Source organism: Dipodomys merriami, unplaced genomic scaffold, assembly GCF_024711535.1.
Source record: "Dipodomys merriami isolate MVZ:Mamm:240054 unplaced genomic scaffold, mDipMer1.0.p SCAF_342, whole genome shotgun sequence".
NCBI lineage: Eukaryota > Metazoa > Chordata > Mammalia > Rodentia > Heteromyidae > Dipodomys > Dipodomys merriami.
The window spans coordinates 97,431-169,330 of NW_027204960.1; the positions used below are offsets into that span (position 1 = coordinate 97,431).

At 42.7% G+C, this 71,900-nt stretch overlaps 1 protein-coding gene, 1 long non-coding RNA gene and 1 other non-coding gene across 5 annotated transcripts; 2 read left to right on the top strand and 1 right to left on the bottom strand.

The window, feature by feature from the left end:
• Positions 1–4,545: 4,545 nt before the first annotated feature.
• On the bottom strand, positions 4,546–55,120 carry LOC138803592 (3'-5' RNA helicase YTHDC2). 3 transcript variants are annotated; one of them, XM_069987649.1, is made up of 30 exons: positions 54,881–55,120; positions 53,029–53,119; positions 47,553–47,749; positions 46,030–46,229; positions 42,698–42,864; positions 41,549–41,651; positions 40,079–40,235; positions 35,992–36,099; positions 34,275–34,423; positions 32,989–33,124; positions 30,540–30,666; positions 30,306–30,371; positions 27,706–27,884; positions 27,384–27,480; positions 27,216–27,303; positions 27,050–27,130; positions 24,424–24,506; positions 22,257–22,362; positions 20,784–20,903; positions 20,240–20,512; positions 18,311–18,437; positions 16,722–16,927; positions 15,971–16,166; positions 13,355–13,461; positions 11,246–11,538; positions 10,223–10,400; positions 8,166–8,369; positions 7,288–7,470; positions 6,242–6,330; positions 4,546–6,151 (listed from the first exon to the last, which is right to left on the bottom strand). In XM_069987649.1, exons 1-29 carry the CDS (start codon positions 55,056–55,058, stop codon positions 6,250–6,252), a joined length of 4,281 nt encoding a protein of 1,426 aa, XP_069843750.1. In that variant the 5' UTR covers positions 55,059–55,120; the 3' UTR covers positions 4,546–6,151; positions 6,242–6,249. The 3 variants fall into 3 exon arrangements, with proteins under 3 accessions (XP_069843750.1, XP_069843751.1, XP_069843749.1); XM_069987650.1 differs by having other exon boundaries at positions 7,312–7,470; positions 13,355–13,464; XM_069987648.1 differs by having other exon boundaries at positions 13,355–13,464.
• On the top strand, positions 14,199–14,268 carry Trnaa-ugc (transfer RNA alanine (anticodon UGC)). Its single transcript has one exon. It is a non-coding gene; the product is annotated as a tRNA-Ala (tRNA).
• Positions 55,121–55,727: 607 nt separating the features above from the next.
• Positions 55,728–56,731, top strand: LOC138803590 (uncharacterized). The gene is made up of 2 exons (XR_011364985.1): positions 55,728–55,807; positions 56,649–56,731. It is a non-coding gene; the product is annotated as an uncharacterized lncRNA (long non-coding RNA).
• Positions 56,732–71,900: the final 15,169 nt, after the last annotated feature.

A 71,900-nucleotide genomic window follows, 5' to 3' on the forward strand; every position in this document is an offset into this window, starting at 1 on the left:
TACTGAGCTTCTACAACTCATATCAATATTGTAGATAAAATTGATGACGGAAAGGTATACAACTGCACCCCCTAGTGGGCAAAAGGTAGTAATCCAAGCAACAATACAGACAAATGCTAATGAAGTTTTAACTTTCCAGGCGGCATTTCCAAACTTTTTGTAGGATTATGGCAAGCCATGGATCCTGTGACCTTCAGAAATCTCAGAAGACACACACACACACACACACACACACACACACACACAATGTTCCAGCAGACAATTTAAGGAAATGTTGACCTTCCACAGCTCTACCCAATCATGCCGGGCCAATTAACTATTTGCTGCACAGACCTATGATTTCCATCTTAGGACAACTCTACCATAATTCTAAGTCATCAGACACTACAGAGTATCTAATGAGTTTTTAAAAATATAACTATAATCCAAATACACATAGTCTCTATATTGGAGGATACTTGATGTATTAGTTGACAGAAAGCAGTATCTCACCTTCCAGGCAAACAAAACCAGGTCCTCCTTCTTCCTACTATAGTAAAGACAATCGCTTGTCTTCAGACTCCAACTCTCAAAAAAGCGTGGCAAAAATGTATAGGAGAGCCGGGCACTGGTTGCCTATAATCCTAGCTATTCAGGAGGCTGAGATCTGAGGATCATGGCTCAAAGCCAGCCTGGGGAAGCCATGAAATTCTTTTCTCCCATGAACCACCAGAAAACTAGAAGTGGCGCTGTGGGTCAAGTGGTAGAGCGCTAGCCTTGAGCTGAAGAGGTGAGGAACAGTGCCCAGGCCCACAGTGCAGGCCCCACGACCGGACCCAAAAAATAAATAAATAAATATTTCAAATACAAAGAAATGGCCTATGTTTAGAAGATGGAAATGCTAATTAACCGTGATTCAGTCATTATCCAGTACACAAATGTACTGTCACAATGTACCCATCAACATGCACAATTAAAAATCAATTTAAATTATTATTAATAAACAAGACTTCCTTGTTTCAGTAACTATAGGATATTTTTAAAATAACGTGATTAATTGTGCTTACCTGTTCATCCAGTTATATACTATCCTTAGATAGTTGTCTTAAGAAAAGTCACTATGATAAAAGAATGTTTTCCAGTCGGGCGCCAGTGGCTAGCTACTCAGATGAGGATCACGGTTCAAAGCCAGCCCAGGCAGGAAAGTCAGTGAGACTCTTATCTCCAACAAACCACCAGAAAACCGGAAGTGGCGCTGTGGCTCAAGTGGTAGAGCGCTTGCCTTGAACTGAAGAGCTGAGGGATGGCGCCCAGGACCAGAGTTCAAGGTTCCTAACCAACAACAACAACAAAAGTTTTCCATGCTAATCACAATACAGAAAAATAAAGAATATCATCAAGCTTCTAGCCTGGTCTGAGGACAGGAGGAGTCAGACCTGGGAAACAAACTGAGGACATTAGCACAAAAATGATTTCGGACTAACTTTCCATTTACAATATGCATTTTGTCCAAGGAAACCATCAGTTCCTAAAGGAAAAGGTAGACAGATGGACGTGCCAGGAAGAGAAGCTGCGCACGCAACCGGCCTTCCTCCGAAAATAAACAATCCAGCAAGTCATTCTTCCTGCCTTTCCTGGGAGCCAGAAGGAATAGGCATCGTGATCTCTGAGCACTGAAATACACAGGTAACCCAGATTAACCCAGACTCAATAGGCAGCCTTTGCACAGTTAGATCACTAGCAGACATTGCACCTTCACATCCAAAACATAACCGAGTCTACAGACAGTCCACTGCTTCAGAACCGCATGCAGGACGGACCAGCCATTCAACAGCTTCCTCCCTCATCAGCTTCACTGGGATAAATTCTTTTCTACAAAAGGAGGTAATGACTTTTGCCTTGAGTCCCCCAAATTAACCCTGAAATTACGTTCTTAAATGACTGCCAAATAAACTAATCTGGGCCTCTTTTCCTTCACATCTACATTACAATGGGACCTGTAGCCTTCTCATTATTAGATAGATGGTGTAGTTTTCTGTTTATTTCAAGGTGATTCAAGACAGGAGATATTCTACTATAACCGAAGTGCGCCAAGAGGAAAGAATTGGTTTTTTTTGTTGTTGTTGAATTTGGTGCTCTAAACTGCAAGACATTAAAGATCTGTGATACTGAATGTCCACAACCTATCAGGCAATTATGGGCAAATAACACCAAGTACTTATATCGTGTGACATCTGGTTTTTCCAACATTCACTTCCAGTGATCCTGTGAAACAGACAGGAAAGGTGGTATTTTCTCTTTTTCACATAGGGAAATTAGAGGTCAGAATGGTTGAGCAGCTTTCTGTTCTCATGTTTAGTGTTGGAGCTTCAGTGTAATGTGGCATCTCTTGCAAAGAGGTGAATGTTTTATCAATTACCTCTATTTTTACTATTATAATTTCCGCTGGTGAACAAGATGAATAATGTGAGCATTTTAGATGGATGCCTTATGAACTTTAAAACATATATCCAAAAATACCTTTGACTCATCCGTTTCAGGATAATCCATGGGCCATATAGGTATCAGGTCAATATACAGATTGTTGAGCCCAATTTTTCACCAGATCAGACACTGGTAGCTCATGCCTGTAATACTAGCTACTCAGGAGGCTGAAATCTACCATAATTTGAAGCCAGATGGGGTAAGAAAAATCTGTTAAACTCTGATCTTCAATTTCTAAAAAAAAAAAAAAAAATGCTGAAACAAGTTGTAGCTGAAGTGGTAGAGTGTAAGCCCCAGTGCTAGAACTATCAGGATTTTTAAAAAAAGAAAAAAACTCTACTCATCAACCAGGTACCACGTTTAGAAACACAGCCTTTTTTTTTTTTTTTTTTTTTTTTTGTCTGTCATGGGGCTTAAACTCTGGGCCTGGGCACTGTTCCTCAGCTTGGAGATCATAGTCTCATGGACTTTCCTATCTGGGCTGGCTTTGAACCATGATCCTCAGATCTCGGCTTCCTGAGTAGTTAGGATTACAGGTGTGAACCACCGGCACCTGGCTCCCACAGCCTTTTTCCTTTTACTTTTTTTTTTTTTTTTGGGGGGGGGGAGGGGTCCGGTTGTGGGGCCTGAACTCTGGGCCTGGGCGCTGTCCCTCAGCTCTTCAGCTCAAGGCTAGCGCTCTACCACTTGAGCCACAGCGCCACTTCTGGCTTTTTTCTTTTTGCTTACGTGGTGCTGAGGAATCGAATCCAGGGCCTCAGGCATGCAAGGCAATCACTCTACTACTGAGCCACCTTCCCAGGCCCACACAGCCTTTTTAATAGGCATCTTAAAACTGTAGACTAAGCTCAAGATCCTCTAGATTTCGTTATCTTTTTCTATCATTACATTTCACAGGACAAACTTGTTTTTTAAAAGAACTTTTGTCAGTTTTGTTTGTTTGTTGGGTCGTCATGGGGCCTGAACTCTGGGCCTGGGCACTGTCCCTCAGCTCTTCAGCTCAAGGCTAGCACTCTACCACAGCGCCACTTCCGGCTTTTTTCTTTTTGCTTATGTGGTGTTGAGGAATCGAACCCAGGGCCACAGGCATGCAAGGCAAGCGCTCTACCACTGAGCCACCTTCCCAGCCCCTTTTGTCAGTTTTATAAGCTACATATTCCTCAGAACATTTTTGCTGTGTTTCTTTCAGCTGTTCACTTCTACCTATCTACTATCTACCACTTCAGCCACACCTTCAGACCTTCTGTTATTTTCAAGGTAAGGTCTTGCTTTATGCCCGAGCTGGCCTAGACGGTAATCCCCCGATTTGTATGTCCCCTACAACTTGGGTAAAAAGCATATGCCACCACACTCAGCCATTGACTGAGATAGAGTCTCTTCTTCAACTTTCCCGGCTGCCCTCAAATTCTGGTGCCCTGACCTCTGCCTCCCAAGTAGCTAGGATTGAATTACAGGTTACTTTTCTCTATAGTTTTTAACTTCCTGTCCCAATCCTTTTACAAACTGTCCTGTGTTTGTGTGTGTGTACGAGATATATATATATATATAGAGAGAGAGAGAGAGGGATTTGAACTCAAGACCCTGTGCTTATTAGGCAGGTGCTCTATCAATTAAGCAACACCCTCCACCCTTTTTGCATCTAGTTAATTTTTCTGACAGGGTCTCATATTTTTGCTTGAAGCCGGCCTGGACCATGATCCTTTTACTTCAACCCCTTCACAGCTCAGATGACAGGCACATCCCACGCTGGCCCAGCTTATTGTGAAGACGGGTTCTTGTTAAGCCTTTGCCCAGGTAGACCTCAAACCTCAATCCTCTGTCTACTTTCCTGATCTCAGCCCCCTGAGTAGCTAAGATTACAAGTGGGAGCCACTGTACCCAGTTTTATCTATTTTCAGAGACAGTTCAAAGGCATCTCATGATGAAACCCTCAATGACTGTCTTCCTTGAAGGCCTTGGTTGCTGTCAGTGTTAACTGTGCTGCATGACACAAAGACATGGGAAGGCTGTTGCATGGGGGGAAAAAAGAGATGTAGTACATGGAATCTAAATAATTTAATAGATTTAATAAGCATATTAACATTTAAAGTTCATTTCTTCCAAAAACAACATTTTAATTACATTCAAACTGTACTCATTTTAAATACCAACAAACTCATCATTTACATACAAGGCTAGATATTAGAAAACGTGAAAATTTAAACAAGCTGTATTTTTTGAAGTCCTTCCAAATCCAAAACACTGAAAATTACTAAGTATATATCTTTAAAAAAAAAAAAAAAGTACACATTATCAGGAAAACATAAGCTGATCTAATAGGAAAAGAAATGTAATACATGTAAAATGGAACATAATTCATATAGGCTCAACTTACAGGTGTACTTCAAAGTATAAAAAGAACAAACCTACAAGCTACTAATACAGCTAATACAAACAAAAATCACGGCTGACATTCTAATGCACCAATAATGCTTCTCAGAGAGAACTGATGGTCTCAAGATTTTTTGTTGACCAATGATTTTGCATTTCTTCTCAAATACAGAACCAGAGTACTTAGAATTTTATCTTTAAAGTAAATCCATTTTTTTCTTTACGACAACAACTCAAAGATACCATGAGAAGAAGTATCCAGTCTAGTGTATTCAGGTATTTTTTCCCCCCACATACCCTATCCTTCTATTCCCCTTGAACAAGCTTCTAAGGGAACTGTACAAACCAAGCAACTCTGAGAGGACAAAGAAACCTGAGACTTGGCATTAGCATAGGTTGGAAATTTTTTAAATCCCCATTTATTAAGTAGTAAATGCAGAAAAGGTAGAAGCCATGTCTGAAACATAAGTCAGAGAAAAAGAAATTAAATATTAAAGAAGACATTTAGAACTGTGGTCCTTGCGTGTTTTAGCTTCAAAGACATAAAGCAACCAAGCTACCAATAACTGCTGTGTATCTTTTAAAACTTGTAGAAATGTCTTTAAATCTTTAACAAGGTGCTATATAGCCAAAGATGTCAAAACTACTGTGCTCATGTGAGGGACATGTGAAAGCTGTTATGGGGGAGAAAGAGAGAAGGAGGAGGAAGGGAGAAGAGAGGAAGAGAGGGAAGGAGGGAGGAAGAAAAAAGAGGGAGGAATATGGGACTTCTCAGTTTAAAAGAGGCAGCTCTAGAATCAGCTAAGCACACCACCTCATTTATCAAGGCAGGAAGGAGTTCTGCCCTTCTTTAGATTTTACTGCATTACCTAATCACACACAAAAAAGAGCATTCCTTCTTTTTTTATTTTTTTCCAATATGTCTCTGGCTTAAATGACAGAATGAGCAGTTCTTAACACACACTATTTATAAAGGCCATTTATAAAGTTAGTTGGCTGCTGGCATTTGTTTCTTGGTGGTGAATAAAGAACTGACTCTTCTAAATGGTGCTCAGAAAAACCGATAGTCATGCCTTTTCTGCATTACAAAGTGATCAGTGCGTTGTAATGCCGTTTGTTTAAAGTAAGTGCTGTTGTGTCAAGCCATGGAATTATTACTGCTGTGCTCCCTATGATCACTATAGTTCTCACACGTGAAGACGGCATCGGAAGCAGCACTGCGACCACACTCAGCACACGTGCCGCACACCCCTCTCCGTTTGGGAAACTTGGTACATTGCGAGTTTCCTCTGGGCATGTTCTTCCACAGCAAAGCATTCTAGAACAGTAAAAGGGAAAAAACAAATACTCTGAGTGTCATGCTAATGACAACAAATACTGCTAGCACCCAAAGTCAAATAGGCATAACCTGCATTGTCAGTCACTTGTGGGTTTTTCTCCCAAAGGAAGGCGTTCCCATAACTGGAGCAACTGTTCACCAACCTGTGGTTCTAGCTCCTGGATAAATCAAAAGTCAAAATAAACATACAAAGAACTAAACTGAAAAATTACCAAAAACTACACTGATAAAAATGCAAAAAAAGAATTCCATTCTTTTTTTTTTTTACCAGACCATGCTCAAACCAAATGTTTTATATTGTGTGAATCTCTGCTTTAAGGTATACAAGTTGACTTTCAGATTTAAGATGAGTGAATTTGCAATTGTCTCTACTTTCACGACAAAATGCCAACTGGTTTCCCTGAGTCCTGGAATTCTATGTAGAAATAATACATTTTTAATGGTGATTTAGCAAAAGCACTCAAACTTGATAGTCTTTTTTTAGGAATTGTATATTTCAAAATCAGCATTATAAAATAAAACTATTATTATACAGGTAAAAAGAATGCCACTGTTTTACAGTCTCCATGTGTATGTTATCACCATGAGCATTTAAAAATAACTTTTTTTTTTGGGGGGGGGGGGGGTCAGTCGTGGGGCTTGAACTCTGGGCCTGGGTGCTGAACCTCAGCTCTTAGCTCAAGGTGAGTGCTCTGCTGCTTGAGCCACAGCACCACTTCCGGTTTTCTGAGTGGTTTACTGGAGATAAGAGTCTCATGGACTTTCCTTGCCTGGGCTGGCTTTGAACCATGATCCTCAGATCTCAACCTCCTGAGTAGCTAGGATTACAGGTGTGAGCCACCGGCGCCCGGCTTTAAAAATAACTTACACTTCCCATGAGGATGTAAAGCGAGCCACACTGATTCAAACATGTGACTCACTGTCATTTGGCCTCAGTCTATATTCTCTTAACATCAAATGGAGTAATAACTCATTTTATTAAAAATATGAAATAGTTATTTACTTTACCTAATTAGTTTAAGTCACAAAGACATTAAATAAATAAGTACGCAGACTGCAGATTTTCTCCTGGACGTGCTGAACAGCAGCAAATGCTGTCAACGCCAGCATAGTACCTGCCCATCCCGGCTTATCTGCACCTTCTTGTTGTCATTCCATGGGTTGAGCAGGTGGTGTGCACACTGGAAGGGAAGGCTTTCTTTTCGTATCCACTCCACCTTAAAGACCCCGCCCAGGCCCGCTGAGCCCCAGTCTTGGCTCTTCTCCCTTCCTATCTCAGAAGACATCCGGGAAAACCCCTGTAGGTAAAAGAAGGGGAAGAGATGGAGGGAAAGTTGTTAAAACATCTGAACTTACTTTGTCTGATAAAGCTGAGGGTTTTTTATTTTTACACTTTTAAGGTAAAACTATAAAAGATACTTAACAAAAAAATATCAAATATAAAGCTTACTAGGTTTATTACCAAATTTTAGAAGAAAACACAATTTTAATCTAACACTTCAAATGTTAACAGTTTCTAAATAATGTGTCTTCTATTCTACGTCTACATTTATTTCATGACAATGAAGAGAATTGAGCTAAGGTTTTATTTCTGTAATAAATTCCATGTTTTGTAAATTCAGATAAGCATGAAGGCAAGCAAAGTTAAAAAACGTATGTTGTCAATGCTAACTTTCTTGGCCTACTTAAATAAACATTCAACTGAGTCAATCTCTCCATAGTGTTAAGTGCATCTGAGAACCAGTAAATCTACGGTTATGTTCAGAGGAAAATATTTGTGTGTGAAGGCTCTGGTGTTAAGACAAAGCAAAATTAAAGAGGTCCCAGTTCTATCACCCCTAGAAGAGATGTTAAATACCCCTCATTCCAAGTCAAGCAAGAGGCACCATTCCACTCCAATGCAGTACAAAGCTGGTTTTGTTTTGCTGTTTTTACCTGTACAGTGTGACCCACAACCAGAACAAGTCCATTTTACTGTTTTAGGACAGCTCACCTGGAAATGTCCAGATCCTTGAACAGAAAATACCAAGTAAACCATGCTGCTCTCCCAAAAGGCCCGATTTAGCTTCCGCTCATTACTAGGGGTTGTAGACCAGATGCCCTTCTGTTGAGAAATTTCAAGGTTTCTCAGATTGCTACTCTTCATTATGAAGTACCGAACAGGCATGTTTGGTCTTGGTGAAGGAGATTTTGAGCCCTATAAAACAATGTGTAAGTTCTCCAAGGGTAATGTGACCTTTCAAGATCAGCAAACATCATTTCCATAAATACATAAGCCAAAAATATTTTATCAAATAGTCAACAAATGCAAACAGCTCATGATGCTTGAAAACTTTTAACAACGCTCAATCAAAATGAGCTTACAAAGACTAAATCAAAGCATAAAAAAACGCCTTGTTGCTGGGTGCCGGTGGCTCACACGGTTCAAAGCCAGCTCGAGCAGGAAAGACTGTGAGACTCCTATCTCCAATAAACCACCAGAAAACTGGAAATGGCGCTATTGCTCAGTGGTAGAGCACTTTGAGCTGTAGAGCTGAGGGGCAGTGCCCAGGCCCAGAGTTCAAGACCCACAACTGACAAAAAAAAAAGCCTTGTTAAAAGGATCCAGACTTTAAGACTCCAAATGGATTTTCACAAAATGTTTTTAAAACCTTGAAATTCAGAGAACAAATTTAAACTCCTATGTGCACTATGAGGAGGAAGTCTTCGTGACAAGCCTAGCAGTCTTGGAGTTCCAAAACAGAGAAGGGTTTAGAGACTGCAGGGATTCCAATCTGCGTGGTAAGTACTGCAAAAGCTCAAGTAGTTGAGTGCCAGTTGTGAGCCAATCAAGAAAAGAGAGAGCCAGGCCTCAGAATTCAAGCCCTGACACTGGCAACCAACAAACAAACAACAAATTAGAATGCTAATTCAGCAAAGACTATGGCTGGACTGTGAAATTAGCACAGAAAAGATGCAGAGCAGGGAGAATAACAGCAAATTCACATAATAGCCACCACCAATCCACTCACTAGAAATTACAAAATCTCTCGCATTTTGAATTACAAAGACATTACAATGATAAATAATGCCAAGTGCCAAAAATATACACCAAATGAAACTCTTAAGGGTTTGTTAAAGAAAATGCAAAATAGCACAGCCATTTTAGAAAAGAGTTGAAGAGTTTCTTGTAAAGTTAAACATATTTACTATGTAAAACAGTATATGGTAAAAATGTCTGCTGAATATCACCTATCCAAATACCTCTTCAGGTGTGGAAACTAAAAGTAAATGCTTCTGAGCAAACGAAATAATTCGTATTACACATTTTAAAAATGATAGTTTCCAGTTCCATATCACTATCTATCTTTTGCCTTCCTACCTTCTTTATTTAACAATTTATTTAGTATATTTTAACATAATTATTGAATTAACAAGTAAAAGAAATACATGCTTCTGATTTTGAAATTATATACCAAAATTTAAATAGCTTTGTTCTTTTTTTTTTTTTTTTTTTGGTTGGTTGTGGGGCTTGAACTCTGGGCTTGGGCGCTGTCCCTGCGCTCTTCAGCTCAAGGCTAGCGCTCTACTGCTTGAGCTACAGCGCCACTTCCTAGCTTTGTTCTTTCAACCAAAAGGTTTTAAAGGAATAAAAATGAACAGCCCAGCTATATACAACTAGTTAATAATTTCTTAAAGTATCCCAAAATAATAGTATTGAGTAAGAACATAGAAGTAGTAGAACAGAATAATAGAAGTACAGAATAGAATAATAGAAGTATTTTATAAGCAGAAAGAAAACTAAAAAAAAATGTATTCCAAGCACTGCAGTTTGTTTTCCAGGAGTCACTCAATTTAAACCTGCAAGGCACCCCTAACTGGAAAAAGGCGAGCTTTTTTTTTTTTTCCCAGGGCTGAGGACCGAATGAACCTAGGGCCTTGTGCGCGCCGGGCAGGTGCCCTTCCGCCGGGCTAGACCCCAGCCCAAAGGGAAGCTTTTATCTTATTTAAATGTGTAACACTGGAGGCGTTACATACCTGATGCTTCCTGTGCCTACTTCTGCTACTTACCTTTCCTGAAGATGGTGGGGAAGGACTGGCACAAGGACTTGGGTAGGTGCTGCTGTCCGCAGACTTCACAGAGCACTGGTCTGATCGGTCCTCAGTGCTCCGCTTTGGATGTAAAATTCCTCTGTCTTTGTACTTCTGAGGAGGGTGTAAGGCTGGAGATGGAGATTTCGTCAGTACTCTAGAACAAGGCAGAATGGTCAGAGATGAGTAACACACAAGTTAATGACACAATAGCTCCAATACCTGGGGAAGATGGTGGGAAATTCACTTTAAACAGTGGTAAGTAATTCTCAATGCAGGGCATCCAGGAAACATGTATCAATACCTAACATGTATCAACAAAACACACTTTCAACATGATGCTTTCAGAAGTGGAGGTGTGGCTCAAGTGGTAGAGTATTAGCCTTGAGTGAAAAAGCCAAGCCAGAGTGTGAGGCCCTGAGTCAATCTCCAGGACTGGCACAAAATAAATAAAATAAAGTGTTACTTTCTTTCTAAGATACCTTCAATTTGTGAATTCTGGAAAGGAACATTTTTGAGTTTTCTTTTCATAGAATGATCTTTAATATTAAATGTCTCATAAATACTTTAAAAATCCCTTACATAAACCTAATACTAGTAAGACCTAACTAAAACTTTTCATTTTATTATAAACTTTCTTCTTTGTCCTGAATTGTAAAAAAAACTATTGCCAGGTGCCAGTGGCTCACACCTATAATCCCAGCTACTCAGAAGGCTGAGATCTGACGATCGAGATTCAAAGCCAGCCCAAGCAGGAAAGTCCATGAGACTCTTATCTCCAATAAACCACCAGAAAACCGAAAGTGGCACTGTGGCTCAAGTGATAGAGCGCTTGCCTTGAGCTGAAGAGTTCAGTTAGGGACAGTGCCCAGGCCCTGAATTCAAGACCAACCAAAATTTAAAAAAAAAAAAAAAAAAGTAATTATTAAATAGTACAAATAATTAACTTCTTGGAGAAATCACCTTCCATTTAGATAGAACCTTTCTAAAATCATAATTTACCTTTCTGCAGTAGTAGACTCATCAGGAAATTCAGTGTCTGCTGAACTTTTCCTACTATTATTTGACCTCCAAGAGGATGCCAAAGGAAGTTCTTCTGAAGACATAGGTCTTGGCCTCTGGCCAATCCCAGATGGTTGCTGTAAACCTGCAGATTGCTCCTCCGTACTTAACACAGCTATAATTGCTCGTATGGTGGCTTCATCCACTTGAGACCAGGGTTTAGATGGAGCTCTCATTCGGCGTAAAAACAGACTGTGCCACTTCTGTCTGAGCTGCAGCAATAAACTGGCGGCCTGTAATACAGTTCAAACAGGTGCAAGCAAATGTATGTAAGACACTCTTTCATTACTTAAAGTCTGCAGCTGTTACTACTTCCATTCATTTATGTCATGAGTGAAATGAAATTTCTCATTTACCATTTTCCTAGGACTAGAGAGTGTGCAGTGTGGGGGGGGGGGGGGGAAGGAGAGCAAACACTGGGTACGTAAAGACTAATAATGAAACACAGTAACACAGTAGATGGAGAAAAAGACATTGGTGCTACTGAGACATTACTGCTGTGTCTGCAGAACATCCAGATGATGCTGTTCAGAAGGCAACAGCACTCCCAGAGCACCCATGGTGACTAAGCCTACATGCAGAGGCATGGCTCCCTGGGACGAGCAGAGCCAATGAGAAGAAAACAGCCAAGCACAGAGAACCAGGGAACTTAGCATCAGGAACAGAGAAACATCCTAGAAGGAATGACTACAAAGGGAGAATTAAAAGGGATTAATGTCCCAGTAATTTAAAGACAATGAAGCTGGGGTGGGAAATGAGGGAGAGCAGGATTACGAAAAGGAGGTTATGAGCAACAGTGCCAATGACCAAACTGACTTAGAGAACACAGATGGCCTCGGCAAGTAGAGTTTCGGTGTAGCAAAGGGCTGGGAATGAGAATGAGACTGCAGCAGGTTGTGATGATCAATGAATGGATGTTTGAGAGCTATAAAGCTAGCAATTGTCAACTACTGGCAGCTTAGTTGTCCCCTCCTCATAAAACATGGATATAATAAACATTAAAAACAGAGTCATGAAAATTTTTAACTTAAAAAGAATTTAAACTGTTAAAAGTTTACTCCAAGCCAGGCACTGGAGCCTCACACCTGTAACTCTACCTACTCGGGATGCTATGATTATGCTTCAAAGCTAGTCCAGGCCAAAAAAGTCCACGAAAGTCTTATCTCCAACTAAACAGCAAAAAGCCAGGAACACAGGTGTGGTAGAGTGCCAGACCCGAGTGAAAAAGCCAAGTAAAAGGGAAAGGCCGAGTACAAAGCCTAACTCTAGCACGTGTGCGCACATACACACAGATACACACACAATTTACTCTCAATTCAGAGATAGATGGAAACAAAAACCAGAAAAGAACACTTGTATTTCACTCAGGAATAGTTACACAAAATAAAGGTATCCTTGTCTCCAATACTAATTTTTTAATATGCAGAAATACTCAAATATTACTACTATGGTTTGAATGCATTTGTTCCCTCTAATAATTCATGTTGAAACTTAATGTAGGATGTAGAACCACTAAAAAGCTGGGAGTAAAGCTGGCTCAAGTGGTAGAATTGCCAACCATGAGCAAAAACCTTCAGGGACAGCATTCAGGCTCTGAGTTCAAGCCCCAGGAGCAGAACAAAATTAAAAAATAAACACCTGGTGGAGGGAGTTCATCCCTTCTGCACTTCTGCCTTCTGAGAGCACACCAGTCTTCCCCTACAGTCTTCCTACAGTACCCTACGGTCTTCCCCTTCCTTGATCTTGGAATTCTTATCCTCTAGAACCATGAGAAGCACATATGTTCTATAATTATTCAGTCTATAGTAGTTGTAGCAGCATGAATGGAGTAAGAAAACGAGCTATATGCATCAATACTGATCCACATCTCAGTTTTTCCAAGTCTTCTATTGGGGATAAAAAAAAAGTATGGAAGACAACACAAGAAGGCTCTGTATTCTCTAATACTAAGGGCTTAGTATTAAAGAAAAAAATTTATCAGACTGTATCAATTCATAGCAACTTAATGAAAGAAATTGGTTACCAATAGGTTAAAAAAAACAAACGTACCTCTGGCTCTAGTTTAAAATTGAGCCACTCATCAAGTTTCAACGCAGCCAAGTTAGCAGTAGTTCTGTCCTCCACTTCACTGTCACTACTGTCATTGGGAACGCCATCTGCTGTCCAAACACATAGGGAAACAGCAAGCCACTGTTACTATTGCACATATTGTAAAACAGTAAGCAGAATACTCTTTATGTGCACAATTAATTCTTCCCAAAATTCTAGCAACTTACATGGGAGGTTTTCTTAATCCAACACCTCATAAACTAAGTATCAGTATTTAAAGAGAAAAATAAGACGCACTCAAGACTACAACCTTTAATCACAATGCAATACAACAAAAGAAAAATGCCAAGAACTTGAAAACTGAAGTACAATCCTCATTAGCTGAACAAAGAAGCTCCAGGACTGTTACCAAAAGGAAAACAACAAAAACTCATAACCCAAGGAAAATATTAAGCAAATCAGAGCAGGAGACACAGGTGAGATCACTGTATCAACACTCCACTCTCTCGAGCTGCCTACCACCATCCTCCTACTCCTCCCACACCCTCGGCCCATCACTCCACTGAAACACCCTTCGTTCGGGTCATCCAGCCATGACTGCCTTCGGTCTAGAAATTTTCCAGGCCTTCAAAGTTACAGAAGAGATGACCACCCCAACACTAGGGCACTTTCTTCCTGTCCTCTAATTTACACATTGTCTTGAGGAGCTCCACTCATGTCTTTAAATATTATTTACAAGCTGAAGGCCCCCAAATTTGTATGGTCCAGGCCTCTTCTGTGAACTCCTACTGCTTTCAGATCTGCATCTGCAGCTGCTTTCTAAAACAAACTTCAGGGGCTGGGAAGGTGGCTCAGTGGTAGAGCGCTTGCCTTGCATGCATGAGGCCCTGGGTTCGATTCCCCAGCATCACATAAGCAGAAAAAAAAAGCAGGAAGTGGCACCGTGGGCTCAAGTGGTAGAGCGCTAGCCTTGAGCTGAAGAGCTGAGGGACAGCGCCCAGGCCCAGAGTTCAGGCCCCACAACCGGACCCCAAAAAAATAAATAAAAAATAAAACAAACTTCACTTAGGATGTCTTAGGCAGCTCGGACTTTGCCTGCACAGGCCCTGACACTCCTCTTACACAAGTTACCCTTGCCTCCCCCTTTTCCTTACCACCCAGATCCAGTCTAGCAGATACTAGTGCCTCCCATGCAATTCTGAATCTACTTCTCTTCACATTAGCTATCATCTTTCCTAAGTATATGCTTCTTTCTTGTCCCTTAAGAAATCTATTCACTCAGCCAAAAAAGATCTTCTTAAAGAAGCCAGTCCGGGCAGCAAAGTCCAAGAAAGTCCATGATACTATCTCCACTAAACCACTAGAAGACCGGAAGTGGCGCTGTGGGCTTAAGCAGTAGAGCGCTCACCTTGAGCTGAAGAGCGCAAGGACAGTGTCCAAGCCCAGAGTTCAAGCCCCACAACCGACCAAAAAAAAAAAAAAAGAAATACCATATCATGACCGCTCCTTTACGTAAAATCCTTTAACGGCTAATTCTGCACTATGGTCTACAAATCTATGCCTTCCTTTCCTTTTTTTTTTTTTTTTTTTAGCTTTGGGCCTGCGTGCTCAAGGCTAGAACTCTACCACTTGAGCCACAGCGCCACCTCTGGTTTTCTGATGGTTAACTGGAGATAAGAACCTCATGGACTTTCCTGCCTAGGCTGGCTCTGAACCAGGACCCTCAGATCTCAGCCTCTTGAGTAACTGGGATTACAGGCGTGAGCCACCCATGCCCAGCTTATGTCTTCCTTTCAAGCTATCTCACTACCCACTACCACTAATCATGTCCCCCAGTCACATGGCCTTTCTGCTAGCTCCAAGATCATTCACTTCCTAGGGTAGACTCTTGGAGCTTGCTCCCTTCTCTCTGGAGAGCATTTCTGCCTAATGATAGGGCTGGCTTCTCCTACTCTGAGTCTCATCTCCTTATAGTAACTTGTCTAGGCCTTCTTTCTAAAGTAGGTTACCCCTACAGTAGTCCTCTTTTCATTTACTTGAAAGTCTGTCTACTTATTCATTGCCTACTGCCTCAACTGCAAAGTTCAGATGCCAAAATATCTTCTTTTCTGTTACACCTTCAATATTTAGCCTAATAGCTGATATTTACTGAATCTCTGAATAGCAAAGTATGAAATCATCAAAATACCCAGCTATAAAGGAATGCTTAAAGTTTGCCAAACAATAACATTTTATATTTAAGTTCACAATTATGCTGAATTTGAGACTCTTATGCAGCCATTAGTATGAAGTAATACTCTGATACAAGAACAAAGAATATAAAACAATGAGAAAATAAGTTAAAATATGGAATCAAGTACAGAAAAGTTTTTTAAAGTGTTTTCATTACCATTTATATTTAAGAAGGAAAAAAACTTCCCATCAGTAAGAGGAGTCAAAAATGCAAAACACTGATGTTACGTTATCTAAGAAATTAACCTCATAATTCCAAGAACAGTATACCTTAATAATCTATTTTAAAACTGTTACTAACTACAAATTATTGTAATTTCACCTTTATTTTTTTGTTGTTTAGCTGACTTACAATGGATTTTATGTCCTTCCTAACAAATTTACCTCTAAAGGATGAAGGTTCCTGAAGAGCATTGCTTGCTAGTCGAGCTGGTCCACAGAACACCAATACAGTGACAGGTGTCACTGCTGAACAACATCTAATATTAGCTATTCTATGGGCTCTAGTCATCTCATCATAAATAAGCCAATCTGTGGGCAGTGCCTGGATTGCTGCAGCCTGACCATTGGCTGGAGGAATCTATTAGGAAAACAAATGAAAACATTGTTACTTGTATTTATTACCTAATATACTAGAAATACTTTGAAGTCTTTTTTTGTTGTTCTTGGTCGTGGGGCTTGAACTCTGGGCCTGGGCACTGTCCCTCAGCTCTTCAGCTCAAGGTGAGCACTCTACCACTTGAGCTACAGTGCCACTTCCGGTTTTCTGGTGGTTCATTGGAGGTAAGAATCTCATGGACTTTCCTGCCCCAGCTGGCTTTGAACCGTGATCCTCAGATCTCAGCCTCCTGAGTAGCTAGGATGACAGGCATGAGCCACCGGTGCCTGGCAAAGTCTCTTGATGTAACCAGTAGTACGTAATTAATTAGTACCCAAGCAAAAATTAAAGTTATTACTATTATAATTTTACCTCTTCTAACATTTTAAGATTTAACAAAAGTTTTGTTTCAATGTTTTATTACATGTACAGAACTAATCAATCTCTTGAAGCAGACAGATATTTGGGAGTATTTTTTTGTTGTTGATCTTCAACTACCTAAACTGACTTCATGTCAAGGCATTGAAAATGTTTTACCTTTTTATATTGAGGCTGACTGAGAACTGAGGTGGGATGAAATCGTACTTTTTTCTCCTTTGGCCCTGTCAGTACTACATTCTCTCTGTCCACATGGACTAAATTAGGATACATGCCTGCCACCAATGCAGCCTTAACGACAGCCCAGTTCTCGGAGTTTGTGTTAACATCTCGGATGTCACCACCACCTCGCGCTCTAACAAAACCTAGAGACCCAAAAAACAAAACAAAAACAGTGTGAGATTTCCATGAAACCAAGTATAATTCACACAGGTTTAATGATATTCAAATCCCATATTTCACAGATTCTGTTCTATACAGTCTAAAATACAGATGATAGGAAACTTGAGAGCTACATCTGCTCAAACTTAGATTAAGTACCCTATTTATCAGTGGTTTAAGAACCTTTTCAAAATGTATATTTTTTTGAGACAGGATCTCACTTTGCAGTTAAGACTGGTATTGAACTCATGGCGCTCCTAGCTCAGCCTCCTGAACACTAGGACCACAGGTATACGCCACCACACCCAGCTCTAAGTGCACATTATTGCAATAAAGTGCTCTGTCAGCTGCTATCAGAAGTATACTAAGGTCATAGCAAGAAACCCAAACACTCCTTCTGAATGGTGTTAATGTTTTATGAAACATTACTTATGGAAAACAAACATATGCTCACTCAAATTTCAATAATTTTTCATATTTCCCAACATTTGAGACAACTCTAAATCCTCCGGTCCTTTTTTCTCTTACTTTTGTAGTACAGCTAATATATGAATCCAGGCTCTAGTGTTTTTCTTTTGACTAGCACTTCAATGTACTATGTTACTAGGGGGAAAAGAAATCAAAGAAGTGATTCTAGAAGGAAACAATAACATTAAAATCCCCTTGTAGAAAAGAATCAACAACCTTCAAATAACTTATATTTGTTTCAGAATTCAAAACATACTTTAAGGAACACCACTCCTATCAATCTACTTAAAATTTTACACTGTTCCTTTTAGAATTAAAAATAACAATTAGCCTGCGGGGTGTCGGGTGGCTCACGCCTTTAATCCTAACTACTCAGAAGGATGAGATCTGAGGATCATGGTTCAAAGCCAGCCTGGGCAGGAAAGTCCATGAGACTCTTATCTCCAATGAACCACCAGAAAACCAGAAGTGGGGCTGTGGCTCAAGTGGTAGAGCACTCACCTGGAGCTGAAGAGATCAGGAACAGAGCCCAGGACCAGAGTTCAAGCCCCACGACCGAAAAACCAAACCAAACCAAACCAAACCAAACCAACCAAACAACAACAAAAAACCATTAATCGAAAAAAGAATACAAAGTAATCTTTACCAACAACTACTGTGTAAATTGCTGAGTATCAAAAAATATAGATTCTATTCACACATTTCTCTACTACATCTTCTGCGATATCATCTTTTTCATCAACAAGTGAATGTTGAGGTCACATGGATGTCTATAAATCAGCTCATAAACAGTATTATAAAGTAACAGAGGCTGGCATCAGGTTACACTACAAATGTCATATGATAAGGAATAAGCTGGGTACTGTAGTTAACACAGACTCCTTGGGAAGGATCTGTACCTGATGCTCTAAGCTGACCGAGCAGCTGTGTTCTCATTCCTATAATTATTTCCATGGTGGCTTGTGAAAGAAAGTTCTTTTCACAGAAGGCTCGCTCCCATCCATCACTCCGTGCTTTCTGCCATGCCTACAAAAACAAAACAATGAAACACCAATCACTTCCTGATCAAGAAACAAGCTGAAAACATTCCCCTCATCACTAAAAGTCAATTCTTATCCTAACTTTTCAACTAGTCTAAGACTTCATGATCAAACAGAATTTACTCAAATATAGTATACTCAAATATAGTATACTCAAATATACTCAACTGCTGGTTCTGTAAAATCCCAATGAAAACTAAATGTCAGTAACCTAAAGGACCAGCTTTGTAAAGCAATACCTTCTCAGATCTTTAAGGTGATTCTATTGCACAAAAATGTGGGAAGTTTTCAACCCCATTAGTTACAGTGAGTCATCCACTACTCAATAGTATAGAAGAACTCACAATTACTTTTTAACATTATATACATATCAGAAATATCCTATATATTTGAAGAGTACTTTTTCTATAAATGAAGAGAGAAAATTTAAAACTATAGGTCTATAAGACATTCAAGAGAGTTTAAGTATTAAGAAGCTGTCCAGCCAGGTGCCGGTGGCTCACACGTATAATCATAGCTACTCAGGAGGCTGAGAGCTGAGGATCGAGATTCAAAGCCAGCCTGGGCAGAAAAGTCTATAAGACTCTTCTCTCTCCAATAAAGTACTCAGAAAAAGCTGTAAGTGGTGCTGTGGCTCAAGTGGTAGAGTGCTAGCCTTGAGTACAAAGAGGCTCAAGGACAATGCTCAGGCAACTGAGCTCAAGCCCCTGGGCTGGCAAAAAAAAAAAAAAAAAAATTAAATTAAATTAAATTCTTGGCATAGTGTCTTGAGTTTTCAAGAAAACAGTTTTTAAAAAAAAACAAAAACCAAGCTGGGCACCAGTGGCTCATGCCTATAATCCTAGCTTCTCAGGTGGCTGAGATCTGAGGATCAAGGTTCAAAGCCAGCCCGAGCAGGAAAGTCTGTGAGACTCATCTCCAATAAACCACTAGAAAACCGTAAGTGGTGCTGTGGCTCAAGCGGTAGAGCGCTCACCTTGAGCTGAAGAGCTGAGGGATAGCACCCAAGCCCAGAGTTCAAGTCCCACGACTGACCCCCCCCCAAAAAAAAAAAAACACCCCAATCAGAAAATTTGATTTCAAATTCAAGCCACAGCTCTACTTCTGGCTTTTTGGTGGTAAATTAGAGTCTCATGGACTTTCCTGTCTGGGCTGACTTTGAACTGTGATCCTCAGGTCTCAGCCTACTGAATAGCTAGGATTACAGGTGTGAGCCCCCAATGCCTGGCTTTTGTTTTGTTTTTTGAGGTGGGTTTTCATTTTATATATCCCAAGCTGGACCTGAGCTCATGATTATTTAGGCTCAACCTTCAAATGCTGGGATTACAAGTAAGTCCCATTGTACTCTACTCAAATTCAAGGTAATTCTTATTCAAGCTCTGTTCTGTATCTTTAATATACAAGGGGTCTAAATTAAAATTTTACAGCCTTCCTTGCCCAAGACATGATTCAAATATAAGGAATTCATTATCCAAAAAATAACTACAAGAATATAAGTAAATATAAGCACATACACATATTCCTATAAGAAAAAAATGAGGGAAAAATACAATAGAAAAATATTGTGATAATTTTAACATACTAACAGCAAGCAGGTATTTTTTCTAGACTACTAATAAAATGTGACTTCATAAAGAAAGCAAACTTAATGGAATTGCCATCATTATTTGTTTGCTTCTTATGGTTGACACTGCCTGAAAGAGTGGCCTAGAAGAGTATTCACCAGCACCTGCAGGAAGAGCAAGTGCGTTCCCCTGGCGCCTGCAGGAAGGAGAGGCAGTGAAGTACCTGGAATGCTCTGAGAAGAGCCATGTGGTCACTGAAGGTGCCCGCAGTGAAGCGCTTCCGGCACAGCATGGCCGCTCGCTTTTGAGAGGCCTGCGTGGGCAGAACGAAAGGGTCCCGGTACGCTAGTGTGCAGGCAATTGTAAGGATGGGGTCCAGACACTTCAGAACAACAGCACACAGGACCATCTTGCCAAGATGGGGCTCTACTGGCAAGTCAGCCAAATGATACCCGAGTTCCGTCAGATCTTCCCAGGCGTCCATGGCATCTATTGTCTAACACGGAAGAGAGATTTTGACATGTCCAAAAGATGCTTACTTAAAAAACAAAATCTGAGAAATACCATTGCTACCACATCTCATAAAATATGGTAGCTACTTTAGCATTATACCTGCTACTTTACCTGCTATTAATTATAAAAGTATGATTTTAAAGTACATGATCAACTAAGGAATTTTTTTTTAAGAAACAAAGACATACTCTCATTTGGTTTCAATGTTCAGGTAAAACAGTGAGTCAGGTGAGCCAAGTGATGAGGACACCAACCTTAAGCATCTGTACTGCATTTCTTACAATTAAAGCTGGCGGAGGCTCGGGGGCTTTCATCAGGAAATCAGCAATGGTGCAATTCACTGGGGCTAACAGCTTGGTGTGTAAACAAAGCTCCTGAACATTAAAGCAGCAAAAAAGTAAATTAAAATGACTGGAATGCTGTTATTTTTCAAGAAATCATGTGTTCCTAAACCCTGACCAGTGTTCTTGGTTAGAGCACACAGCAGAGCCAACACTGTCTCTCGGTGAAACCTGGACTCATTCTTTGCCTTGGGTAATCATCTTCAGTCAGCTCAGACCCAAATGACCACGGCCTCCTCTGGCCACCTCCTCATGCAGTCCTTGCACACGACCCCCAGAGCCACTCCCCAAAGGTCATTCCCCCTTTCCCCTTTTCACTACCACATGCTCTAGAACCTTTTAACCAGCCAACTAATATGTAAGTGCTTTCTAGATGCAAGGCCCGAAGAAGCAAGTTGGAGAAAAGGAAGAGGACAAACGCCTGCCCTCATGGAGTTACTGTTTTAACATCAAAAACATACCTGAACAACTAATCATTTGCCAACCACAACTAGTTAAGTGCTGTAAGAGGGTACCAGGAACCAAACAGATAAAAGGAGACTTACCAAGCTCAGCAAAGAACAGAAAGGGAAGTCCATGATGTTTTAAGAGGTGAAGAATGAGTAGTTACCATAAAAACAAGGGTAAGAAATACAGAGACAGATATACAAGATGTGCTCAAGAAACTAAAGCTACTCATTCTTATTTTTATGAGACAAGCGGGAAAGCAAGCAATAAAGCTGCACACACAGGAAAGAGCCGGTAATTTAGTCTCCTGTTAAGAATTTTCAGCTCCAACTCAGAAAAAAAAATTTTTTTAATCTCACAGAGGAAGTGGGAAATCCTATTAGGTACCTGGATGCCAAAAACATGATTTTGTATCTCTTACACATGTGGAAGCAAGCATCGAGCCTAATACAGTAAAGAATTAAATTGATAAACTTTTGGTAGTCCTCCCTGGAAACTACACAGTGGATGACTGTTAAACTTCAAGAAAAACAGTAAGGGCTAGACTGTGTTCCACAACTTCTGAAATAAATAGTGCTGTTGCACAATTAGTTTTGCCACTGCTTCAGGTGTGGGAACTTAAAAAATCTAATTTCTCCTTTGCTGAGCATTTTCAAGGTCAACACTGGCAGCTATGATTCTTCACCTGCTACAGTACAAAATAACACTAATAAGTATCCCATAACTTAAATGAACTCCAGTAACTTTAAAATTTTAAAGGTTATTAACTTTTCCTACATAGAAAAAGAATTTTGTTTTGGCTATATCTACCTTCTATAATATTTACCATCTTGCCATTTCTGGAAGTCCACTTGGCAGAAGGTGAAATGTTCTTTCTCCTCCCTCACCCCCGCACACCCAAAGACCCCCAAAGTCTTTCAGAATTAAGTAAGTTTCTACCTGTAATGGCATTCTCAAAAGTTCTGGAGTCTGAAATTCCAACATATTCTGAAATCGTAGTCTACTAAACAGACGGAAGCAAATTCCAGGTCTACATCGCCCCGCTCTTAAAAATAAAACACAAAATTAAAACTCAAACAAAGTAGAAGGAATATAAACTAGAAAGGCAGTATCGTTTAGGATGAATCAGGAGCAAGACATCTGAGTTAGATGCCTTGGGATCTACAAATTCTTTTCCTTGTCTCGGACTCATTATTTAATTTACTGAGATTCATAAACACCACCTTCTTGATACACTTTCTAGGACTGTGGTAAAAAACAAAAGAAGTACCACACACTTGAAAGCAACTCAAAATCCAAGTATGAATACCTGTTTGACAACTTAAATTCAGTCAGTTTTGCTAAGCTGTTGTCAGGCATCATGTTCTGGCACTGTGATGGAGTTGCGCAAATTACACAGAACTGCCATTTATCCCACCCCCACAGACCCATGTCATCTGGGAGGACCATGGATGTTGATGTTTCCCTGAGGTGGTGCCTCAGACTTCTGCTCTACCATTCCTCCAGGCATGTCTTTTCTCTCTGCCTTGCTTTGGTTTCCTTCTATCCTAGGTGGTCTTTTCCCAATTTCCCTGATTGCAGGCTAATGCTTTAGAAGCCTGAGACAGCAGCACTGGGCACTCTCCAACCAACCCAAACTCAGGTAGAAGTTACTTCTTCCCAACATAAACACCTGCACTTTCCCCATCTCACAACAATGTCAACCACTATCAATTGTCTGGCACAGACAGCTGTTTAACATCCTTGATTCTACTCTATTCTTTACCCGCCAGCCCTCAGACATACAACTGACCCCCGATATCACACCTTAATACTTATTATCATCCACTTTATTCCACCACTGCTATAACAATCCATGATACCCTCATCTGTCCCTTTTATGAATGAAAGTAGTAATGTCTGTCTTTTAGGTCTAGCTTCCACATATGAGTGAAAACATATAATATTTTGTTATAGGGGACTACCTTGTCTCACTCAATATTTCCTCCAATTGCATCCATTTTCCTACAAATGATGTGATTTCCTTTATCCTTGTGGCTATGTAATATACCATAATGTGTGTCTGCATGTGTATATATGTCCACACATGTACACATACCCCACATCATCTTTATCCATTCATCTGTTGTTGGCCTGATTTTAAATGTTAGGCTAGTGTGAGCAGAGCTGCCATAACCATAGATATTCAGCAATCTTCCTGGTAAATTACCTTACTCTCCTTTGGATATATGCCCAATAGTGGTGTAACAGGGTCATAGGGTAAGTCTACTTTTAGTTTTTTGTGGAACCTCTATATGGATTTCATAGTGACTTCACCAGTTTACATTCCCACTGACAGTATGTGGGGTTCCTTTTGCCCCATACCCTTGCCAGCGTTTGTTGTTGTTCCTTTTTTTTTAAATTTGATTTTTTTTGAGTGGTTTTGATTTGCATTTCCTTTATGGCTAAAGGTGATAAACGTCTGCTCACGTATCTATTAGCCATTTGACTTCTGCTTGTGAGAACTGCCTGTTTGGCATCTGTTTGTTCATTTGCTGTTTTATTTTTTGAGTTCTGTATATACTGATCTTTTATCTGTTGAACAGCCGCTGGCAATACACTGGCTATTACTGAGATAGTGCCTTGCTTCCTGCCTAGGTGGGCACTTAACTGTGCGCCTTCTGTTTCTCACTTCCTACCCCAGCTGTGTTCTACCTCACCCAACTTTGCCTCTGAGATGGGACTTTTCTGCCTTGGCTGGCCTTGAACTGAAATCCTTCAGATCTCAGCCTCCTAAATAGCTAGGATTACAGATGTGAGCCACTGGAACCTGGATCTTTATTTTATTTTAAAGTAGAAATCAGCCCACGTCCTTTATTGCAAATGTTATAGAGTTTTTGCTTCTGTTTAAGTTTCTTGCCTCTTAGTGAAGGCTATATTACATATTTTCAAATCTGAAAATCTTTTGAAAAGACATTTTAAATGGCTTGCTTTACGGAGAGGACATAAAAATTAAGGCTAACGTGAAGCTAACCCTTATAGGAGCCACATATGATATTTATGCCATACATATAAAATGCTTCCGTTTTACAGGTGATTTGTGCGTGCACATGAATCATGTACTTACCTGCCTTTCCGCTGAATAGCACTAGCTTTGGAAATCCACACCATTTTTAACATTGTTACAAAGTTCAATGCATCAAAGGATTTCTGCAATATTTAGATCATTTTTGTTAAAATACAAAGGTATTAAAGAAGAGCAAGACATTTTATCAACATTATTTACCATACTAAGTTTAAATACTAGCTTAATTAAAATTAAAAGAGGCTACGGATTTTTGAAAAACCCAGATTTTTCTGGGTATATATATCGCTTTTGTTCTTTGGGTTGGTCGTGGGTCTTGAACTCTGGGCCTAGGCACTGTCCCTCAGCTCTTCAGCTCAGGGCCTGGGCACTGTCCCTCAGCTCTTCAGCTCAGGGCCTGGGCACTGTTCCTCAGCTCTTCAGCTCAAGGCGAGCACTCTACCACTTGAGCCACAGTGCCACTCCCGGTTTTCTACTGTTTTATTGGAAATAAAGAGTCTCACGGGGACTTTTCCTGCCTGGGCTGGTTTTGAACTGCGATCCTCAGATCTCAGCCTCCTGAGTAGCTAGGATGACAGGCCTGAGACACTGGCGCCTGGACTATATTGCTTTTTTGATGGGGTAAGAGTGGGGTTTGAACCCAGGCCTCATCCCAGGCAGGCAGTCTACCACTAAGCCAAGGCTCCAGCCTATTTTTGTACTGGCTACTTTTGAGATAGGGTCTGGCTTTTTGCCGAGGTACACGCCTGAACTACAATCCACCTATTTTAGGTTTCCCATCAGAAGCCTAAAATTTGTTTTTATTTTATTTATTTTTTGGGTCCGGTCATGGGGCCTGAACTCTGGGCCTGGGCGCTGTCCCTCAGCTCTTCAGGTCAAGGCTAGCGCTCTACCACTTAAGCCCAGCGCCACTTCCGGCTTTTTTTCTTTTTGCTTATGTGGTGCTGAGGAATCAAACCCAGGGCCTCATGCATGCAAGGCAAGCGCTCTACCACTGAGCCACCTACCTTCCCAGACAGGACACTACTACATTTTTAAGCCATAATTTGATAAACAAGTAATGCCTAAAGGAATTAACTTCTAAAGTATTAAAACACACTTGTATCAGCTTTTAATAATTTTTAGAGCAATAACACCTGAACTCTCAATGACTACTAATAGTATTCATTACTGTTCTATTACAGGAGAAACAAAAGCTATCCCTCCTTTACTATAATGAAATCTTTTTTTTTTATTGTGAAAATACCGTACAGAGTGGTTACAATTACATGGGCAAGGATGCAAATTCTTTATTGTGATTACATAATTTCACATTATTGTGGGATAGTGATGCTTAAAGTCACAAACACATTCTAACTTTCATGGGGCAAATTGTCTATCGTGGTCTATAAAGTTTGAGTTCTATGAGCTTTGACAATACAGTTATTTCTTCCACATCGGGTGATTAGTACTTTCCTTTCCTTTTGCATAGTCTACTGTTCCCTCTTTCCCACTTGTTCCCTCCCTCTCATCACTGCCATTGAGTTGCTTAGTTCATTTTGGTCAATGTCCAGTGCAGCTGATGGGTCCCACTGTTGTATGTTTTTCCCTGATTCCCTCTAGTTCTGTGTCCTCCTCCTAGTTTCCCTCCAGTGTGCACATATTTACCATATATGTGATCAGCAGCAAGGGGTTATATAATCTTGTAATAAAACTTTATTGTCTCTAAGATATTCCCAATAATTACACTGAAATTAATTTTTCTACCATCTCCTCCCTTGAAAGCTCAGTTACCTCTATCAATTTTATTCTTTCAGTGAATGGATCGACCTCAAGCCAGGGATGTGTAGTTGCTAGCTATCCAAACATTGAAAGCAAATAAATATTTTAGGTTTTGAGAAGGTCCTTGTTGCAATTACCCAAAGGCTACTGTAGTGTCAAGGGAGCAACACACAGGAGGTAAAAGAGTGGCGGCGACTTTATTTACAAACACAGATAGTAAGTCTGACTGAACCGCTATAGTTTATGTGGGTTGCTGTTGCTGTTGTTATTTCCTTTCATCACTGTTCTTTCTTTCTTTCTTTCTTTTTTTTTTTTTGGGGGGGGGTCTGGTCGTGGGGCCTGAACTCTAGGCCTGGGTGCTGTCCCTCAGCTCTTCAGCTCAAGGCTAGTGCTCTACCACTTGAGCCACAGCGCCACTTCCGGCTTTTTTTTTCCTGCTTATGTGGTGCTGAGGAATCGAATCCAGGGCCTCAAGCATGCAAGGCAAGCACTCTACCACTGAGCCACCTTCCCAGCCCATCATCACTGTTCTTTCTAACTGAATATCCTTTCAACAACCTAACTGTGCACGAGGCAATGGAGATACAACAATGCCTATAGGTAAAAGGAAAACTAAAGGGATGCCATGAAAACGCTACACTCTTGACAAAATTTTCACTACAACTGGACAAACATTTCACTGACTTTCTAGTACTTAGTGAGAAGAAGCTAAAATGTATTTGTTGAAATAAATAGATCATATATACTGATTTAAGGTACAATATTCACTTTTGTTAAATCAATATTAACTACATTAAATTCGTCCAGAAATAAAATTTTCCACTGAGGTCAATTCTGTATGAGTATTTGCTAAAACTCAAACTCCATCTTCTTCATTTAAGGAAAAGAACAACTTATCAAAACCCACCTCTTTCACTTTGCCCGAATCAATGACGAAGACAACATCGTTGACAGTGATGCTGGTTTCAGCAATGTTGGTGGAAAGGATCTGTAATGGAACATTACTTTATGATTAATATGAAAATGGACTGTGACTAATAAAAATGGGAAAAACAAGGTTTTATGACGCTTACTATTTTTCGAACACCTGCAGGTGGGTTTTTTAATACCTTCTTTTGATCAGATGTTTGCATATTTGAATGAAGCATAAAGACTTGATATCTATTGACAATTGAAAGAGAAAATGTACTACAGTTCGAGTCTGTTATTCGAAGCAACAAGTATAAAGCTTTAAATTTTACCTATGTGTATTGTCAGCAAACCGCTTGTCATCAAACAGGATGCGATCCCTGAGACCAACTATTTCATCATATCCAGGCAGAAAAATTAGGACCGCACCTTGGAGAATAATTTTTTTAATATCAAATCTTGTGAAATTAACAGCAATCGAAACAACTAATTGTATGGAATTACTTCATGTGTTTTCAAACACTGATCACCTGTCATAAATTACAATCCATGGACTTTTTTCAATGCAATTATACAAAGACTTGTACAATCCAACACTAATTTTCAATGAAAAAAAAAAAACAATTAGATCCAGTTCTTGAAGACAGGACTTACCAGCATCACAACTATGACAGATATTGTATAGAAGATGCATGATCAAATCCAAGTCTACTTTCTCGTCATCAAAACTGTGATGGTAAGCCTTCAGGAGCTCTCTGTCTTCTGCACTGAGGTCATTTCCATTTGTTTGGACCAGGGAACTTTCATCTAGATTGCCAAACTCCAATGAAGCACTTAAAAAGAGAGAGAGAGAGAGAGACATCAGTGTTTTTGTTCTTTACCAGTTCTGAGGCTTGAACTCAGGGCCCTGGCCCTGAGCCTATTTGTACTCAAAGCTAGCACTCTACCTTGAGCCACTGGGCCACTTGGGTTTTTGAGTGTTTTTTTGGAGATAAGAGTCTCACAGGGACTTTTTTGCCCAGGCTGGCTTCAAACTGTGATCCTTAGATATCAGCCTCCCAAGTAGCTAGGATTACAGGTGTGAGCCACTGGTGCCTGGCACAAGTCAGTGTTTTTCACACAGAGTAATATTTAAAGCCAATACTTTTCTTTGTCTTTCAAATATTCAATACATCTAAGGAGAGTAAGTGATATCATGTGATGTAATACGGATTTACGTTTTAGTTTCAAAGACATTTTTCAGGCAAAATTCAGCAATAAGTGCTTTTAGAACATTCCAATCTGGCTGGGCGCCGGTGGCTCACACCTGAAATCCTAGCTACTCAGGAGGCTGAGATCTGAGGATTGCGGTTCAAAGCCAGCCCGGGCAGGAAACTCTGTCAAACTCTTATCTCCAATAAAAATCACCAGAAAATCGGAAGTGGCGCCGTAGCTCAAGTGGTACAGTGCTAGCCTTGAGCTGAAGAGCTGAGGGACAGCACTCAGGCCTAGAGTTCAAGCCCCACGACCGACCAAAAAAAAAAGAAAAAGAAAAAGAAAATTCCAATCTGTAGATACTTCTCCAAAGGAAAGATACTAATGACCTAAAGCACATAGAAAGATATTTAACATCGTCCTCAGATGAGAACCACAATGATACTCCTTTCTAGGCAGTAGCAATGGCCACCGTCAAAAGGTCATATAAGTGAAGAAAAATGGAGGGGAAGGGAGAGAGGGAAGGGAGAGACATGGAGGGGGGTAGACAGGGAGAGAAAGAGGGAGAATGAGGGCGAGACAGAGAGAGGGAAAAACAAAGAGGGAGAGAGAAAGGAGGGGAAGGAGGGGAGAGGAGAAGCCTCTGACACTCCTGCTAGGAGTGTAGTTAATATAGCTGATTTGGAAAAGCAATTTCTTTGGCAGTTCCTTAAATGGTAAACAAAATTACCATACTCCCCAGTAATTCCATCCCCAGGTATACACAAGATAAACTGATAAAAATAAATCCACATGTATTTGTCAATTTTTTAAAAGTCTACATAAGGCAGGCACTGGAATGTCATCTGACAGCAATGAAGTGGGGAATTTGGAGCTCTTCATTTTCCTAAGAGAATTTTAACCAACTCTGCTGATCTTGTTAACTCTTCTTTCAGTGCTTCATCTAAAGTACCTTAGAACAGGTAGCTAAGGAGTTCTACAACTAAAGTGGGTTTTTGTTTCTCACTGGCAGTTCTGCTAGTCCTGCTCACTATCTACCTAGCTACCAAACATATGGTGCAAACATTCCTTGCTTCCGTTAGTTGCACAACCTCCTCCAATCTGTCAGTATACAGCTTGCATTTTCGTCCATCATCACTGTTAGTGAAGTTAGAGGAAACACAGATATAAATACATGGGTTATATCTATTATGTTTAAATGGAAATTACTCTCCAGATTTTTCACAATAAAATGAAAAATAAGACCAGTCCCCCTCTGGTGGCTTATACCTATAATCCTGGCTACTCCGGAGGCTGAGATCTGGGGATCACAGTTCAAAGCCAGCCCCAGGCAATAAAGTCTATGAGAATCTTGTCTCCAATTAATCAGCAAAAAGCTTGAACTGGAGACATGGCTCAAGTGGTAGACCACCAGCCATAAACAAAAAAGCTCAGATCGAGAAGTCTCCACACACACACACACACACACACAAAATAAGATTGACATAATAGGGGCTGGGAAGGTGGTTCAGTGGCAGAGCGCTTGCCTTGCATGCCTGAGGCCCTGGGTTTGATTCCCCAGTACCACATAAGCAAAAAGAAAAAAGCCGGAAGTGGCGCTGTGGCTCAAGTGGTAGAGCGCTAGCCTTCAGCTGAAGAGCTGAGGGACAGTGCCCAGGCCCAGAGTTCAGGCCCCACAACCGGACCCAAAAAAAAAAAAAAAAAAAAAAAGATTGACATAATAGAGCTTATACAGGGGCTGGGAAGGTGGCTCAGTGTTAGAGCGCTTGCCTTGCATGCCTGAGGCCCTGGGTTCGATTCCTCAGCACCACATAAGCAAAAAGAAAAAAGCTGGAAGTGGCACTGTGGCTCAAGTGGTAGAGCACTAGCCTTGAGCTGAAGAGCTGCTGAGGGACAGCGCCCAGGCCCAGAGTTCAGGCCCCACGACCGAACCCAAAAAAAAAAAAAAAAAAAAATCACTGGATATACCTGTCAGTAGCCTACATTTATGCATTCTATGATTTACATGGCTAATATTTCTTTTAAAGAAGATAAATTAGCAACAGTATAAGACATTTTACCTGTAAGATTCTAGAAGATCCACAATTTCAGTCTGTCCAAAGTGTTTAGCCCAATCTAAAGCCATCCTGTCAAAATTCAAAGACATTAAAATGAGAAATAATTTTCTTACAAGTATAAAGTCACTCAAAACTATTTACTCATTCAAGTAGAGACGTATCAGCAATTATTACATGATACTTTTCCATGTAAAGACAAACTCGGCAAAGACAAAGCACGGGGTGTTGCAGACTTACCAGCCATTTGACGCTTTACTATGAACATTGGCTCCCATGCTGATTAACTGTTCTACTTGACTTGTGAAGCCTCGTCCAGCAGCAACCATCAGAGCTGTAGCACTGGTCTCACTATGTCTGTAATCAACTACAGGGAGGAAAAGATAAACTGGTAAACATCCCAAGTATTTTTTTTTTTTTAGTCCGGTAGTGGGGCCTGAACTCTGGGCCTGGGCACTGTCCCTCAGCTCTTCAGCTCAAGGCTAGTGCTCTACCACTTGAGCTACAGCACCACTTCCAGCTTTTTTTCTTTTCTTTTTTTTTGCTTATGTGGTGCTGAGGAATCGAACCCAGGGCTTCATGCATGCAAGGCAAGCGCTCTACCACTGAGCCACCTTCCCAGCCCCATCCCTGAGACTTGCTTCCTTTTATATAAGAGCATATAATCCTTGTGTTGTATCATACAAGGAAATCTGTTACTAAGAAGGATGGAAAGAAAATCTGTTACTAAATCTGTTACTAAAACAGGATGGAAAGAAAACAAAAAAAAAACCAGGATGGAGTAAGACAGGTGCTGGAAGCTCCCACCTGTAATTCTTGATGCTCAAGGAGGCTGAGAACTGAGGATCAAGGTTCAAAGCCAAACAGGCTACAAGGTCCATGGCCCTGAGTTCAAGCCCCATGACTGACAAAAATGGATTTTGTGCCTAGTGTCATAGTAACTAAAAAGGAAAATAAGAAGGAAAGAATAGGCTAGGAAGGAAGGCGGTAATGAGGGAATCAAAAAGTGTTTGGGCCAGGTTCGTACATGTAATTCTAGCTACTCAGTAGACTGAAATCTGAAGATCAAGGTTTGAAGCCGAAGCAAGAAAGCCTATGAGACTCTTACCTCCAATTATCTACCAAAAAGCCACAAAGCCAGAAGTAGAACTATGGCTCAAGAGCGCCAGTGTAGAGCACAAAAGCCCAGGGATAGCATCCAGGACCTGAATTCAGCCCCAGAACAAGTACCTCTCCTCCCCCCCCCAAAAAAAATGAAGTACTTGTAGCCAAGCACTAGTGGCTCATGCTTGTAATCCTAGCTACTCAGGATGTTGAGATCTGAGGATCATGGTTCAAAGTCAGCTCAGGCAGTAAACTATGAGATTCTTGTCTCCAATTAACCAAACCAGAAGTGATGCTATGGCTCAAAGTGGTAGATTGCTAGCCTTGAGCAAAAGAGCTCTGGGACAGCACCAAGGCCCTGAGTTCAAGCCCCATGACTGACACACACACAAAAAAAATAGTTTGTGACATGCCCAGTTTTTACTCACCTAATGACATCTAACTAGAGATGTCAAATGACATCAGTGAGAAGACTAGGATATTACACACTTAAGAGATCAGGAAGGAAAAAAAAAACAACAACAATATCCTGCCAAGTAAACCCACAAGTTGTATGCAGGGAAATGGAAAGAACACAGGTCATGTATGAATTTTCAGAAGTAGCAGAAAATGTTTCAAAAAGGAATGGTTAGTAATAATTACAATAATCCTGAAAAGCCTGGATGAGTAAAGTACTTAACATCTCAACTCCAATCTGATTTTCTATGAGCTTTCATTCTGTCTTTTTGCCTCGAAGGCTACCGAGTTCTGAAATGCACTCTGGTTATTAATATCAACTAAGAAAATGAGGGTAAGTCATAAGTGAAAGCACATTACAGGACATAATGCACTTAGATGTGAATTCGAACATGAGCTCATAAAATTAACTAAGCCTTTCATTTACTCAATGAGTAATCCTGAGCAAAAGTTATGACCCAATTTTTTCCCTCCAATACTGGGGATGGAATTCAGAACCTCATTCTTGCTGGGCAGGCTCTCATCCACCTGAGCCATCCCCTCAATTCCTGTGCTTTTACTTCGTTTTTCAGATGGAGTTCCATCCTGATTACCCTGTGCTGTTCTTGGACCATAATACTTCTAAATGTATCCCCTGATAGCAGGGACCACAGGCCTGTGCCGCCATGACAAGCTTGTTTTAGGGATGTGATCTCAAATACCTTTTCCCTGTGTTGGCCCTGAACCTCCTATCTCCACTTCCCAAGTAGCTGGGATTACAGGTGTGAACTACCATGCCCAGCCAGATACCCACTGTTTTGCTTCCTTTGACATAATAAATCTCATTGTGAACCCAAGAAATTACTTTCCAAGGAATACGGTAAGGATATCAGAGCATATAATATACAGAGAGAAATATAATAATGTGTACATGTGTATACAACACAGTACCAAAGGCATTTTTGGTAAATAAATACCATGTATATACAGACCTCATGTAACTATTCTGGAGACCCTAAGTTAACAAATTTAAAACAAGTAATCTAAAAACAAATTACTGGCTGTAAATAAAAACTATAGATGATACATGTTGTTAAACTATACTTCTACCACAAGCAGCAAGAGTAATAAAAAATTCCAGTAAACTCACCACTAACATTTTCAGTTAAAATAAGGTGAAAGACCTGAGCAAAAGCATCGATGTCTTTATGTAGCCATATGTCAGAGAGACAAGAGTCCATGTCCTTTATTAACCATGGTTCAAGACAGTTCACATCTTTTTCTGTCTTTTAAAAAGAAAAAAAATAACAAGATTATGAATTACCAAACTGCGTGCAAAGAATGAAAAATGATCACAAGAAGCACAACCATGTGGCACGGTGTTATTATGTCATATGATACTACTGAATTACAGCAAAAGATGGATTTTATCTAACAAACATTATCATTCACCATACCGTATTGTTCTTACACTCATCTTTTATCTGAGCACAAGCTTGAAAACCAAGAGCTATGACCCAGTCTCAAGCACTGTGCTTCTGAAACCTATTGCTAGATATACCTCCTCTGCTAGCTATGTCAAAGGCAGCATCACCCATCACAGCGATGCCACGTCACACTCCAAGAACACCAGTATCTCTGCTAATAAGGACTAGATTCCTCAGGGCTTTAAAGTCTCCTCAGGTGATACAAAGTGGGCCAGGCCTAAGAACCACTAGTTTGCATGGTCACAGAACTCATCATACTCAAATGTGCTTTCTTTATACTGAACAACAATTTTTAAGCATTCTTCTTTTGTAGAGAAACAGGGATAGGATAGTACTGGTATTTTCAACTCTGGGCAGACACTCTACATCTTGAGCCACAACTGCAGCCCTTGTCACTCTGGTTATTTCTGAGGTAGGTCTCAGGTTTGGCCTGGTGTTAACCTGGACCACTATCTTATTTAAGCTTCCCATCATACCTGGGATGACATACCTGGTACTGGTTGAGATGGGGTCTTGAGAATTTGCTGCCTATGCTGGCCCCAAACTACACTCTTCCTGCATTTTGCCTCTCAAACAGCATTGATTACAGGCATGAACCACTAATTATAATTAACTTGTATGCATGAGAACTTTAAACACTAGTATAAAACTGTAAGCATATCTGTATTATACACTTTCTCATGTTCACAAACTTCTTTAAGAACAAAGGGTTGTATTATTATGTTAACACCAGGGTGTACATAGTTCAGGAATAGAGTGCTTATAAGGTCCTTTCAATACCCAGCCAACAAAATAACAAAAAGAAAAGGCTGTTTTGAAAAATATGTTGTAGTCTTACATAAACTAAGAGAATTACTTTTCAGTTACGAAGTGAACCAATCACCCACTCACAGGTGTGACCATACAATTTTCACTTGAAATATCATCCTGAAGCCAGTTAAGTTCTCACCAACTGACTGAAGACTGCATCACCACCATCGTCCAGTACGTCGTACTCTTCGGTCACGCTGGGAACGGCTCTCTGCCTCTGAGACTCAGGCTTGAACGTATTCTCCTGTGCCGAGTACCATTCTGTGAGCGTGGTTTGCTGTTTCTCTTCTAAATTGATCAAAAAGGTAAAAAAATAAGATCAGCACCTTCCTTCATAAAATGTATTTCTTTAAAAAATATAACTGATGGGGGGGAAATATAACTGATAGCTTCACTTAAATATGATGTAAAAAAGTTGGTTTTATTCTGTACTTTTATAAACTATGTTGATAGGGCTGGGGGTGTGGTTCGAATAGTAGAGTGCTTGCCTAAGAAGCATAAGGCCCTGAGCTCAAACTCCAGTGCTGTCAAAAAATTAACAGGGAAAAAAAATAATATAAATATATATATATATATGTATGTATATATAAAGAGTATTTCAATACATTTGTTATAATGAACCTCCTGAAACTGCCTAAAAACATATATTTATTCTTAACTGGTTTACTTCTAAGTAAGACCAGAATTAAGAGTATTTTTCTCCATATTATATGTCACAATTAAATCAATGACTTATTGTCACATAGTATTTTCAGAAAACTATTAATGAAACTTCGGTCACCATGCAAGTTATTTGATATACACTGTAAATATTTCAAAAGTTTCCAGATCGACAAGTTTCACAATTTCCAAATAGCCAATTCTGCACACCCAGTAAAATGAGCATTGTTCATCACATTTCCAAGTGGAGAATCCAAAGGAACTAAGACAGCTGTCCAAGGTGATAAAGCAAACAGAGGAATTAAAGTCTGAAGCCAAGTCCAGTGGAAAAGAAAAGAGCTATAGTGTCTGTCATAATAACAGTTGTTTTCATAGGCAAATAATGTTAAACTCAAGTATCAATGCAATCCTATGACAATATTAAGAGTTGGAAAAATGTGACATTTTTATGAAAGGTAAGCCTGTATTGCTCACAGGTGCTTTTTTTTTTTTGTGGTTTCTTTTTTTTTTTTTTGGTCGGTGGTGGGCCTGAACTCTGAGCCTGGGCGCTGTCCCTCAGCTTTTCAGCTGTAGACTAGTGCTCTTCCACTTGAGCCTCAGCCCCACTTCCAGCTTTTTCTGCTTATGTGCTGCTGAGGAATCAAACTGAGGGCCTCATGCATGCAAGGCAAGCCCTCACTGAGCCACCTTCCCAGTGCTACCTTTTTTTTTTTTTTTTAACTCAGAGCCTCATTCTTGCTAGGCAGGAGGTCCACCACTTTAGTCACACCACCATTCCCTTTTTCTATCATTATTTTTCCAATAAGGACAGCCTTGACCGCGACTCCACCACTGACACTTCCTATGCCGCTGACATGCTGGGTGGGTGCCACCAGCTTCCCTGACGCCATTCTTAACCCCTTTGCACACTTCCCATGGCCACCTACAAGTAGGGATTTCTTAAACCAAAGTGAGGTCTGGCTTCAGACACTCCATCTCATCAATTCTGGGATCCACTTTCAATCTCATTCTCCAGATTACAACTTCTGGACACAAACCAGCATCCAATGAGGCAGAGGGGCATAGTTTAACATAGTTTTATACAATTACATGCAAGAGAAAAACATTTTAAAGTATCCTTTTATGTGCCCATAAACATAAAACTTATTTTAAAGTCATTTTGACAGTAATTTATATTTCTTTGATAAAAAGCTTACCTCGCTGTTTTTCTTTTTTGTACTTTAACATTTCTTTGTTGGTATATCCAGTCGTTTTTAGAATATCTTCCAGAAACATTTCTTTTACCTCAAATGGTCTTCCTTGTACTAAACAAATTTTAAAACACTATCAATTTGCATTATACAGATAATCAATCCACAAAATACGAGAATTCCAAGTCTAATGAACTGAGTGTAATATCCAAAAGCAAAAGCAATCTGAAAGTTCAAGTGACTCTCATATGGTCCTTCACAAAGAATTCATTTCTAGACACCTATCTCTAAGAGATATGTATGCTTATCATGTGTCTGCCATCACATCAGGCAGAAGGAACATAAACGCCAAGCAGAAAGCTCTGCCTCCATCTCTTTGAGGCACATTAACATGGGAGACAGACAGGAAACCAATTACACAAAGTACAAAAACAGAGCTGTAAAAAAGTCTTATAAAACAGTCTTATGAAATTATGTAATCACTTAATCACAATATAAAAAAAAGAACCTCGGGGAAGGGAGGGAGGGAGGGGATGGTAGGGGGAAAACAATGGAGGGGGTAACAATGTTCAAGAGGAAGTGTACTCATTACCTCACTCATGTAACTGTAACCCTCTGTATAGTATCTTTACAATTTAAAAAAAAAAAAACGAAGAAAAAAAAAAAAAAGTCTTATGAGAGAGAAATGCAAGACACCAGGACAGAATATATCCTCAAGTAGGAACTGAGGAACAAGAGAAGGTGTAAACTAAACAACTGGCTCTACAGAAAAGTATATGCAGGGAAGAAAACCCAGCATAGGCAGACCCTATAGTGGGAAGAAGTATGTGGTCAAGGGGCTAAAAAGCTGGCTAATCTTGGAAAAAGGAAGTGGAGAGGACATCAAGAATTCAAGAGGAGTCCAGAAGAAAGGGTGAACAAATGCAGCAATGGTACTCACTAGACACTATGTTGAAAATGAATTATACAATTTGTATGTGGGGATGGGGAAAAAAAACTGGGAGTGAGGGAAGGGTGCATTGTCCAAAAAGAAATGTACTCTTTACCTGACTTACATAACTACAACCCCTCTGTACATCACCTTTATAATAATAAAAAAATTAAGAAAAGAAGTCTCGAATTATTCAAAGCTTAGGTCATTGTCCTAGATAAAAGGACATTCAAAGATTTAAACTTAACGAAGTTCTCAACATTATCAGAATTCTACTTCAGAAAAGATCTCTGGCTGCATTGTGGAAAATGGATTTAAAGGTCAGCAGAATGGAATGGAATGAGGTAGGAACTCTTGTGATAATCCAGGTAATAGAAGCCAACTACTTAAATCAGACTAGAGTAAAAACGAAATAGGTTCTTGAAAAAGGAAGTGAAATACAAAGAATTCAGAAAAGCACCAGTAGGAAAGAATGCTGAAGGAAGTGTTGGCTGAAATACTTGCCATCTGGCTTACAAATCCCTAAAGTGGCTACCCTGAGGGAACCAGGAAAGCTAGTAAGAGACACATGTCAGCTAGTGGGAGCTGTGTTTGGTTTTATGCATCTCAAACATGAGGAACCAAAAGTAGCTTTGAATTGGCATAGACTTTCAAGGTGCCAATTGTAACTGCTTAAGCAACTTTATGAAGAGCATGTATAGGTTTGCCCCAGTGACTAGGTCAACAGCAGTAGCATTAACTAAGACAAGCAACTCAAGGAGGAAACCAGGTATTGGGTTTGGAGTATGTCTCAAGGCATTTTGTGTCTATAAGTTACCTAAATCCAAAGCTCTGGAGAACCATCTTCAGCACACCAAAGAAAGAAGCCAAGGGTATGAAGGAGTCTCCAAGCAAACTGACTGCAATTCCAGTAACTAACAGAGTGCAACACAGAGTAGGGAAGATGGGGGGAGGGGGAGAAACTAAGAAGGGAGAGGGAATGGAGAAAGAAAAGGAAATGGATCAAGGGAAATACTCAGGACAATACCAACATTTAAATACTACAAAAGAGAGAGAAGGGAGAAAGATGTGGTGATTCTACAGTGCAGAGTAAGATATGCAAGTTGCAATGCCAAATGAACTGTGGCTCTGAGCATTTCGCCAAAGGGGCAAAATAACACTCAACACTGAAGTAAGATTTTTGTCTGAAATTAAAATATGGAGTATGGCAATTAGATCTGAATCAAAGTTAATTCTCAGAAGATTGCACAAGTAAACGTCCCAGACACAGCTCAAAAATGGAAAGCATTTCAGTTTTTTGAAAAAAGGAAAATGGCCAAAGCTACAAGAAAAAATTAGGACTGGGGGCATGGCTTAAACAGAGAACATCTGCATAGCAAGCTCAAGGTCTTATTATCATTGCACACACCTAAAAAGAAAATCACTAAGTAACTCTAAAACTCATCTGTTCTTTTACTGAGCAATTTCACTTTCAGGACTCTACTCCTAGATATAAGAGTATACAAGGATATACAGACAAGGATATACATTCAAGATATTCTTAAGCCGGGTGCCAGTGGCTCATACTTGTCACCCCTGCTACTCAGGAGGCTGAGATCTGAGGATGGTGGTTCAAAGCCATCCCGAACAGGAAAGACCGTGAGACTCCCATCTCCAATAAACTACCAGAAAACCGAAGTGGCGCTGTGGCTCAAGTGGTAGAGGGCTCATCCTGAGCTGAAGGACTGAGAAACAGCATCCAGGCCCAGAGTTCAAAGCCCCACAATTGACCAAAATATTAAAAATTAAAAATAAATTTTAAAAAAGATATTCTTTTAATCATCATTTATAGGAGGGGGAAGGGAGAATCTAAAACCAATCAGAGTATCTCAAAATAAAAGGAAATATTAAATGTCTTGGTATATACATAGATTATAATAATTAGACAACAGCTTAAAATAAGGAACTAGATCCTACTGAACCAATAAACTGTTTATAACTTATTGTCATGTAAGTAAATCAAACAATAAGTATACGCTCAGGGTTTTGTTTTGTGTATGAGTGTGTGCTGGTCCTAGGGCTTGAACTCAGGGCCTGGGCAGTATCTTTGAGCATTTTCGCTCAAGGCTATCGCTCCACTTCCACTTCTGGCTTTTTAGTGGATAACTGGCAATAGGAATCTCACAGACTTTCCTGCTTGAAGTGGCTTACGATCATGATCCTCAGATCTCAGCTCCTAAGTAACTGGAATTACAGGTGTAAGCCACCAGTGACTAGCTATGCTCAGTTTTATACACCGTTTTTTGTAAATATGTATAGATATATTTGCATACATTTACATGACATGGTTAACTAAGAAAGGAAATCTACCATGCTTTTAAAATCATAGCACCAGCCGGGCGCTGGTGGCTCACGCCTGTAATCCTAGCTACTCAGGAGGCTGAGATCTGAGGATCGCAGTTCAAAGCCAGCCCGGGCAGGAGAGACCATGAGACTCCTATCTCCAATAAACCACCAGAAAACCGGAAGTGGCGCTGTAGCTCAAGTGGTAGAGCGCTCGCTTTGAGCTGAAGCTGAGGGACAGCGCCCAGGCCCAGAGTTCAAGCCCCACGACCAACAAAAAAATAAAATAAAATAAAATAAAATAAAATCATAGCACCAGGAAGATAGGGCATGGAACAGAAAGAGGATAAACACCACTATGAAGTTTTTTTTCTCTATAAATTCTCATTACTATTTCATTAAAATATATACAACTTGTATAATTTTTAAAGAATTTTTTTAAGGATTAGAGGCAAACTCTGGTTCTATTAAAGTGACAGAGCAAATATTAAATGACAGAATACTCAGAAGTAATTGAGAGTAAACATGGAAATATGCTCTATTTTTCAAAAGGACCTCACATTAAAGGGAAGAAGTTGGAAGACAGAATCTAAAGAGAACCCCAGATTAAAATAAAATGTATTTCTTTTTAAGATTAGAGAACTGAATTTACCACACTACACCAAAGGGCTCTGGTGGGAAAGGAGAGGTGAAAAGCAGGGAGAACTAACTGTATCCTTATCTCACAGGATGAAAAGGATGCCCTCTAGTTCAAAACACTCCCCAACTTCTGCTAGGAAAAAGTAAGACATGCCAAAGTTTACTTCATAAAAAGTAAAGAGATCTGATCATTCTACTTACTATATATCACTGGACAACTTCCAAAATATCTTATAAAGAGATTTACATCCAAGGCAGCACTTGAAAGAATCAGTTTCAAAGTCGGGTGCTTTTGCAACAAATCTCTTAACTTTGTAAGTAAAAAATCACTAAATCGATCCCGTTCATGCACTTCATCCTGAATCAAATAAAACCACGCAACAGTTAAAAGTTATGAATGACAACTCTTTAAAGTAACGGTATGCTAGACTTACACAAGTTCAAATTAAACGTGGACAAAGTTAACTGGTGTTAGGGAAGATACTGTATGATAGACAAGTCAGAATCAAGCATTAACAACTATGCAAAACAAAGTTCTGTAAAACTACATGAGCTAGAACAAATTCTAAACAAGTAGAGCTTAATATAGCTCCATTATAAACAAAACTAAAGACACATATACTGGGCAAGTACAAGCTACTTGGGAGGCTGAGACAGCAGGATCACCAGTTTTAGAGACCAGACCAGGAAACCTATTAAGAGCTCATCTCAAAAACAAAAAAATATGGGGCTGGGAAGATGGCTCAGTGGTAGAGTGCTTGCCTTGCATGCCATGAGGCCCTGGGTTCAATTCCTCAGCACCACATAAGCAAAAAGAAAAAACTGAAAGTGGTGTTGTGGCTCAAGTGGTAGAACGCTAGCCTTGAGCTGAAGAGCTGAGGGACAGTGCCCAGGCCCAGAGTTCAGGTGCCACGACCGGACCCAAAAAAAAAAAAAAGTGTGTGTGTGTGTGTGTATATATATATATATATATAAAGTATCTATATATACTTTTATATATGCTGCTAGCATCGGAAGTCAAGTGCATCTTCTGGCTTAAGTTTCCAACAGGTGCTTATTAAAAGCTTATATAGGGGCTAGGAAGATGGCTCAGTGGTAGAGTGCTTGCCTTGCATGCCTGAGGCCCTGGGTTTGATTCCTCAGCACCACATAAAGCAAAATGAAAAAAGCCAGAAGTGGCGCTGTGGCTCAAGTGGTAGAGCGCTAGCCTTAAATGAAGAGCTGAGTGACAGCACCCAGGCCCAGAGTTCAGGCCCCACGACCGGACCCAAATAAATAAACAAATAAATAAATAATAAAAGTTTATATAATTTAATTTTATTCATCAACATTCATAATCTTATTTAATCAAGAGCTAATTTAGCCAACTTACCATATAAGGAAAATACATATTAAAGGAAGGACTGAGTACCTTTAGAGATGGAAAAAAATAGAACCTTCTACATATAAAATGGTTATTTTTCCCATGTCTTATTTTTTCCCCATAAAACTTGAAGAATATTTAATACAAAATATTTATTTCTAGTAGTTACAGACAAAAAAATAAGTTGATGAGAATAGGCTGTCCAGAACAATGAATTACTTTTCATTTTGACCCTATTCTAAAAACGCAATTAAGGATTTAACTTCAACAATGTGAGCAGCCTGTGGCAAACTCAGGAGCACTCTTACCACAATCACATGGGTCACTGTTGACAAGGTACTGTCCCCGGCCATCAATGTGCGAAGCAGCACCCCATTTGTGCAAAATGTCAGCAGTGTCTTTGGAGAAACCCTTTGTAAGACAACAAACACAGTGCACAATTACCAATCTTCTAGGAGATTAAAAATTGCTTTATCTGCTGGTCTTAGGTACAGTTTAATAAATATTAGTAATGGTGTAATGGCTTATTAGGAAAGTTATATGAAGTACACAGTTTCTACATGGTAATCTCACAACTTCGTTATGAGTAACTGTCTTATTAACTAAGCAATATACACATTTGAAAAAAAAAACTCAGGTTGAAAAACAACCTTAAGTACTTCTTACTTGGGGAAAAGAATGCATCACAAACTAAACCAACTTTCAGAATCACTAATGAAGACAAATAAATAGTATTTGTCAAGAGGTGCCCTGTGTCCTACTGGAGGCTGAGCATTCTTAAGCAGAAGGCCTCAAATCTAAATTATTCAGGAAGTGTTGGGTTTCAGTACATTTCTGATTATAGACGCTTAATCGGTACAGTTGATACAAGTATCCCAATTTCTGGACACCTCTAAAATCGGATGCACTACTGGTGATAAAGGGACAATATTCAATCTGGATCAATGATGGTTCTTACTATATGCATTAACACCAAAGCCATGTTCTAGGTGCCGAATTAGCTTCATTTTGCAGGGGAAACGGAGTCTCAGCAAGGTGAAATAACTTGTACACATTACCACACTATGAAATGGGGTTTGCACATCTGGTCCAAACTGTTTTTCAAACTATTTATTCAATACCTCACCAAGTTCAGACATGATGTCAACATCCTGGTACAAAGTGATCATTTAATTTTCAACTAACATGCTGGGCACTCATGTAATCCTAGCAACTCAGGAGGCTGACCACTGAGGATCACAGTGTGAAGCCAGACTGGGCAGGAAAGTCTGTGAGACCCCATCTCCAATTAAACATCAAAAGATGCAGAAGGGGAGCTGTGGGTCAAGTGCTAGCCTTGAGTCCAGTCCTAGGACCAGTACAAAATCTTTTTTTTCTTTTTCAAGTAACATATCCTTAGTTTTTAATGACATGTACATACTTAAGTCTTTTCTGAGCATGAGGAGGACTGCCTTTACCTGCTTTCTAATCGGATCTGATAACCAATTGTTTGACCAATTCTTTCCCTTCTCTCGGCAGCAACTCTTTCAGCCACAGCAATGGCTGCTAATCGTCTTGGCTGTGTACAAAATATGCGGCAGGGGATTCCATTTTTAAAGCAGTCATCTAAGAGGAACTGAGGAATCTGAAATGAAAGTTTTAAAATATTATGAAATGCCATACATTTTTTTCATTGCCAGAGAAATCCAAATGAATCAACTGAGAAACTGTTAGAACCAAAAAAGTTCTCAAATAAACAAAAATTGAGGAAAATTTGTTGCCAGTAAATATACCTTGCAGAACCCCTCTGTACAGTATCTTTATAATAAAAAGAAATTAAATATATATATATATATATATGCACTGCAGGAAAATAAAATAGGCCAGAAACTCTGATCTTCAGAAGAAACATAAAACAAGGAATAGATTAATGTAAAAATTTATTTTTCTTTTCCTCAATTGACCTAAGATGTAAGCTTGCTCAGAATAGTGATAGTATGTGATTATATATGATTATGTATGTATCCTATGTGTGCATGGCTGTAAGTTATGACATCAGTGTCATAACATCATGTCCCTGCATGCAGGGACACAAGGGAAGGATCTGTAAGGATGCTATTTTTAATGAACTCTCACCACCGGTGGAGTGGTAGTGATAGCTGAAGGTAGATAGAACAGATGTGTACTGCAAACCCTGTGGTCTGCTGGAAAAAGTAAAAAATAATGAAGAGTATTATCCTACACACCGTAAGCTACATTGAGTAACAAGTGGCATCCTGGAGCTAGCAGAAAGGATGAGCTTAAAGATACATGAACAAAAACTCCAAAAACAGACCCAGGTATAATAAAATGGAATACTAAATTAGGGGGCAAAGGGTTTTTACATAAAAGATGTATTTCAACAAATACTGACAAAGAATAAAGATTTCTACTTGATATGAATACAATGAAATTCCTAAGAAATGTTTTAAATAAAAGTATTAGAATAGAATATTTATAGGAAAACATTACTTTTAATGTTCAAGTAGAAAATGCTCTCCTTCCCAAAAACCTTAAAAAAAACTTTAAAAACCTTAAAAAAAAAACTTTAAAAACATTAAAAAGAATGACTAAAGAATGTTAAACTACTAAACAAAATACCATAAGAAAAATTTAAAAGATTAGAAATTATTTTTAAATATTTAATAGACAATAGACATAGATGCATAACACAAAGTATTCTAAAAAATTCATTCAAAATGATTAAAACAAAAAAAAGGATATAAATAGGAAACACACACCAGGCATAGTATAGCACACACCTGTACTCCCAACATTCATGAAGCTGAGGCAGGAAGATTGTGAATGTGTGTGTATGTGTATGTGTGTGTGGCGTGTGGTGTGTATATTTAACTCCTCTGAGCTAGTTTCTTCATGTTTGAAATACAGGAAGTTCTTAGCTTGCAAAAGTTACTATGAGCACAATGCCCATCTTGCTCAAGTCTTAAGAGACACAGGAACATTTAATAGTGTTTTAATATATTACTAACTACAATATCCTTAACATGGCATCTGCACTTCTAGAAATTTATCCTCCCAGAAAAGCAAATAAATGTTAGGAAACAAGGAGAGTAAGGTTCCTACTCTGCACCAGGGCAAGTAACATCTGGACACTTCAGTTCTTATTTCTTATCTGTAAAAAGAGAGGATAAAAATCTACTTGTTTTGAGGTTATGAAGAGGCTGGAATAATACAGCCCTTGTAAAACTTAACACATAGTAAAACTGTCACTTTTTATCATTATGTCTGGGAAAACATGCAGCTATTTTTAAGATGAGGTAAGCTTCTAAGTACCGGCATAGAAAAATATCTAATTTTGGCTAGATGAAAAAATAAAAGCAAATGTCATTATCTATGTTTATTACCAGATGCACGTATGTGTGCCTGTGTTCTCTTTTCAGCAAGAGAACACAAGAAAAGAGAACACAACAATACACACACTTTGTCCCTCAACAACTAAAAAACATATTGCAGGTTTCTAACAATAATGCAGGAAGAGAATTAACAGAATACTAACTCCATTTCTCCCTTCCTATATAATATGTTCCATGATGTTTTATATAATGAAATGCAAGTATTACTTAATTTCCTAACATTAAAAGCAAAATGCTACGATTTTTACATTTTTTTATTGCATATTAGAATTTGGTTAGCTTTCAGTATTTGAGTGAGTCTTAACTTCAGGTGCTCATTACTACACTATGGGAGGCACTGAATCTACAAGAGAGTTACAAATCCCCTTAAACCTTCACAGTCATCAGTGGGGAAACCGGAATTTGGTTTTGTTTTTTTTTTTTTTTGGGTCCGGTTGTGGAGCCTGAACTCTGGGCCTGGGCGCTGTCCCTCAGCTTTTCAGCTCAAGGCTAGCACTCTACCACTTGAGCCACAGTGCCACTTCCGGCTTTTTTTCTTTTTGCTTATGTGGTGCTGGGGAATCGAACCCAGGGCCTCAGGCATGCAAGGCAAGCGCTCTACCACTGAGCCACCTTCCCAGCCCCGAAACCGGAATTTGGATGCAAGGTTCCCAAATGCCTCCCTTGACACCAAAGGACTTACAAAGGGCACCTGCCCCTCTGTCTCACTGAAGTACAAATGTGCCAATTAAAAAACAAATAATTAATGGGCTGGGAAGGTGGCTCAGTGGTAGAGTGTTTGCCTTCCATGCATAAGGCCCTGGGTTCAATTCCCCAGCACCACCTAAGCAGAAAAAGCTGGAAGTGGCACCGTGGCTCAAGTGGTAGAATACTAGCCTTGAACTGAAGAGCTGAGGGACAGCGCCCAGGCCCAGAGTTCAGGCCCCACAACTGACAAAAAAAAATAAATAAGATAATTTAAAAACAGTTCCTTTCTACAGATTCTCTAAATATACTTCTAATAATAATTTATTTCTGAAATAACCAGTAGAATAACCAGAAATTTTTTAAACATGTGTCGTAGCCAGACGCTGGTGGCTCATGCCTATAATCCTAGCTACTCAGGAGGCTGAGATCTAAGGATCATGGTTCAAAGCATTGGTTCAAAGCCCGACCGGGGCAGAAAAGACTGTGAGACTCTTGTCTCCAATAAACCACCAGAAAACTGGAAGTGGCACTGTAGCTCAAGTGGTAGAGTGCTCGCCTTGAGCTGAAGAGCTGAGGGACAGCGCCCAAGCCCAGAGTTCAAGCCCCATGACTGACAAAAAAACAAAAAACAAAAAACATCTGTAGCCTAACTCTGGTGTAAAACTACAACATGGGACAAATTTTCTTCTTGAAAACAACCAAGAACAAACCTGTGTGGTCTTTCCTGACCCAGTTTCTCCTACAATCAAGACTACTTTATTTTCCTTAATTATGTTAACAATCTCTTCTTGTTTCTCAAACACTGGCAAAGACTGCCTGAATGCATCAAATTCTGATTCTCCTCTTTTTACTGGAACTTGAGGTATGCCATTGTTGAGTCGCCCGCTTGTCTTGCTCATTTCTCTGTTTTCTTTGAAAAGGAATAAAAAAGAAAATATTCATGATCCACAGTGAAAAAGAAGTGCTGAGAACAAAGATAAGTAGCTTCTATGTAATCCAGTCTACAGTTAGCAAACTTCTCCTACCCAGCTGTGCACCACAGCATGCACTACAAATGTCACTAGGATTGAATACAAAGCAAACACCTCAAGCGTATTCCTTATGCATAGCGAACGAAAGTTGATAATTCAATAACCATTAAAAAGAAAAGTGTTGACAATCTAAATCATTTTCAGATTTGCTCTAAGTTTCTCTCACTCACAAAAAATTAAAACTTTGAAATAGTAAATAATGTTCATACTTAAAATACATTACATACAATGTGAAACAGCATTAAAAAAGTTAACTAAGGTTACACAACATGATTAAATGATTAAACAGAATAACAGAATAATATGTGTAAATACAAGGTTGTAATGCTTAGTGAATTTCCTAATTGAGCATTTAGCCACATTTAACTAAGCAGGCAGGAGAAGTTTTTGGTTGGTTTTTATTTTATTTTTTTAATTCTCTAGACAAATCAGAATGTTTTTCTATGCTTGTATTTAGAACAAGCTCTTCAGAGCGGGGGGATGTAGCTAGGTGATAAAGCACCAGCCTTGCATGCATATGACCCCGAGTTCAATCCTCAGCACCACCAAATAAATACAAGTTAAAAAATAAAAATAAAAACTAGACAAAACAAATTCATTCTCTTCACCATGTATTTGCTACACAACACAGATGCTGGAGCAGTGACCACCAATGAATTTATGACTACCATTTCAATAAGATAAACTTTCTCACTTGGAAGTAATTCTTCCAAATAACTTCTTTTTAAAACTATAAATCTGAGAAATTGATGGGACAATTCTGCCCCATCCCTTAGCAGAAGCTAAGCCTCCCCATCAAACTCCTGGTCACTATGGCATCGCAGCAGCATAATTTCGGGAAGCCTAGACTTTGGATCAATCCCAGCTCTGAAGTTCACTGGCTGGTTGAGTGACCTTAAATTATTTAACTCCTTTGAGCTACAGTTTCATCATCTTTGAAATTTAGGAAGTTCTTAGCTTGCAAAGGTTGCTATGAGGCCCTTTACAGAGGTCAGCATGTCCCCTAGCTAATAGCTAATACTATAATAACACTTAAGAGTAAACTTGGCTCAACTCCATGACATGCCTTAACGCTGCATTTTGTTTCATACTTTTCACCACCTTTACTTATTTCTAACAAACTATAAAAACTTTTAGTTTTTAACATCTAAAATGGAAAAGTCATCAAATACAAAATAAGGTAACTCCCAGGGCATACATACCAGCTTCAACTGCAAACACATTTCCTCTTTCTGTTTTAGGCAGAAGTTCAGTACGCTCTTTATTGGTGACAGGAAATCTCTGAATTAGGCTCCTAACAGCGTGTTTTGTGTTATGAGTCAAATTACAGGTCATCACTGCATGAGCTGTTTCTGATCCGTCTTTCTTCTTCACAGTTAGGTATCTATTTGCTCCCTTTCTAAATATTAATAAAAACCATTTATTTACTACAGTCAACTCATTCACATATGACATATACCCACTTAGAAATTATGTCTCAAGCAAAACAATGGGAAAGAAAGATCAAAATGGTTTGAGAAATCCCAAAGAGCTCAGTAAGGACAGATTTGGAGTTCAAGTGGCCACAAGGTTATTTTCAATTGAAATCTGAAAATGCTACAAAACAAAAAACAAAAAAAACACTTACCCACAAGTGTTGAGTACCTATTGTTGACAAAAATTTAAACCTAATGAAAATCAGGGAAATTATAAAGTACATGTAATTTTTATGGCATTTGTATTTGTTGCTCATTTCTATAATATGATAATGCCATTCACAAATGGTAAACATTTAGATGAAATATCACCAGTTAACATATGCTAGGAAGCAGAGAGGGAAAAATTTGAACAAAAGAACCTAAAAATGATAATGAAATCTGTGGCTGACAGTTCAAATGACTATGTCCCACTGAACGCTTCCAGTATGTGAGAAATGACCTGCTCCCATGAAAACCTGTTGGGAGAAATGAGTAACACAGAAGAAATGCTAACTATATCAATACACATTTTTTTTTTGGGGGGGGGGGGTCCAGTTGTGGGGCCTGAACTCTGGGCCTGAATGCTGTCCCTCAGCTCTTCAGCTCAAGGCTAGCGCTCTACCACTTGAACCACAGTGCTACTTCCAGCTTTTTTCTTTCTGCTTATGTGGTGCTGAGGAATCGAACCTAGGGCTTCATGCACACAAGGCAAGCGCCCTACCACTGAGCTACCTTCCCAGCCCCTCAATACACATTATTTTAATAAAATACAATGTTCACAGCTTCTGGCTCTATCCTTCAATTATAAGGTAATGATGATCTAACACTGTTCAAGAACGTTATTTCCTGGAATTGTTTCTTCAACTAATCTTCAACTGACAGTTCCTCTTAGTACTTCTGTAGCTCTAAGAGTATTAAGGAAAATATTACACAGTGAAGTCCCCAAATGTGATGTGGATAAGGCAAAAGGACAGTGATTAGGAGCTCCTGCTCTGAAGGCACACAGGCCTGGGTATGAATCCCAGGTCTAATGCTTAGTAACATGGGACTATACACAAACTCATAGCTCAGAGCCACCTAGCTCAAGTGATTATTCACATGGTTAAGACTGAATGGACTGCAAGGACTGCAAGAGTGTGCTATAAACAGGAAAAAGCTTGTAATTATAATCAAGGAAAAAAGTCATTCTTAAAAGTTTTAAAAAACATTTACCATTTGTGAATGGCACTATCTTATTACAGAAATGAACAGAAATACAAATGCCATAAAAATTACATGTACTTTATCATTTCCTTGGTTTTCATTAATTTAAATTTTTGCCAACAATTTCGTCTTCTCTTAGAATATTAAACTACAGATTAACCTACAACATTTTGATTAATGATTCTTCCAGGTGAGGCTTTCATTTTACCAAGTTTTTTATTTTCCAGAAATCTCTTACTGAATACTACTTTATAATAAAGTGTAAGTTTTCTGTGATCAGGTACTCCTTGAGTGCTTAATGATGATTTTAAAACAATTTTTTAAATGATTAAATTTTAGAACTGTGTGAATCAAGTGGTAGAGAAGCATACTAGCACACACAGACGTACATTTACACATACACATACACACTTGTACACGCACACTATAAATTTTAACCTAAAAATTTCAGTTACTTCCATAAGAAAATCAAATGTTTTGGAACATGCTTTTCCCAGAGACCTCTCTGCAAGTTCTGAAACTATGCATTACAATCAATTATTCATCCCTTCATGTGTTGTTCAAAAAATGTGAACTGCAAGAGATATGAAGTATGTTGAAGTAAGTGCTGGATGGAGCCTAGGAGGCTAGTGTTCATCTACTAATAATTCCTCAACTACCTGGTTACATGATAAAAATATTTTAAATTCTGTAATACTACACCTTGGTTTAAAAAACCCTGTACCTTTCCAATGTATCTACCAGCTACAGAAGGTTTTGCCATATTACACCTTTAGCTAATTTTCTTTCACTCATTCAATGATATGCAGCGTAGTAATTGAGCACCTAAGATACACCAGACACTACAGAAGAAACTAGAATTAGAAAACTGAGTAAAACATACTCCTTCCTCAATAACATAACAATCAAAATAATGTGTTAAGATGAATGCTTCCTAACACAGATTACATTACCTAAAATAATTCACAAGGCGCCTGTGGCTCACGCAACTCAGGAGGCCAAACATTACTGTCCAAAGCCAGCTTGGGCAGGAAAGTCCTTGAGACTCTTATCTCCAAATAACCACCAAAAAACTGGAAGTGGTGCTGTTGCTCAAAATGGTAGAGCGCCGGCAATGAGCAAAAACTCTCAGGTATAGTACCCAAGTCCCAAGTTCAAGCCCCACATCTGACCAAAAAAGTAAATTCAAAGTTAGCTTTCTGCAAAAACAAAGCATTTGAAAAATCAATGGCTACTAAATAAACACTGTACAAAGTTTGCTCAAAATGAAAAGGAATGAACTAAGAAATCTAAGAAGTCTGCCTGAAGATTTTAGGCATGAGGAACTGAGTAAGCAAGTGACACTGTTTCCCTCAGTATTTCCTTCCTTCTACCTCACCTCCTGCTCTTCAGTGTTAACTCATTCCCTGAGCTGGGTGTGACTCACTGTTAAGAGTGTTTACTTAGTGTAGATGAGGCCCTGGATTCAATTCTTAGAACTGTAAATACACACACACACACACACACACACACACACACACACACACACACACACACACACACACACACACACACACACACACACACACACACACACACACACACACACACACACTCTCTCTCTCTCCTCTCTCTCTCTCTCTCTCTCTCTCTCTCTCTCTCTCTCTCTCTCTCTCTCTCTCTCCACAGTCCTAGCACTCAGGAGGCTGAGACAGGTAAATGGCAAGTTTCAGACCACTGCTACATGTTGAGATACTGTATTGAAATAAAAGGGTTCCTCAGTTGCCTTTCTTGTCCTGGTACCTTTTCTCTTTCTCTCTCCTTTCTCAGATGTTTCTCCATTCTGGATCACCTTTCAAATGACCATGCTATTGAATAGAAATACAGGTAGTCTGTACAAACAGGCTGCTTTTTTATGAATAATTGCTAGCCATCATAAACAGTGCTATTTAGAATTTAAAACTATCACTTAGCCATAGAAATGACGCAACTACATAGAAGCTTGTTTTCTAACGCAAGCCCCAAACTTCTTATCAGCAACTCTAAAATTCAAAAAAGCTCTGAAAACTGGAAATTGTTTTTATTTTTTGGTGTTGGTTATGGGGCTTGAACTTAGGGCCTGGGTTCTGTCCCTAAGCTTTTTCTCTCAAGGCTAGTGTTCTACCACTTTGAGTCACAGCTCCATTTCTCTTTTTTTTTTAAGTCTCACAGACTTTCCTTCCCTGGGCTGGCTTGGAACCATGCTCCTCAGATCTCAGCTTCCTGAGTAGCTAAAATTACAGATTTGAGTCACCACCAGCACCTGGCTTGGAAGTTATTTTTTTTATAAGTTTGCAGCAACTCCATGGGCAACAAAGCCTGATTAAATTAACATGAGGTTATTAAATCTTTATGTGGTGTGAATATTTATACATTTTCCAAAAAAATATTAATGGAAGTAAAGGTGAAGCCTCTACCTTATTAGAAGTACTGTGTAACATACAATAAGGGCACTTCTGATGCCATTCTAAATTCTGAAAGATCTGAACCTCAAACCATGTTTTGAAGATCATGGCTTAAGTATTTTCCTTTTCAAGTGTAGCGTTTACCCATCTAGTAGAGTGAGTCATATGAACCTAGCCAGGAGCCAGGTTCCTGATGAACCTAGTTAGGAACCTAATTGCTCTTTTAGGATTTACCTAGGTGACAGGCATCTAAGCTAAAGTCCAGTTTCAGCCAGTACAATAGGCATTCATGGAGCTGGGAAGGTGGCTCAGTGGTAGAGCGCTTGCCTTGCATGCCTGAGGCCCTGAGTTCGATTCCTCAGCACCACATAAGCAAAAAGAAAAAAGCCAGAAGTGGTGCTGTGGCTCAAGCGGTAGAGCGCTAGCCTTGAGCTGAAGAGCTGAGGGACAGCGCCCAGGCCCAGAGTTCAGGCCCCACAACTGGACCCAAAAAAAAAAAAAAAAAAAAAATAGGCATTCATATGCAAGACCTTATTACCTTGTAATCCACTCTTCAAAGACATGTTTTGATCAAAAACAAAAATAATGTGCCCAACTGCAACTTTTTTTTGGGGGGGGTCTGGTCATGGGGCCTGAACTCTGGGCCTGGGCGCTGTCCCTCAGCTCTTCAGCTCAAGGCTAGCGCTCTACCACTTGAGCCACAGCGCCACTTCTGACTTTTTCCTTTTTGCTTATGTGGTGCTGAGGAAATCGAACCCAGGGCCTCTGGCATGCAAGGCATGCGCTCTACCACTGAGCCACCTTCCCAGCCCCCAACTGCAACTTTTAAACTATCTTTTCCTTACATCTTAAAATCTCACCTTGAAGGGGTTCAGAGTATGCCTCCAAGATGTGTACTCTTCCCATTAGGGCTATTTTGAACTAAAGAAAAATGAAAAAGCAGACAAAGAGCTCTCATCCTTCCGTTCCAGGCCAAAACAGCAGGCTGATGCTTAGTCACAGAGACATCTGCTAGATAAACCCTCAGGGAACCAGAGAAGCCAGCAAGGCAAAACTTGTTAAAACCACCTTTATCTTCTAGCAGTGTAACTAAGCAATTACAGGCTCCACGGCCTTTATGTTTGTTTTTGTTTTTCAAGAGTAGATGCTCTATAAAACAAGGTTGAATTCATCTTCACTGGCCTCCCTCGGCTTATATGCAATTCACCTTTTAACAAACATTTTCCTCTCGTTAATCTGTCTTGTATCAGAGTCTAAGTTTCAAAAAGAAAACTGTACTTCCTTCTCCCTTCTCTAGAAAGAGGTGAAAAGAAAAAAGAAATAACTCAGGCCTTGGTAAAGACCTGAGTTTATCTACACACACTGTAATTTAAAATGCAGAGCTAAATGGCAAATAACTAAATGTAGTAAGTCACATGTATCCTTCTCTTGATAAATACATCTTCCCTTGAGGATGAGTGTGGTGGTGCACACCTGTAATGCACCAGCAGGCTGGAGCCGGCAGACTGTAAGCTCCAGCATGTGCCATACAGGCAGACAATCTCTAAAACAAAATAAGGAAAAATTATTTTTAAAATAACGAGATATCAGCTTACCCTTTACTCTTAGAGACCAAACCAAGAGACTGACTCAACCGATGAATAAAGGCTCTTTCAGTACTAGTCAAAGAAGAGGGAAATTCCATTTCTACATGGGGGAAAAGAAGAGTAATATCATTAGTGGACAATTTTCATTTTTTTAATCTTATTTTTTTGGGGGTCCGGTCGTGGGGCCTGAACTCTGGGCCTGGGCGCTGTTCCTCAGCTCTTCAGCTCAAGGCTAGCGCTCTACCACTTGAGCCACAGCGCCACTTCCGGCTTTTTACTTTTTGCTTATGTGGTGCTGAGGAATCGAACCCAGGGCCTCATGCATGCAAGGCAAGTGCTCTACCACTGAGCCACCTCCCCAGCCCTACTGGACAATTTTCTTGCAAGTAAAGTGAATATAAATACAAAACATGTAACCTATATGCGTATGTAAGCAATCAAACTTACACTTTGTGTGAAGAGTAAACGTTAATAACTACCCAGTGGCTAACAGAATTCATATTCGTTTTTTAAACTATGTATTAAACCTAAAAAGGACCCTAATTTCACCAAAGGTGATTCTTCTCATTTGTCCTGGACTCTGAAGTCCTGCATTAAGGCGAGTGAGCAAGTGGGGACAGACAGACTGGGTCCGGTCCCACACCCCCCCCCAACCCGGGCCCGACCCCAACTACGACCCCAGCCCCGGCCCCGACCCCGACCCCGACCCCCAGTCCGACCCCGGCCCCGACCCCGACCCCGACCCCGGCCCCGACCCCGACCCCGACCCCGGCCCCGGCCCCGACCCCGGCCCCGACCCCCAGCCCGACCCCGACCCCGGCCCCGACCCCCAGCCCGACCCCGGCCCCGACCCCCAGCCCGACCCCGACCCCGTCCCCGACCCCCAGCCCGACCCCGACCCCGGCCCCGACCCCCAGCCCGACCACGACCCCGGCCCCGACCCCCAGCCCGACCCCGGCCCCGACCCCGGCCCCGACCCCGACCCCGGCCCCGGCCCCGACCCCGGCCCCGACCCCGGCCCCGACCCCGGCCCCGACCCCGACCCCGGCCCCGGCCCCGACCCCGACCCCGGCCCCGGCCCCGGCCCCGGCCCCGGCCCCGACCCCCAGCCCGACCCCGGCCCCGACCCCGGCCCCGGCCCCGACCCCGACCCCGGCCCCGGCCCCGGCCCCGGCCCCGACCCCCAGCCCGACCCCGGCCCCGACCCCGGCCCCGGCCCCGACCCCGACCCCGGCCCCGGCCCCGGCCCCGGCCCCGACCCCCAGCCCGACCCCGGCCCCGACCCCGGCCCCGACTCCCCAGCCCCAGCCCAACCCCGGCCCCAGCCCCAGCCCCAGCCCCAGCCCCAGCCCCAGCCCGGCCCCGGCCCCGGCCCCGGCCCCGACCCCGACCCCGACCCCGACCCCCAGCCCGGCCCCGGCCCCGACCCCCAGCCCGACCCCGACCCCGGCCCCGACCCCCAGCCCGACCCCGGCCCCGGCCCCGACCCCCAGCCCGGCCCCGACCCCGGCCCCGACCCCGGCCCCGACCCCCAGCCCGACCCCGGCCCCAGCCCGACCCAGGCCCCGGCCCCGACCCCGACCCCGGCCCCGGCCCCAGCCCCAGCCCCAGCCCCAGCCCGGCCCCGACCCCGGCCCCGGCCCCAGCCCCAGCCCCAGCCCCAGCCCGGCCCCGGCCCCAGCCCCAGCCCCAGCCCCAGCCCGGCCCCGGCCCCGACTCCCCGGCCCCGGCCCCAGCCCCAGCCCCAGCCCCGGCCCCAGCCCGGCCCCGACCCCGGCCCCGGCCCCAGCCCCAGCCCCAGCCCGGCCCCAGCCCCAGCCCCAGCCCCAGCCCCGACCCCGGCCCCGCCGCACACCCCCACCTCGCTGGTCCCCGTATCGGAAGCGCTCCAGGGCGATGTTCACGGCGATCTTCACCTCCTCGTCGATACGAATGTCCTTGAGTCCCTTGGCCCGGCCGCCGCCCCCGGGACCCCCCGAGGCCGGGCCGCCCGCGCCCGGGGCCGGCGGCCGCGGGGAGACGCTGCTGGGCCTCGACATGGCCCTGAGGAGATGCTCGCCCCGCGCCGACGCCGCCAGGCCTGCGGTGGGCGGACGGGGAACCGGGGACCGGGACGAGGGGCTGCGGGGGGGGGGGGGTGAACGGGGCGCCTCAGGCGGGGCGAAGGCCGCGGCCGCTCGGCGTCACCAAACAGCCCTCGCTCGCCTCAGCAGACGCGGCGGACGGCGAGCGGCGCGCCACTGAAGCCGTCCCGGCGAGGCCCGGAGTGCGCACGCGCGGGGACCTCCCGCCCGCCTGGGGTGGGGAGGGGGGGGAGTAGGCGAAGGGGACGTCGGCGCCGTGACGTCAGCGCGTCGGCCGCGTGCGGCTGGGTCCCGGCTCCGCCTCGCTGCTCGCCCGGAAGTCCCCGTCAGGCGCTCGGCGGGTGCCGCGCGGAGCTCAGGTGTCGCTGTCCTTGCGTCCGGCCTCGCCCTGCACACACCCCTCACCTCACACCCCTCTTCCTTCAACACGGGGGGCTCCCCGCGGTGCGCCCGGCGTCGGGGGGGGGGGGGGGAGCCGCGCGGCCCGGCCGGCGGGGGGGCGCGCGAAGCCCGTCCGGCCCGGCGCGCGGCGGCCCGGGGATTCCCGTTCCGCTCGGGACGGCCGGGGCGGACGCTGCTTTATTCCTTCTTGACCTGACGTTTCCAGGTTCCCCCCGACGGACCCGTGGACGTTTTCGCTGGCCGCGCAGACCCGTGGGGCGTGACGGACCCTGAGCCAGCCCTCGGCCAGGGGGTGGACCCAGGTGGGACGTCCCGGAGGCGGGGGGGGGGGGAAGGGGGGAGGGGAGGGGAGGGGGAGCTAATGGGAGCCCCACTGGGAGATCTGGGGTTCCCTCCCCCCCCATAGCTAACCCCAACCTCCCTAATTCCTGAAGATCTAGTCTTCCCCAGGAGCGATCTTGTTCAGATATGTATTTTTATATACATAATGCGTATTATGCATAATTATATAGTGTAGGTATTAAATATTACGTATCATATAATGATACATAATATATACTACTAAATATATGTATTTTATATATATACATATATACATATATATATATGAGCCAAATGAGAGGTCAACTGTCAGACTAGTAGTGTGTGAAGCCCTGCATTAAAACCACACACACAGGGCTGGGAAGGTAGTTCAGTGGTAGAGCGCTTGCCTCGCATGCATGAGGCCCTGGATTCGATTCCTCAGCACCACATAAGCAGGAAAAAAAAAAGCCGGAAATAACGCTGTGGCTCAAGTGGTAGAGCACTAGCCTTGAGCTAAAGAGCTGAGGGACAGCGCAGGCCCAGAGTTCAGGCCCAAGACCAAACCCAAAAAAAAAAGAAATCAGGAAGTAAGCCACAGAAAATATTCACTGTAAGGTCCTCTCCTGGGTGGCAAGAAGACTCCACCCTCCTCGCAGCAAAGTCTCCACCCAGTACCTGCGTTACCTAGACAACTGGCACACCTGGAAGAAGTCACATCTGTATTCCCTGAGGTCACATCTGAATTTGATGTGGCCACACCTTTCTCCACCCATACCCTAGATAAGGCCTAGCCCAGGCCCAGATGCTCTCTCTTCTAGTTCTTTTCTCTTTCTTTCTCAGCTCTCTCTCTTTCCCAGCCACGTGGAGGGCCAACATGGCCTGGTGCCAGCCTGAGCGATGAATAAACCTACCTCTTACCTGAATACCACGTGTGTGGTGCTGTTCTTACTCGGCTACCTCTTTTTAAAAACCTAACACGTCCTTCCATAAAGCAAAACAGACCACAGAACACCTGTAACACAAGAATTGGAATTCACAGCTCATCTTCAGCTAAAGAGCTTGTTTAATTCCCAACGTGTTAGTCAGTTTCTAAAAGCTTGGCAGAGTGTCACAGGGTCACGAATTACATTAGAAACAACCCATAAAACAAGCACTCAAGGGAGGTAGGGATCAGGAGGATTGCAAGTCAAGGCCAGCTGCAGCAAACAAGAAGATTTCCCCATCTCAACCAATAAGCCAAACGTAACTGCATTCCAGCTCCTCAGCAATCACAGGAAGGAAGATCTTGCTCTGAGTCCAGCTGTAAGCAAAAACAAGAGATGCAATCCAGAAAAGAAAGCAAAAAAGCATGGAGGGAATGGCTCAACTGGTAAAGCACTGCCTAGTAGGGAAAGGCCCTGAGTTCAAAACCCCAGCAATAGCCAAAAAAAGAAAAAGTCACATCTTGACCTGCTGCCCTTCATAGAATGAGTCGTGACACACAACGAGGTCTTGCTGACTCCATCCCCACAGCTTTGGAAGGGGACAGTCCTGGTCTGACCATCAAGTCCTGCCCAACATGCAGTGTTGGTGCTGCACAGCCCAGTCCCCTGAAGTTATGGACACGGGTTTCCAGACATGACCACTTCCATTCCTGCAAGTCCGAGGAAAAGATCGAGGGTCCTCGGACCCTCAAGGCCATTACTCCTTCGTGATCCTGCCACCTTCTTCCTTTGCCTTCACTTTGCATCAGTAAACTTGCTCCCACTCGTGTCTCCTTTCCATCTATCCTTGAATTCTTTCTAGAACCTTCCAGGCCCTCTGACCTGGTAACAGCTAGAGCTGCCATACACCATTTCCAGACTTAATCTCTAAAGCATTTCTTTAGTCCTCCATCCAGAGCAGTGGAGAATTCCTGGGGCCCAAGGGTCCAGAAAGGGTGGACACTGAGACCAGGCCATGGGCTTTGAAGTTCTTAGCCCATGGCAGAGCAACTGGATAAGAGAATTCCTGCTGAGTTTCCTCAGCTTAGAATTGTACTAGGCAAGAAATAATCCTACAGCTGGGTACCAGTGGTTCATGCCCGTAATCCCAGCTATTCTGGAGGCTGAGATCTGAGGATCTCAGAGACTATCTCCAATGAACAACCTAAAAATTGGAAGTAGAGCTGTGGCTTACCGTGGTAGAGCGCTAGCTCTGAGCAAAAAAACTCAGGGGCAGTGCTCAGGTCCTGAGTTCAAGCCCCATAACTGACAAAAATAAGGAGAATTCTCAGTTGGAGGAAGCCACTGAGATTTTTGGAGATGTTTCAACAACTTGTTTGATGATTCCTTTCACGGCTGGCTAGGGAATCTCACTTCCTGAATTCACACCCTGCACACCCTCCCACACGCACTCTGCCCTTTGCACATGCACTTTGCTTCAGCTATTGGGCCATCAGCAAATATACACAGAAGTTTGAAAGGTATTTGTGCATTGCAGTTTACCCCCCTCTTCCTGGTGAGAAGTCTTCCACCAAGTGCACACACTTAGATTAGCCAGCCAGCAGACGGCACTAGTGTCAGACCAGTGCAAGAAGCCAAGCCTCAAACCAGCTGCCAAGTGAAATTAGCTTTACGCCCACCTTTGGTCCTCAGCTCCACCCAGCCCTGAGCTACTGCCTGCCCTGGAGTTCCCGCCCTACAGCTGGCCACTCCCTCTCTCCACCCAGACCCACCTGAGCAAACACCTACCTCACTTCCTGCCCCCAGACCCTCCTGCTACCTGAATAGGGACGGATGCCAAGCGTTCCCTCTTTGGGGAAATATGGCTTCTCTAATACACCTTGTAATAATCTTTCTCCTGTGCCTGCTTGCCTTTGGGTGGTCCTCTGGGATGGGCATGAAGGATCCTTTCAAGCAGGACTCCTGCAACTCCCCAAACACCCAAAACTTCTGTCCACACAATACACGAGTCAATAAAAGGGATACCGCACCAACACGTTAAGTGTTCAGTTTGTTCCATACCAACCGATAAGTAATACACACAGCTAGTTCTGACTAATACATTGGGAGAGCGATAAGGTGGAGCTGACCCAGAACGGAATGGACCAGGAGTTAAGGCCTCAATAGGTCCAGTTCCTGTCCCACTACTCAAAGACCAGGGAACGTCAATGTTGTGATTTGCTTGCACAGGTCTTGGGACATGCTGCTGTGTCACAGCACAGTGGTCTGGGAACTGTTCACTCAGGTGACTCTTCTGTGAAAGTGGCTGGTGATCTAACACACTCCTAAACTTTGACCTGTATGCTTTTATTATGCTATGACAAATACTCCCTTCCACCCTTCACTTCCTCACCACGCCCATCTTCCACCCCTTCACCTCTTCCATCCCTTGTTCAGCTAGGTCACTTCAGGTCTCTTATTTCAAGGAAGGAATACTGACTTGGGTTGGTTTTGGCTTCCTACAAGTTGAGAAAGGAGGGAGTCAAACATTTTTTTTGTTTGTTTTGTGCCTGTCTTCCCGCTTGAACTCAGGGCCTATGCACTGTCCCTGAGCTTTTTGTGCTCAAGGCTAGTGCTCTCCACTGCTTGAGCCACAGTGCCACTTCTGGCTTTTTTGGTGTTCAGTTGGAGATGAGAATCTCAAGGACTTTCTTGCCCAGGTATGCTTCAAACCTGGATCCTCAGATCTCAGCCTCCTGATTAGCTAGGATGACAGGCGTGAGCCACCAGCACCCGGCAGGAGTCACAAACTTACACACTAGTAAGCCACTCCCCTTGCTCCCATGAGAGAGAAGAAAATAAAAAGCCCAGACAAACTGGGAGCCCCTAAACCACCATAGATTCCAGCAACAGTGTGCTGCTGCTGGCCTGTTCCCCATGGAACTCCTGTTGAAGTTTAATCTCACTATGAAGCTTGGGATAGAAATTGAATCCAGCTGTGGCATCCAGAGGTGTGGGGGTCTTTAAGAGGTGATCAGGATTATGAAAGGTCACTAGGGTAGAGCCTCCATCATTTAATACCGGGAGGATATGCTCTCAGATGCCCCCGGGTGCCCTCCCTCCCTCCCTGCTTAGTGCCATGTGATGCCCTACTCTCCAGCTTCGCCTGCCACAGGTAAATGTGGACCCCCTTGACTTTGGACCAGAAATGTGAGGGAATAATGTGAGAGAAACTTCTCCTTAGAACCTGCCCAGCCTGCAGTCTTGTGTTATCAATAAAAAGTGGACTCAAGTAGCTGCTTTCCTAAGCAGAACCCCAGAATGCCCCCCGGGTCTCAAATGGGCAAGCGTTGACACTTGTGGGTCAAGTATCAGGATCAGAAACCCCTTCTCCCATTTCTTAGTGCTCTGAGACCCTAGCACTCCTCTAGAACCTACACAAGCCGGGAGTCAGTGGCTCACGCCTATGATCCTAACTTCTCAGGAGGCTGAGATCTGAGGATCACAGTTCAAAGCCAGCCGGGGCAGGAAAGTCCATGAGACTCTTATCTCCAATGAGCCACCAAGAAACCGGAAGTAGCACTGTGGCTCAAGTGGTAGAGTGCTCTCCTTGAGCTGAAGAGCTGAGGGACAGCGCCCAGGCCCAGAGTTCAAGCCCCACAACCAACCAAAAGGAAAAAAAAAAAAAAAAAACTAGGCAAAAAGTGGGGATTAGTTGGGCAAAGTGGTTCATGCCTGTAATCCTAGCTACTCTGGAGGCTGAGAGCTATGATCAAGATTTGAGACCAGCCTGGACAGACAAATCAGAGAGACTTAAGTAACCATCAAAAAAGCCAAAGTGGAGCTGTGGCTCAAGTGGTAGAGTACTAGCTTTGAGAGAGAGAGAAAAACAAAAGCTCCAGGACAAGGCCCAGGTCCCTGAGTTCAAGACCCAAGACTGGCACAACAATATAATAATAATTTAGATTAAGTGAAGTTTACAGAGAAATCAAGTTCTGGCTTACCTGAATCTATAGAATGAAATCTTCTCCCATTATCCAGGGTTTAAGTAATTGTAAAGTACTTCATCTGTATGGTTTGATCCACATGTTATGGACAAAAATGGGAAACCACTAGAAAACCAGAAGTGGCACATTGGCTCAAGTGGTAGAACGCTCACCTTGAGTTGAAGAGTGCAGGGACAGCGCCCAGGCCCAGAGTTCATGCCCCACGACTGGCAAAAAATAAAAATAAGAAATAAATAAATGGGAATCTTGCGATGCCCTGTGTATTTATTACTTACCTACCTGTCTCCATGGCAATCAACTTGAAGTCTATATTACAGGTTGGCCACAAGGTGGTGCTAGAAAGTTATCTTATGCTGGTCGATCTAGCACCTTAAGGGCCCTGATTTTAACATGCAACTTCCTGAATTCTTGTAATAACAGCTGAAATTATAGCAAAACTTGAGATGACAGCCACTGAGTTCATGTGAAGCTGTACTTAAATTCAAAAATCATAAAAAAAGACCAAAAGAATATTATCAACTCCTTTCTATTATTCCCCTTTTTCATACCTATTATCATGCCATGGGACATGCCAATAATTGCACAAAGCATCAAATACTGGTGTGTCCCAAACTCATAGATTAAAATACATACATATATGTGTGTGTGTATATACATATATATATGTTTTTTTTTTAATTTTATTTTTGTCGGTTGTGGGGCTTGAACTCTGGGCCTGGGCGCTGTCCCTCAGCTCTTCAGCTCAAGGCGAGCGCTCTACCACTTGAGCTACAGCGCCACTTCCAGTTTTCTGGTGGTTTATTGGAGATAGGAGTCTCACAGTCTCTCCTGCCCGGGCTGGCTTTGAACCGCGATCCTCAGATCTCAGCCTCCTGAGTAGCTAGGATTACAGGCGTGAGCCACCAGCGCCCGGCTTATATTTATATATTACTTATATATATATATAGGCTGGGTAGGAATGTGGCTTAGTGGTAGAGCGCTTGCCTAGCATGCACAAAGCCCTGGGTTTGATTCCTCAGTACCACATACACAGAAAAAACCGGAAGTGGCGCTGTTGCTCTAGTGGTAGAGTTCTTCCTTGAGCAAAAGAAGCACAAGGACAGGGCCCAGGCCCTGAGATCAAGCCCCAGGACTAGCAAAAATTAGATAGATAGCTAGCTAACTAGCTAGCTAGCTAGCTAGATAGATAGATAGATAGATAGATAGATGATAGATAGACAGACAGACAGATATTATGCAGACATCATCTTGACGTCTTCAATTTTAAAATCGAGGCATGCTGCCAGCCACAGGGCCATGGTTATTTTGAGATTAGGGTCTCAGTCCTTGCCCAGGCATGCACGTGGACCACCCTCTGTCTATTTAAGACTCCCCATTGTTGCCGTCATAGCCAGCTTGACTTCTGTTGATATGGAGTCTTGTGAATAATTTCTGCCTGGGCTGGCCCTGAACCCAGATCTCCCAATCTCAGCCCCCTTTGTAGCAAGGATGACAAGCATGCACTGCAGCCCAGCTGTACATTGTGAATGGTTTTTCTGCCCTGGCCGGCCTTGAACCAGGATTTTCCCCATCAGCTCCCAAGGAGCTAGGATTCTAAGTGTGAGCCACTGACTGGCACCTGGCTGGGTCCTTTTTCTTTTCTTTTGTATATAAGGCACATGAGCTAAATGGAATAAAAATGTTCTTAGAGACAGAGACAGAGACAGAGAGGTCCCCCCAGGAAAGTCAACTATCTTGTTGAAATGGATCAGTCTTCATCCCACAGAAGTCAAGTTCAATAACAGCTCATGCCAAAAGGAAAGCTAGTGTGGTGCTGTCTGAGGGAGGAATGATGTTTAGGGATCGCTCACTGCCAGTTATGAAGACGTGTTGGTTTGGCTTCTTCTCATTAGACAGCACGTCTTTGCTTGCTGCATGTTCAGAAAACCTGCTTTCTCATATCTCTTCTTAAGAGTGCATGACTCCAGTGGCTGGGAAGGTGGTTCATTGGTAGAGTGCTTGCCTAGCATGCATGAAGCCCTGGGTTCTATTCCCCAGTACCGCATACACAGAAAAAGCCAGAAGTGGAGCTGTGGCTCAAGTGGAAGAGTGCTAGCCTTGAGCAAAAGAAGCTCACGGACAGTGCTCAGGTCCTGAGTTCAAGCCCCAGTACACGCAGAACGAAAAAGAAAAAAGAAAAGAAAAAATAAGTGCATGATTCCAGAGTCCCCCTACCCTCACAAATGCATGGAACCCTAAGTATCTTCCAAAGGCCCAGTCTCAAAATACTACCACGTTGAGGAATTGACCTAGGAGTGGAGAGGAACTCAAATGTTCATTCTATATCAGACCTATAAGGATCAAAGCTGTGCTAAAATTCATTTGCAAGCTGGGCACTGGTGGCTCACGCCTGTAATCCTAGCTACTCAGGAGGCTGAGATCTGAGGATCGTGGTTCAAAGCCAGCCCGGGCAGGAGAGACCGTGAGACTCCTATCTCCAATAAACCACCAGAAAACCGGAAGTGGCGCTGTAGCTCAAGTGGTAGAGCGCTCGCCTTGAGCTGAAGAGCTGAGGGACAGTGCCCAGGCCCAGAGTTCAAGCCCCACGGCCGACAAAAAAAAAAAAAAAAAAAAAAAAAAAAAAAAAAAAAATTCATTTGCACACCATTTGATTTAAGTCTCCTCATACTCTCCTCTAACCTATATCCCTTCCTTTTCCCTTTCCTATACTGACTGGTCTGTCACCCAGGTTAGTGGGGTAGGAGAAGCAGACCAGATTCCTACCATTGTCTTCACTCTCATCTTCAGCTACTTCCTCTCTGGTTCCTAAAAGCTGGTGCACGGATAGTGCCAGAAAATTTTAAATCAGTGCTAAAGACTGAGTAGTCTTCCAGAGACATTTCTAGGTTATTTTATCTTTTTCTCAATTGTGGGTCTTGAACTCTGGGCCTGGGCACTGTCCTGAACTCTTCTACTCAAGGCTAATGCTGTACCACTGTGAGCCACAGCTCCACGTATGGTCATTAGAGATAAGACTTCTGTGTTCAGGCTGGCTTTGAACCACAATCCTCAGATCTTAGCTTCCTGAGTATCTAGGATGACAGACGTGAGCCACCAGTGCCCAGCTGGCATTTCCATTTTACTAAGACAGCCTTAAAGGATAATCTCCAAATTACAAGGAAATAAATGTGTCTAGTGTAATATCAGGAAATGCAATAACTCCTGATCAGTTTGCAAACCTGATTTGTGTCTCCTTGTACCCAGAATTGCCACAGGGAAGTGGCCACTGCTCTCTCAGCTTATGGGACTGATCACGGGCTTTTCGATGTCAGTCAGGAGACAACACACTGGCAGCATACAGAGAGGACAGCTCTGCCCTGCTGGGGATCCTCCAATGGAACCGGTGAGTTCTTAATTATGGGAAATAAGTCACGGAGTTTCAGGAATAGAGAGGATTTTGGAATAAACCCGATCCTTTTTACTCATGAGCCAAGGAGGGTATAGCTTGAGTGCGTGGAATGCCCAATATTGCACACTTACCTGAAGATCCAAGACAAGAATAATGTTCTACGGCATCTTTTCACTTCATTGCTTGACATCAAGATCAGATGCTGGCCACACGATCTCAGTCTGGATTTGTTAACAAGGAGCCCACGCAGGCCATTTCATCAGCAAGCCTCTGGCTTCTTAGCCCGAAACAATTCTACACATATTATGCTGTACTCGGCCTCGAAATATGGTTTGTGGTTTTTCCTGTTAAAGCATCGTGTACATCGTGTACATGTTGAATCACTAGTTCTTACCTCTTCTATTCATAAACACAAGATCAGGCAATCTCTTCGTAAGTGAGCTGTATTTCTTCCTTAATCATCAATGCACAACTGAAATAATGAGCAACCCAAAGCTACCACCTCTGTCTCTTAGACACCTTCTGACTGCTCAGTGTGACTGTGGTACACACAACTATGTGACTAGTACACCTGACAATGGGACTGCGGTTGAAATGTCAGTAGAATTGTGGTAGACTTACCAATGGGACTGTGGTAGACACGGGAGAGTGGGATTATGGTAGCTATTGCCCCACGCTGGTTTGAAGTTTTGGAGAAAAAGGTAATAATAACAAGCCATGTTAGGGTCATAGCAAGGCAGTGTGGTAAACATGTTCTGAGATTTTTGTTTGTCCTTAGGAAAATTTCAAATCCAAAGTAAGCAGAATAACATCATAAACCCGCATGATCCATCACAAAGCCTCAACAGCCCACCATTCGTGTGTGTGTGTGTGTGTGTGTGTGTGTGTGTGTGTGTGTGTGTGTGTGTGTGTGTGTGTGTGTGTGTTACCTGGGTTTGAACTCAGGGCCTGGTGCTTGCTGGGTAGATGTTGTGTCCCAGCCCAGCACCCTGCCACCCCTGATCCATCTACGCCTCAACACAGTTCCCACCTTTACTTAATTATGATATTTCTTTGTGTGTGTTTGCCAGTACTGGGGCTTGAATTCAAGGCCCGAGTGCTGGCCCTGAGCTGCTTTTTGCTCAAGGCTAGTGCTTTACCACTTGAGCCACAGCTCCACTTCCAGCTTTTTTAGTAGTTTATTGGAGATAAGAGTCTCACAAACTTTCCTGTCTGGGCTGGTTTCAAACCCCAATCTTCAAATCTCAGCCTCCTGAGTAACTAGGTTACAGCCATGACCTAGCAGCCCCCAGCTAATTTTTTTTGTGTGTGTGGGTTGTCGGGCTTGAACTCTGGGCCTGGGCGTTATCCTTCAGCTCTTCAGCTCAAGGCAAGTGCTCTACCGCTTGAGCCACAGTACCACTTCTGGTTTTTTAGTGGTTTGTTGGAAATAAGAGTCTCACGGACTTTCCTGCCTGGGTTGGCTTTGAACTGTGATCCTCAGATCTCAGCCTCCTGAGTAGCTAGGATTATAGGTGTGAGCCACCGGCGCCCAGCTTAAATATTTTGATTTTTTTTTTATTGCCAGTCCTGGGGCTTGAACTCAGGGCATGGACACTGTGCCTGAGCTTCTTTTGCTCAAGGCTAACACTCTACCACTCTACCACTTGAGCCACAGCATCACTTCTGGCCTTTGCTGTTTATGTGGTATTGAGGAATTCATGCTAGGCAAACACTCTACCACTAAGCCACATTCCCAACCCCCCTAATTATGATTATTTTGAAGTAAAACTATTCATATTACAATGAACACAATTTTTTATTTTCATTCATTTATTTATTTATTTTTGGGTCCAGTCGTGGGGCCTGAACTCTGGGCCTGAATGCTGTCCCTCAGCTCTTCAGTTCAAGGCTTGCGCTCTACCACTTGAGCCACAGCGCCACTTCCGGCTTTTTTTCCTTTTGCTTATGTGGTGCCGAGGAATCAAACCCAGGGCCTCATGCATGCAAGGCAAGCACTCTACCACTGAGCCACCTTCCCAGCCCCACAATTTTTTATTTTTATTTTATTTTTTAGTTTGGGGGAGGGGGTCAGTCCTGGGGCTTGAATTCAGGGCCAGGGCACTGCCCTGAGCTTCTTTTGCTCAAGGCTAGTGCTCTACCACTTAAGCCACAGCATCACTTCCATCTTTTTCTGTGTATGTGGTACTGAGCTTCATGCATGTTAGGTACCACTGAGCCACGTTACCAGCCCCAGCACACAATTTCTTAACTGTATTATTGGAAATAATATGCCTGTGAAACCACAATCTTATCATCCTTTTGGCACCTTTAAGATGAGTAAAAGCCGGGCGCCAGTGGCTCACGCCTGTAATTCTAGCTACTTAGGAGGCTGAGATCTGAGGATTGCAGTTCCAAGCCAGCCCAGGCAGGAAAGTCTGTAGGACTCTTATCTCCAATAAACCATTAGAAAACCGGAAGTGGCACTGTGGCTCAAGTGGTAAAACACTCGCCTTGAGCTGAAGAGCTGAGGGACAGCGCCCAGACCCAGAGTTCAAGCCCCACAACTGACACACACAAAAAAAAGATGGGTAAGTATGTAGATAAGAATAGAACTCATAACCTTGTAACGTCTCATTCTCAAAGCACAATGTGTTGTTACTGGGGTTAGGCAGTCCCGCCTTGAGCCTCTCCTCCTCCATCCAATATGGCGAGCTAGGCCTCCTCCTCCCACCTCCCCTGACACAGCCTCTGCACACTGACTGCAGAGTTCTGTCGAGCTACTTAGATGTGAGGAACCACCAGAGATCACCAGTAATCTTTCATTGGTTACACTAATCTCAGAGAAAGAGCTTGCGCTAATCGAGTCCCAGAAACTGGGCCGTCTGACTCACTCTTGGCGACTTTTCTTGCTCAGCGAGTTAAGTGAAACAGGTTGGCCTTCCTTGACCCACCCTGGGTGCCCCTCGGGGCTGAGGACAGAAGGTAGAGAAATGAAAAGCATTCTTTCTGGATTACCCCAAGTGCGGTGAATAGAAGGTGAATAAAGAGAAAACAGAGGAATAGAGCAATGAGCAATGCCTGAAGACATTACTGCTCCAAAGATAGAAAAGTAAAGCTTTGAGCAGGTAAAGAGTGTTGGGTAAGGGCTCTTTCTAGAAGCATCTTCTCCTAAAGCAATGTCTGTCAGGTAGATACAGAGTCAGACTTACACTCTTAAAATTGTATCCTAGGAGAAAAAAAAAAAAACAATGGCACATAAATGAGAAATGTTATGAAATAATATGTAGGATTTCTAAATTCAATACATGTCGATATTCTCTGTTTTCTGGGGACAATTAAAGTCAGCTAACCTCAGACATCTGTCAGACAATTCCCAGCCAGCCCAACACTCCAGAGCAGGGAGGGAAGTTTCTGGAAAGCCAGTAAGAAAGTGCTGATGTACACAGCCATGGACACATTCAGCCTACCCTAAATTTTGTGGTGAGCACCACACCTTTTCCTCACAAAAAAAACGCAGGTACATACAGCTGGTATCCTGAATGCAAATCAATACCAAGTCCCTTGTCCAAAGATCTGAACCTCAGTGCTATTTAGATAATTTCCCAGGAATGAACCTTAGAGAACGTTTAAAAAGAGAGGGTCGGGTGATATTTGACACCCCACCAGAAAGATTCATCTGGAACATCACAGCTGGATCCAGGTTTATAATAAAAACGTAGTAACTGTTAGGCCCTGGTGGTTCACATGTGTTATCCTAGCTACTCTAGAAGCTGGGATCTGAGGATCACAGATCCAATCCAGCCCGGGCAGGAAAGTCTGTGAGACTCTTATCTCCAATAAACTACTCAGAAAAAGCCAGAAGTGGCAGTGTGGCTCAAGGGAGAGAGCACTAGCCTTAAGCAAAAAGAAGCTCAGGGACAGCACCCAGGCTCTGAGTTCAAACCCCAGGACTGGCACCAAAAAAAAAAAAAAAAGGTAATAACTACGCTTCACTCAAGCTCCTGATGACTTCTTCTAAGTATACAGGAAATGCATGTAAATAGTCTCATCATCAGTGTCTTTTAAGCACTATTTCTAATTGTAATCAGGACTCAGAAAAATTGAGGAAGCCTCCATTTTTGCAGGGGCACTCAAACTCAGAGCCTCTTGCTCTCCCTTGGCTTTTTCATCGTCTGGTACTATACCATCTGAGCCACAGCTCCACTTCCACCCTTTTTGCTGCTCACTTGGAGCTAAAAGCCTCTCAGATTTGTCTACGTGGGCTGGCTTTGAACTTCAATCCTTAGAGCTCAGCCGCCTGAGTAGCTAGGATTACAGGTGCTGGCTTGAACAAGCAAGCTTTCTTGGCTTCACTATTTTCTATCTACAGCCTCCTCACTTAATAATCAATACCCTGGGGCAAGGTAGACGAGGAGTCGCGTCACAATTAAAATAGATGGTCCTTCCTGCGAAATGCTTTCTAAGCTGAAAGAGCTCTAGAAGGCCAGTGTGACTCAGAGTTGGAAGCAAGGCTTTTGAGAGACATGGGAATTTAGCACGATTCATAAAAGCACCCTAGAGAGAAAGGCAGGGAGAGGGCACCTTGGGCTCTCCATGCCAACTCTTGCAAATAGTCTTAGCTCGGGTAAATGGAATTTGGAAGCCTTGCCACCCGCTAATCAAGTTTACAAAGGGACCACGGTTGTTTTATTTATTGGAGCTGGTAACTTTAGGCATATGAGATGCTATGCAGTATATTTTGAAATGTACTACATAAATATGAAAGATGATTATTACCAAGAGAAATTGGGGATGAGAAAGAATTAAATAAGAACAGAGGTCGAGCGATATATTCATCTCAGATAAATACATAAAATCTTTGAAATTATGACATAACCGACACAGTTAGATTTATGACCGTGGCTACTTGCTCTCATTCCAACCTCCAACGTTCTATTTATCATCTTCTTACTCACATGACATCTCTAGTTTCAATGTCTTACAGATATTATCTTCTCTCATAACCTTTCAGCTGAAATTTCGTAGGCTTCAGAAACAGATTCTCTTCTGGAAACTCAAACTCAGCTATTCTGCCATTTCTGAGTTACCCAAGCACGAGAACATGTTGCTTAGGAGATTTGTCAAAATCCACTTTTGGTGTGTTTGAGGTTTAAATCAAGATGGTTTAAATTCAAACCGCCAAAGCAATTGTGCACTTTCTCTGATGAGAGAAACATTCCTTGCTTTGAAATATTATGGGTTGTGGTCTACCCTCTGCCTTCTGTGGATTTGGGATGTGGTTACAGGGGCTCCACGGTTGGTGAACGCCTGTCATCCCAGCCACGTAGGAAGGGTGCACGGGAGGATTGTGGTCCTGGGCTGGCCTGAGCACAACCAGGAGACCTTACTTGAAAAATCACTGAAGTAAAGCTGGGAGCTGGTGGCTCACGCCTGTAATCCTAGCTGCTCAGGAGTCCATGAGCTCAGGATTGTGGTTTGAAGCCAGCCCTAGCAATCCATAAATCCTTATCTCCAGTTAATCACCAAAAAGCTGGAAATGGTGCTGTGGCTCAAGTGTTAGAGCACTGGCCTTGAGAAAAACAAAAAGGCTCAAGATCAGTGCCCAGTCCTGGAGTTCAAGTTCCATGACTGGCACAAAAAGAAAAGAAGTATGCAAGGAAGGAAAGAGAAAGGGCGGAAAGATGAGAGAGAAAGGAAGAAAGAAGGGGCAAGAACAAAAGGAAGAGAGAGAAAAAAGAGGAAAGAAGGAGGGGAGGGAAGGTAGAAAAGAGAGAAAGAAAGAAAAAAGAGCAGGGGTGGTGGGCACTGGTGGCTCACGCCTGTCATCCTAGCTACTCAGGAGGCTGAGATCTGAGAATCACAGTTCAAAGCCAACCTTGGGCAGGAAAGTCCCTGAGACTCTTATCTCCAATAAACCACTCCAAAAACCTGAAGTGGCGCTGTGGCTCAAGTGGTAGAGTGCTCTCCTTGAGCTGAAGAGCTGAGGGACAGCGCCCAGGCCCAGAGTTCAAGCCCCATGACCGACAAAAAAAAAAAAAAAAAAAAAAAAAAAATAGAGCTGGATGTGATTTAAGTATAACACGTGCCTAGCAAGCATAAGACCTTGCGTTCAAACCCCCGTAGTGAGGTGAGGGAGGGGGAAATACAAGAACAGTGAAGGCTGGCAGTTTATGCCATGGAAACATGGGCTTTCATCTTTGTCCTATGAAGACAATTCTCTTGTGATGCGGGTAGTGTTTTAAAACGAATATTATTGAGTAGTAGCAATAACAAACATTATTTTTCCCCCTACGGTGCTCTCCTTATTCATTCACCTTATGAGTGTAACTGCTCTAACATGCCCGAACACCGAAGGAGGAGTTCAGGGTGGAAGAGGACAGGAGCCCCGTCCCCCTGACGCGGTGGGTGGTTCCAAGGTACATGGACTTGTAGCTTCCACCACCACAGTCCTTCTGCGCTCATGATCCGGGCTCTGGAGGGTCAGCTCCTACAGTGGCCGTGGCCACGCCTGGCCCAGCCTCGCCCCCTCTGGCCACAGTGGCCGTGTCCAGGCCCGGCCTCTCTCCCTCTCCAGCGCAGTGGCCGTGTCCAGGCCCGGCCTCTCCCCTCTGGCCACAGTGGCCGTGTCCAGGCCCAGCCTCGCCCCCTCTGGCCACAGTGGCCGTGTCCAGGCCCGGCCTCTCTCCCTCTCCAGCGCAGTGGCCGTGTCCAGGCCCGGCCTCTCCCTCTCCGGTGCAGGTGGAAGGGCTCACACCTCTGGGCGTGGGGCGGCCTCTCGTCTCCCCCCGGCCCCTCTGCGTGGGTCCCCGGGCAGCAGCTTCTTCCTTCAGAGCAGCCCGAGCTTCGTGAGTTCGCGTCCCAGTTCAGAGAGTCGGGCGGACCTGCTGCCCTGGGCCCGGGGTGGGCCTGTGTCCGGGCGCCAGCGGTGGAGTGCGCCCCGGGGAGGGGGGGCATCGGTCGGCTCTCTGTGCGGCCAGGCCCTGTCCCGCGCCGGCCGCTCCGGACCCCGCAGTCGGGGGTCACATCCAAGTCGCTGGGGTGGGGGGGCACCCCTGTGGAGCCCCGCGCGGCCCCGGGGAGGGGAGAGCCAGCGCCAGAAACGGGCTTCCTCTGTCCTGGGTGTCCCGGCCAGGCCCCTGCGCCCGCTATGCGCCCCAGGCCCGTCCTCTGTCTGGGCGCTGGGCAGCTTCTCCTCCAGACGCAAGCTCTCCCCGTGGCCCTGACTCCCCCGTGGTTCACACGGTGACCACACTGGTTTGCAGCAGTCTAGGGGTGCAGATAGGCTCGTTGCCACCTAAGCCAAGCCTGAGCTCTGTTACTGAAAACAGAGAACAGACCCTGGACAGGAGGCCATTAGTGGCCCATCAGCCTGCACACTGCTACAGGCCTGCCCTTTGCCTGGTCCTTACTCTGAGCAGGAGTGGGCTGGAATCAAAGTGGAGGAGAGACTGAGGCAGTGAGGGAAAGGAGGAGGAAGATGAGACTCTGTGCCTTCAACATTAGGTTAACCAAGTCTTCCTCGCCAGACTGTAATTCTAGCTGCTCAGGAGACTGAGGTCTGAGGACTGCTGTTCAAAGCAGCCTGGGCAGGAGACTTTTGAAGTTATTATCTTCAAGTAGTTGTACAAAGGAGGTACCATTTCACAAAGCAGTTTATGAATGCAACCGTGCCTTGATCAGCGTCGCCCATTTGAGCCACCGCTTCACTTCTAGGCTTTTTTGATGGTTCACTGGAAATAAGAGTTTCAATGGGCTTTTCCTACCTGGACTGGCTTTAAATACCAATCAGTCTTCGGATCTCAGCCTCCTAAGT

Coding starts and splice junctions, on each gene's coding strand:
- LOC138803592 (XM_069987648.1), bottom strand. CDS start 55,058: ATGTCGAGGCCCAGCAGCGTCTCCCCGCGGCCGCCGGCCCCGGGCGCG. Junction 34,424..35,991: donor CAAAAAAGAAAAACAGCGAG/GTAAGCTTTTTA, acceptor TGATCAATTTAG/AAGAGAAACAGCAAACCACG. Junction 13,465..15,970: donor GGAACCTTCATCCTTTAGAG/GTAAATTTGTTA, acceptor GTGTTTGGACAG/CAGATGGCGTTCCCAATGAC.